This window comes from Mesoplodon bidens (assembly GCF_964165515.1).
Source record: "Mesoplodon bidens genome assembly, chromosome: 16".
Classification (NCBI taxonomy): Eukaryota; Metazoa; Chordata; class Mammalia; order Artiodactyla; family Ziphiidae; genus Mesoplodon; species Mesoplodon bidens.
Genome location: NC_138173.1, coordinates 18572318 through 18644406, shown reverse-complemented (window position 1 = coordinate 18644406; position 72089 = coordinate 18572318). Strand labels below are relative to the sequence as shown.

General features: G+C 41.6%; 4 protein-coding genes across 5 annotated transcripts; 1 reads left to right on the top strand and 3 right to left on the bottom strand.

Moving 5' to 3' along the window:
* Window positions 1–856: 856 nt before the first annotated feature.
* Window positions 857–2592, bottom strand: LOC308630110 (heterogeneous nuclear ribonucleoprotein A1-like). Its single transcript, XM_081258534.1, has one exon. It carries the CDS (start codon window positions 2534–2536, stop codon window positions 1574–1576), a length of 963 nt encoding a protein of 320 aa, XP_081114660.1. The 5' UTR covers window positions 2537–2592; the 3' UTR covers window positions 857–1573.
* Window positions 2593–24626: 22034 nt separating this feature from the next.
* On the bottom strand, window positions 24627–57397 carry LY96 (lymphocyte antigen 96). Its single transcript, XM_081259025.1, has 5 exons — window positions 57191–57397; window positions 43918–44007; window positions 39072–39200; window positions 25389–25441; window positions 24627–24757 (listed from the first exon to the last, which is right to left on the bottom strand). Exons 1-5 carry the CDS (start codon window positions 57300–57302, stop codon window positions 24659–24661), a joined length of 483 nt encoding a protein of 160 aa, XP_081115151.1. The 5' UTR covers window positions 57303–57397; the 3' UTR covers window positions 24627–24658.
* Window positions 31675–33859, top strand: LOC308630386 (splicing factor U2AF 65 kDa subunit-like). The gene has a single exon (XM_081259024.1). The coding sequence runs from the start codon at window positions 31858–31860 to the stop codon at window positions 33274–33276; it is 1419 nt and encodes a 472-aa protein (XP_081115150.1). The 5' UTR covers window positions 31675–31857; the 3' UTR covers window positions 33277–33859.
* Window positions 57398–62743: 5346 nt separating the features above from the next.
* Window positions 62744–69568, bottom strand: TMEM70 (transmembrane protein 70). 2 transcript variants are annotated; one of them, XM_081258471.1, is made up of 3 exons: window positions 69210–69568; window positions 67839–67944; window positions 62744–63393 (listed from the first exon to the last, which is right to left on the bottom strand). In XM_081258471.1, exons 1-3 carry the CDS (start codon window positions 69417–69419, stop codon window positions 62936–62938), a joined length of 774 nt encoding a protein of 257 aa, XP_081114597.1. In that variant the 5' UTR covers window positions 69420–69568; the 3' UTR covers window positions 62744–62935. The 2 variants fall into 2 exon arrangements, with proteins under 2 accessions (XP_081114597.1, XP_081114596.1); XM_081258470.1 differs by having other exon boundaries at window positions 69222–69553.
* Window positions 69569–72089: the final 2521 nt, after the last annotated feature.

Here is a 72089-nt window from a genome sequence, read left to right as displayed (position 1 = left end):
AAGATTTTAAAATATGTTTACCTCATTTTCTTCTCTTCTCTACCACTACCCCTATTTAGGATGTGGCCAAAGAGGCAGGTAGCACAGGCGTTGTCAGCGGCTGTCTCGTAATGCTAGCCTTAAGATGAAGACGTAACAACAGATGAAAAAGAGGAATCTGGGTCCTTGGTGACATCACTGAGCCACTAGATCAGACCAACCCTGAAGCTTACCCCACTATTTGCGTAGGTCAATAAACCTACTTTATTATTTAAGCCAGTTTGAATTGGGTTTTGTGGTACTTAGAACTGAACACATCCTGATACAGAAAGGCAAGGGCATTCATCCCAGATAATAGGAGCAGTGAGAGAAAAGGTAGAGAGGAATGAAACAGTACGACCCTTAGAGGAACTGCAGGCAGGTCAGTATCTGAGCATAAAACAGGAGGAGGAAGGTGTAAACAACGAAATTTGCCCAACATCAAGCCATCAGCCACTACAGTCTCCCACAGCTGTGTGTCCTGAGGGAAATTCAGGATGGAGAACAGGACACTGGCCCTAGATAGTTAAGATGCATATCAAAGGAATAATTTCAAGGAGCCCAACTCTTACATCTTCCCATACATGGAAAAGCACTAAAATCATTAACTTGAGAGGTCTGGTTTTTGTGATTAGCAATAATCTTTTGATGTTTGACTACATGGTTGTTTGTGGGGTTTTGTTGGCAATGAAAACTCCTATATATCGTGGCTCTTCTCTTACCTCTTTGAAGTAAACAGTCCCTCAGAGCTATCTGGGAGGCTGCCCTCCTGGACTATAGTCCTCAGTAAGGCCACTGAATAAAACATAATTCTCAACTTTTAGGTTGTGCATTTTTTTTGAGGGTATTAAATTGTTTATTTATTACACATGATAATGGATGATACACAAGCTTCATTCCCATCTATATCTGGTACCATAATCCAATTTAGATATATTGCATAGGATATGCCAACAATCATATATTAATAGTCAAAAAACTCCATGACTTGGCTTGGGTGACCCTTGTCACGGTGAACTCCAGGTCACAACGCAGTAACTGTCAGTTCAACTACACCAAGGTCTCGGAAGACAGTAGCTTCTCCACCAAAGCAGGTTGTAAATAAATTTTGAATGGAACCTGGCATCACCCTGAAGGAACTCTAACTTCACACTGTTGGGGTAGTGTACCAAAATGGCTTCAGAGTAGACTAACTTTACACAGCACATTTAAAAAAAAGACACATTTATTCAGCGTCATGATCAGACTATTACATTTAGCAATCAACAGCATGGGTGCAAAAAAAAAAAAAATCTACATTAAAACCCTTTGTTGGAATGCTTTATACTTTCCAAAGAACAGAAACTAAAATAACCTGTTATACAATTAGTCACAAATACAGTCCTCGAGTTTTTTTGCCCATACACATGAGTATTGTCTAAAACATGTCTTCTCTGTAGCAGCTAGGCCCTGCCACCACTGTGCTTGGCTGAGTTCACAAATCTGTTGGAGCCTGGAGCTTCCCTGTCACTTCTCTGGCTCTCCTCTCCTGCAAAGCTCTGTTTCCTGGCAGTCATCAAAACCTTCTGCCACTGCCATAGCTCCTGCTGCTGCTGGAACCACCATAGCCACCTTGGTTTCGGGGTTTGGCAAAGTATTGGCCTCCACCACCATAGGGGCCAGAACTTCTGCCTCCAAAGTTTCCTCCTTTCATGGGTCCAAAATTGGAAGACTGATTGTTGTAACTGCCAAAACCATTGTAGCTTCCACCACCTCCAAAATGGCTTCCATTGTTACCAGATCCATTATAGCCATCCCCACGGCCACCATATCCACCACCACCGCCGCTGCGACCAAAGCCACCTCGACCACTGATGTTTCCTCCATGACCAAAGCTGTCATTCCCACCAAAACCACCTCCACGACCACCACCAAAGTTTCCAGAACCACTTCGACCTCTTTGGCTGGATGAGGCGCTAGCCATCTCTCGCTTAGATAGGGCTTTCCTTTCTTCACAGTTGTGGCCATTCACAGTGTGGTATTTCTGAATGACCGTCTTGTCTACGGAGTCATGGTCATCAAAGGTTACGAAAGCAAAGCCTCTCTTTTTGCCACTGCCTCCGTCAGTTGTGATTTCAATCACTTCAATTTTCCCATACTGTTCAAAACAATCTCTTAGGTGATGTTCTACAGTGTCTTCCTTAATGCCACCAACAAAAATCTTTCTCACAGTGAAGTGGGCACCAGGTCTTTGAGAATCTTCTCTTGAGACGGCCCTCTTTGGTTCCACAATTCTTCCATCCACCTTGTGTGGCCTTGCATTCATGGCCGCATCCACCTCCTCCACAGTGGCATATGTGACAAACCCGAAGCCCCTGGAGCGTTTGGTGTTTGGATCCCTCATTACCACACAGTCTGTGAGCGTTCCCCACTGCTCAAAATGGCTCCTCAGACTCTCATCGGTTGTTTCAAAGCTCAAACCTCCGATGAAGAGCTTCCGCAGCTGTTCGGGCTCTTTGGGTGACTCTGACTTAGACATGACGGCAGTGGAGGGGGGCGGGGGAGACGTTAACGATGCTTACTCGGCGGCGTCCACGAGCAGCTAGGTTGTGCATTTTTTTTCAGTCGACAAAGGCACATAAGGAATGAGGCTGAATATGTAGACAGGAGTCAGACTACGGAGCTGTGTGCCATGCCAAACCACACTGACTCTACCCAACAGGTAGGAGGGAGGATGGAATTTTTGGCACAAAACAATAACTTGCTTCAATTTTTTAATTTTAGATAGGTCACTAGAGGATTAGAAATGGATGAGACTAGGGACTTCCCTGGTGTGTCCAGTGGGTAAGACTCCACGTTCCTTATGACAGGGGCTCAGGTTCAATCCCTGGTCAGGGAACTAGAGCCCGCACGCATGCTGCAACTAAGAAGTCCGCATGCTGCAACAAAGATCCTGCGTGCCACAACTAAGACCCGGTGCAGCCAAAATAAATTTTTTTTTTAATCTTCATTTAAAAAAAGAAATGGATGAGACTAAAGGCTGAGAAATGGATCAGGCCAGGAAAGAAATTGTGAAAACCTAAACAAAGCCAGTGAGAGTAGGTTAGGGGACAAATATAAGTGAGATTTCAGAAGTTGAGTCCACATAGCTAGGTCACCAGTTGGAAGTAAGGGGTGAGGGGGAGGGAGGAATCAGGGCTGATGCCCATCTTTCTAGCTTGAGCTACTGGCAGTCAGTGAAAGCATTCACTGAAATGGGGAATAGAGACTAATGAGTTCCATTTTTGGCATATTGAGTTTCAGGGGCTGTGGGATGTACACATGTGGTTTGGCAGGTACAGCAACATCTGTCCCACATGGTACTTTTAATTTTTTTTTTTTTTTTTTTTTTTTGCAGTACGCGGGCCTCTCACCGTTGCGGCCTCTCCCGCTGCGGAGCACAGGCTCCGGACGCGCAGGCCCAGCGGCCATGGCTCACGGGCCCAGCCACTCCGCGGCATGTGGGATCCCCCCGGACCGGGGCACGAACCCGTGTCCCCTGAATCCACAGGCGGACTCTCAACCACTGCGCCACCAGGAAAGCCCCACACGGTACTTTTAAACTTTTAAAATCAATTGCCAACATTCCTGTGATTCAATTTTTTGCATAAAAATTCAAATGTATACTTTCTCTTAAAATATCAGAAGATCTGAATAATTTGGGCCAGGATTCTCATAGGATGATGTCGGGGAGGAAGAAATTTTCCTCTACTCTTCTAGGTTTTTCTGGCTGGTCTGAGAGTTAAAGTGACATGAGACAGATTAACAAGAGAAAAATCACACAAAAGTTTAACAACATGTATACATGTGAGAGACCCAGGAAAACTGAGTAACTCACCCAAATGGCTGAAACCTCACTTTAAATACTGTTTTCAGCTAAAGACAAAAGAGGATGTTGGGGATAGTGGTTTGGGAACTTGAAGGGGAGAAAGGCAACTGACATGGAGATGAAAAAGCAAATGCCTGGTAAACAAATGTTTTCCGGAGTATGCAGGGACAGTGGGACACAGAGAGGAATTTTAACAAACAGACTTTGCTAGATTCCTCCCCGTCTACGCACCTAGGTCATCCGTATAGTTATCTACGGTGATGGTTCCCTTCACCGTAGATGGTTCCCTATCTACGGTGATGGTTCCCACCGTAGATATAGTTATCTACGGTGATGGTCCTCTATCCACATTTTTTAGGCAGTTAGGGGGAAGGTCAAAGTTTCTTCCTGAGTCCTTTGGAATTTGATTGTTTTCAGCCTGAAATAATCTGCATATCCAAGAGACATTTTGGGGTGGCAAATTTTGTTCCCCTACAGTAAATTTTTTTTAATACAGCAGGTTCTTATTAGTTATCTATTTTATACCTATTAGTGTATACATGTCAATCCCAATCTCCCAGTTCATCCCACCACCACCACCCCCTCACTCACCCCCTTGGTGTCCATACGTTTGTTCTCTACATCCCCCTACAGTAAATTTACAATGTCCTAGAGTGCTTCTATTCGCCATAATCACACCCCTCCCCGTTATCTTACACGCAGCAGGCTCTATCTGGCCTGATTTGGGATCTGAATTTGCAACCCCTCTTATCGATACAATTGATGTCAGAGAAGTAAGTATGCCATGAACGAAGTTCCCATCATTCCCAGGTGCCTCACTTTCTAGGTGCGTTTCTAGTAGCATCTGGAGCCCCTGCTACGACCAACCACTCTTTCCTTCTGTAGCTGGGCTTGAAGCTTCAACTATATCCCCAAAGGGGTGCCTGGTTTCCAGGTACCACTGCCTATAAGCTCTGAGCATTTTCCCCTTCCTTTGTCTTTTTCGCCCTTGTCCCTACCAATACCAGAGGGGTAGGCCTCCATCAGTCCAGGAAAGGAAGGGTCAGAAATGCATCAGCCTAGTCAGGGCAAACTGGGCTAAATTGGAGGAAGCTAGTTACAGCCTTCCAGATACATCTGCTTATGCAGGGCTGCCACCAGTGCTTTTATAAAATTGTAATAGAGGCAATTATGTCGCAAGTCTACTTTCTTTTCTTAGCCCCTCTTATCTGCCCCCCCACACACACACTCACATGTACATGTTCACGTGGTATCCTCCGATTGGCCAAAATTGTCCATCTACCCAAACCTCCTTCCCTGCTCTGAAATAATCTTCTCTCCCCAACTATATTACCATGTCCTTTTCTTTTTCTTTTTCTTTTTCTGCACATTCAGCCTCTCTAAACAGCTGTCTGAGTAAATTTTATTCAGACAGTAGTTGAACTTGAAAAACTCAGGCATTTGAATTGAGAAGTGAGTAAAATTGAACCCTGCTGAAGATTTTGGCATTACGAGGGAGAAGCTTCCTAAACTACATGACGAGCGGGAAATATGTGTGCACTGGGGCATCTAGAGTCAAATGCATTTCTGAGCAGTCACTGAAGAATTTATTAAGAGGTCACTCTCAGTGGGGCTCAGGAGCAAAACTGCTGAGTTCCTGACTGCTGGAGCTGTGCTGGGTATCTGCACACTGAAGCTTGGCACGCATGCACGTACTTTCTGTCTGAAAGCATGCTGTTCTCATTAGCAGTAATGTCAATGTCTGCTCATGAACACTAAGGAAATAGAAGCCCTTTACTTCCTTTCCCTGGAATTATTGCTTCCTCTCTTGGCTTTCAGAATTATAATTGAATCTTATACAGGAAAATGTGTCTTCCGCACACTGGCCACATTCATGCTTATATTTAGAACAGCCCCTCTCCTTTTCTCTATTACCCACAGTATCTTATAGCTCTTGTGTATTTTTTCTTTTTTGGCCGCACCGCGTGGCCTGCGGGATCTTAGTTCCCCAGCCAGGGATTGAACCCAGGCCCCAGCAGTGAAAGCGCGGGAGTCCCAACCACTGGACTGCCAGGGAATTCCTAGGTCTTGTGTATTTTTAAAAGGACATTGCTAACAGAACTGGTGGTGGTGATTATGTTTTGGAGATGGTAATGGTGCTGTGATTTAGCTTCATTAGCAACAATATTAAAAAATGTTAAAATAACGATAATAAAACCTAAATCCCACTGCCCTCACATATTTCCATTTTTTTCCTATAGCTTCATTCAGTGTGTCCATATTAAAGTATTTTATATTTTTTATACTCTTATTATCTTTTTTTTTTGGATAGAAAATTCTTATTTTACTTCATCAACAAAGAACGCGAGGGGACTTCCCTGGTGGCACAGTGGTTAAGAATCCGCCTGCCAATGCAGGGCACACGGGTTCAAGCCCTGGTTATGGAAGATCCCACATGCCGCGTAGCAACTAAGCCCGTGTGCCATAACTACTGAGCCTGCGCTCTAGAGCTCATGAGGCACAACTACTGAGCCTGTGTGCTACAACTACTGAAGCCTGCGCACGTAGAGCCGGTGCTCCAAGAGAAGCCGCCGCCAGAGACGTCCGCGCACCACAACGAAGAGTAGCTCCTGCTCACCGCAACTAGAGAAAGCCCACACACAGCAACGAAGACCCAACACAGCCAAAAATAAATAAAGAAATTTATAAAAAAAAAAAGAAAAAAAACAAACAAAGAAGGTGTGGATCTTTGTGAATTTTCAATGTGACAGTATTCGTATCTATTTCACTAAGAAACAGGAAATCCATGTGTGTGATGTAACCACTGCAACACGTGTCCACAGGCAGCTTCTCATATTCTTTTTCTGCTTTGTCACCACGACACTGGTGGGCGTACCTTTACTTCTTCACCGGAATGGAAATCAGGTTACCAGAAAGCTCTCAGGAGAAGCTTAAATTCTGTCTTGTTTAACAGAGGTGACTTGGAGACTCTCCAGGCTTGATTTATTTATATGGAGAGATGGAAGGGTCTAGAAAGTAGCATTCTCAACTTTGAAGGGACAAGGAGTCTGTTCCACTCTGCTGACATGAACTCCCGCCTCCCCCTGAGTGGTGGGATCACCCAGAGAGCTGGGAGAATCAGCGTCAGGCAAAAAGCCTGCTGAGCACCAGAAGAGCCGACCTCCCCATTCCAGCTCCAAACCGGCCTTCTCCTCCGGCCTTCTCCTCTGTTTATTTTTATTTTATTTTTGTGTGTGTGGTACGCGGGCCTCTCACTGTTGTGGCCTCTCCCGTGGCGGAGCACAGGCTCCGGACGCGCAGGCCCAGCGGCCATGGCTCACGGGCCCAGCCGCTCCGCGGCATGTGGGATCTTCCCGGACCGGAGCACGAACCCGTGTCCCCTGCATCAGCAGGCGGACTCTCAACCACTGCGCCACCAGGGAAGCCCCTCCTCTGTTTATTTTTGCCCTGCAGCGGCTGGTGGCTGTGACCTGGAACTGACACAGCATCATGGCGGCCGCCCGCGCATGGACTGTTGGAGACATGCAGACGCGAAGGCAGTCAGCACAGAGCTAGGTGTTTCAGCTCTTTCTTGTACTTGTCGTTTGTCTATCTCCTTTGGTAATCACTGCTGCTGTGACCTGAATAGGTCCTCATGCCAAGTGCGAACTCGACCAGTGGCTGGATCTGCAGCTCTTTCGCTTCTCTTGTTTTCAAGGACAGTTTCCCTCTGGTGCTCTAATCCCTGTGTGTCTATACTCCTATTGTCTCTTAAAAAAGGAAAATATCTGGTAGTAGGTGGTGTGGTTGGGTAATTGTGGGCGAGCTGGTCATCCTTCCCACTGTGCCTTAATCAGACTTATTCAGTTATCAATACAACATTAATCTTTACTGACTGCTGAAACTCATGGATATTACCTTAAAGAGCAATTTAAAACACCATCTCCAATGGGTGTGTTTTTTTCCACACCATCAGGAAATTAACTTAATTCTCAGAGGACACTGACCAGGTGTCCCAGCGATTTAACTCAATTCTGACACTATCTACCTGGAGATAGCCTCAGATGCCACAGGTTAGTAGCCAGGTCCCACCAGACTCACCCGTTTCAGATGCCAGTCGTATGTCCAGCTTGTTATCTGTGCTTCTGACCAACTGGCTGTAAATCGGAAGTTCCCACAAGCTCCATCTTGATTGATTTGCTAGAATGGCCCACGGAACTCAGGAAACCAGTCTACTTACTAGATTAACAGTTTATAACAAAGGATATTAAAGGATACGAATGAACAGCCAGATGAAGAGATACATAGGGTGAAGTCCCCAGTGGAAAAGCTTCGGTCCCCGTGGAGTGTAAGGCCGGAATGTAGCTGCATCCTTATTCACCAACCTGGAAGCTCTCTGAACCCCTCCCTTCGGCGTTTTTATGGCGGCTTCTTTAGGCAGGTGTGATTGATTCAATCATTGGCCATTGGCCAACCTCCAGCCCCTCTTCCCTCTCCCATCCCTGGAGGTCAGGGGGTGGGACTGAAATTTCCAACCCTCCAATCACATTCCCCTGGCAACAAGCCCCTAACCTTAGATCCTTTCCAAAAGTCACCTCATTAACATAAACTCAGGTGTGGTTGAAAGGGGTTTGTTATGAGTATCAAGGCACCTTAATTGCTCTTAACACTTAGGAAATGCCAAAGGATTTTAGGAGCTCTGTGCCCAAAATGAGAGGAAGACCAAATACAAATTTCTTATTATAAATCACAACATCACACCAACCTTCCAGGTTCTAAACAGGGAATGTAACCTTTAACTCTTTGCTTCTCAACTCTTGTGGAAAGCTCAGGTTTAAGAAATAGCATTCAGGGCTTCCCTGGTGACGCAGTGGTTAGGAGTCCGCCTGCCGATGCAGGGGACGCGGGTTCGTGCCCCGGTCCGCGAAGATCCCACATGCTACAGAGCAGCTAGGCCTGTGAGCCATGGCCGCTGAGCCTGCGCGTCCGGAGCCTGTGCTCCGCAACAGGGGTAGACCACAGCAGTGAGAGGCCCGCGTTCCACAAAAAAAAAAAAAAAAAAAAGCCTTCAGGTAGAATTTCACGAAAGCCCTAATCCAAGCATTATATTTTACTTGTCATCAAGCAAGTGCCTGAGTATGCTGCCTAACTTTGACTAAAATCTACTGTGTTAAGCTCTTAGTGTACTTCAAAGGATGTTGTTAGAATTGGTCATATCAAATCTCAAAACAAGAAGTATTAATGGAAATATGTGAAAATGTGTGTTATCTCAAAAATCAAAGAAAGTCGAACAGTGAGATGACTATTTTTGCTTTTCAGATGAGCAAAAAAAAAAAATTTTTTTTTTTAATAGAGAATGAATTAAGGCAACCACAAGTGGTTTGGTCTGGCTGGAGTGTCAAGTGTGACACCAGAAATAACCAGAGGTAGTCAGAGACCCAATCTCTTCATTCATGCGTGCGTTCAACAAATATTTATTAAGGTCGTACTATGTGTCAGGCATGGGGATAGAAGATGAGGACACAGTGGTCCGCAAAAATAGACACGGTCCCTGCTCTGGTAGAGATTACAGTCTGGTGGGATAGGTAGACATCAATCAAATAATTACACTAATTAATGTAGTGTACACATTAACCCTGACTAATTAACGCAGTCAGGGTTGGGTGTTATGCCACAGGGACCACTAGGTGTCCCCATATCCATTCACTCCATCTATAGGAACAGATCTCCAGGTTCACTGCCAGGCATATGGCAACCAAAATAAAGGCTAATTTTCCCAGCTTCCCTTTCAGCTAGGTGTGGCCACGTGACCAACTTCTGATCAGTAAAAGGTGAGTAAAAGTAATAATTGGAACTCCTGAGTCATACACTTAAAAGGAGTGGTTGTGCCCTCCCTTCCCTCCTTCTCCCTTCCACCGGCTGGAATGTGAGATGGTAGTGAATCGTCTTAGAGCAGGCTGGTAAGCAACAATCTAGAGATGTCAATGCAACAGGCAGAAGGATCCTGGGCTCCCGACAGAACAGAGCCTCCAGACAAGTCCTCAGCTACTTAGGCACACAGTGTATTTTGAGCGAAAAATAAACTTCTATCGCATTAATGTCACCAGAATCTCTGTTTCAGCAGCAGATCCATGTCCTATCTAATACATATTCTAAAAAGAAGAGTGTTCCCTGAGGAGACACAGTAAAGGGTCATGACTTATGCTTATTTGAAGAGTTGAGGTGAGAGCTTAGATTGATGGATGGGTGGACTTAACCAGCTGGCGTGGGGTGGGTAGGAGTGGCCTGGGGGAGGCTTGTTTAAAAAACTGAAAGAAGGGCTTCCCTGGTGGCGCAGTGGTTGAGCGTCCGCCTGCCGATGCAGGGAACGCGGGTTCGCGCCCTGGTCTGGGAGGATCCCACATGCCGCGGAGTGGCTGGGCCCGTGAGCCATGGCCGCTGAGCCTGCGCGTCCGGAGCCTGTGCTCCGCAGCGGGAGAGGCCGCAGCGGTGAGAGGCCCGCGTACCACAAAAAAAAAAAAAAAAAAAAAAAAACTGAAAGAAGACCACTGTAGCTGTAGAGCATAGAGGGAAAATGTATACGAATGATGGTGGGAGCTGGCACTGGGTTTGAAGGGCTTGAAAGCTGTATCAGAGATGTCAATCTTTAGTCTGAGAACAGTGGGAAACCATTAAAACATTCTAAGCAGGAGAATAAGATGATCAGATTTGTGTTTCAAACACATTGCTGTAGCTGGGATTAATGTTAAGCTTATGTTTGGATAATACTGCAGTAGTTGAGGGAATTCCCTGGTGGTCCAGTGGTTAGGACTCTGCACTTTCACTGCCATGGCCTGAGTTCAATCCCTGGTCAGGGAACTAAGATCCCTCAAGTGGTGCGGGGCAGCCAAAAAAAGAAAAAAAAAATTGCAGTGGTTGAGAGAGAAATTATGGTGCCTTTTCCTAGTGTTGCAACACCTGTGAGCCCAGGGCAAGACTGTTCATGGCAGCGTTGTTGTTTGTAATAGACAACATGAACAAGCTACAACTGCTTGCAGTAACAGTGAAAGAGTCTCACAAACATCCTGCTGATCCAAAAAAGAAAAAAGACAGAGGTAAAAGAACACATGCAGGGCTTCCCTGGTGGCACAGTGGTTGAGAATCTGCCTGCTGATGCAGGGGACACGGGTTCGAGCCCTGGTCTGGGAGGATCCCATATGCCGGGGAGCAACTAGGCCCGTGGGCCACAACTACTGAGCCTGCGCGTCTGGAGCCTGTGCTCTGCAACAAGAGAGGCCACGATAGTGAGGCCCGCGTACCGCGATGAAGAGTGGCCCCCGCTTGCCACAACTAGAGAAAGCCCTCACACAGAAACGAAGACCCAACACAACAAAAATAAATAAATTAATAAATTCCTACACCCAACATCTAAAAAAAAAAAACTATTAATAAAAGAACACATGCAGTATAATTTCATTCATATGGTTCAAAAACAAGCAAAACTAGTCTACATCAACTCTAAGGTGCCACTAATTGTAAAACACACCATTATTTTATATGATTGTATTTATATTTTATACTTCCTCTTCTAGGAAAGAAAAAACGTGCTGCCAATTAAACCTTGACAAGCCATCATCATAAGCATGTCTCCACTTCAGATACGCTCAAATATAAAAAAGAGAACTTCTTGGATTCACTAAAGTGAGATATATCGTCTAGTGATTCATCATACATAGGTGGTAAAACTAAAAAGAAAAGTAAAAACATTATCACAGAAATCAGGATAGTGGTTACTTCTTGGAGAGAGGGCTGGTTTTGTAAACAAGGAAGGGCACACAGGAGTGGAGAGGGTTCTGGAGAGCAACAGTGTTGAATTTCTCAACCTAGGGAGTAGTTTATGATCATTCCTTAAACTGTGTACAGATTTTGTACATTTTTTTGCATGTCTGCTGTATCTCACAAGCAAGCAAGCAAGAAAAAGACCTAGAAGAGTGGTTTGAAAGATGGAGAAGTAGAACTATAGAGAGAGATGTGATAGGTGGGAAGGGGTGAGGACAAAGAATCTGAGGCTGCAGAGTGACGGGAAGGTAAGCGGGGACAAGCCTAGGAGAAGGAAGACCAGTTAAGCAGAGAGAGAGATCTAAGCCTGGCCTAGGTAGCAGCCTGAGAATAGAAGCAAGAGAGCAAATGGGAAACACGCCTGAGATATAAAATAACCTGGACTTGGATCTGACTCGATACTTTGGTTGATTGAATTATCTTGATTATAATCCTCATAGCCATCATTTGTGGGGAGATCACTGCATCTCAGGCACTGGCGCTTTACATGCACTCTGCTGGTAATCCTCACCATCACCTGAGCCGGTAAATATTATTATCAGCCGTATTTTAGAGTGGAAAATGGAGGCATAAATCACACAGTTCGTGGCTGAGCCAGGATGCAAAGCCAGGCCTGACCAGTACACCCAGCATTTATTTACCAGTTGCCTGTCACTGGACTCAGGTAGCAGAATAGCTTTTCTCTTGTGTCTTGTGCACAAAGATTGTGTTACTGGGCACTATGCTTTACCCAACATTCGAAACGAGGCAAGCAACTTGATCCACTGAGATCTTCTTCCATCCTTCAGTCACTCCATGCTGAGTCTTTCTACTGTTTCTAGTGGAGAAGGGCTCCTGGGTCGGCCTCTGGGCTCACCCATAATTTATGGGGTCAGAAGCACAGTGTGAGGGACAGGGTCCGCCATGCCTCTTTGGCTGTGTAAAGAGGTCAAATGGTAAATTACAACTAATAAATCTAGATTTAGTTTAAGCCATGATATATAAGCAATAGTGGGTGTTTTAGAATGCGTGGTCAAAATCAAAACTACAATGAGGTACCACATCACACCAGTCAGAATGGCTATCACTAAAAAGTCTACAAATAACAAATGCTGGAGAGGCTATGGAGAAAAGGGAGCCCTCTTACACTGTTGATGGGAATGTATATTGGTGCAGCCACTATGAAAAACAGTATGGAGGTTCCTCAGAAAACTAAAAATAGAACTACAATATGATCCAGCAATCCCACTCCTGGGCATATACCCAGACAAAATACATGCATTTCTGTGTTCATAGCAGCACTGTTTACAATAGCCAAGACATGGAAACAACCTAAATGTCCATCGACAGATGAATGGATAAAGATGTGGTACATATATACAATGGAATATTACTCAGCCATCAAAAAGAATGAAATAATGCCCTTTGCATCAACAAGGATGGACCTAGAGTTTATCATAATATGTGAAGTAAGTCAGAAAGAGAAAGACAAAGACCATATATCACTTTTATGCGGAACCTAAGATACAACACAAATCAACATATCTACAAAGTAAAAACAGATTCACGTATATAGAGAACAGACTTGTGGTTGCTAAGGGGGAAGGAGGCAGAGAGGAGGGGAGGATTGGAGTTTGGAATTAGCAGAGGCAAACTATTATATATAGGACAGATTAACAACGAGGTGTCCTACTGTATATTTAGCACTGGGAACTATATTCAATATCCTGTGACAAACCATAATGGAAAAGAATATGAAAAAGAATATATATATGTATAACTGAGTCACTTTTTTCTATAGAAGAAATTAATACAACATTGTAAATCAACTATACTTTGATAAAATTTTTAAAGTAAAATAAAAATAGAATGCATGGTTATAGACAGTGGATATTCCTTAAAACGGGAAAAATAAAGTGCTTATCTCAAAAAAAAAAATAGAAGTCAAATGATGTTGTTTGAACCCTCTGATTCTATGCTGTTGTTCCTGGGGGCTTATTAAGGATGGGAACTGGTTCAGGAAACAGGTTCTTCCATTAAATTAGAACAAAATCTTTTCCTGTAGAAAATCCCCAAAGGATGAGTGGATCAGGAAACGTGCTCACCTCCCCCAAAAGGCCATAAAGATAAAAAGTTCTAATAAACAACAAACACACAAACAGCCATGTAGGAAAGGAGATGGGGGATTGCTGAAAGAAAAGGGGAAGGATGACAAAGGCAAATTCATAATTTGCCCTTCACGATTTAGCAAAGCCTGCTCCAAGAATAGCCTGACTTTCTTAGTAAAGCTTTCCTGGTCTTTGTTATTGATCATACAGTACCAAAAAATATTCAGGACAGCTTCCTGCTTATGGTTAGTAAGGAAGTGGTTTTTCTCACAGGCAGAACATCCTTTTTGTTTAAATTACACTGCCTTACTAATTTGGAAAAGGTGTCCCTAATACATGGCAAAATTTTTGGTGGATGCACTGTCAAGGTGTGTCATCCACATTCAGTAAACATTAAGTGACCTGTTCTAGGATTTTGTCAAACATTGGCTGGGAAGGTGATCTGATGTCTTTGTGAATGCTGATGTTCAATTTCCTGTCATGGAGTTGTTCTGGACATCTTCCACTCACCCCTCCCTTCTCCGCCCTGTTCTGTGCCCTGGGGGCTGACCTGTAAGGATGAAGACAGCTTGCTTCCATGCCTTCTGGTTTCACTGGGTTCAGCCAGCGGGGACCCCAGCAGGAGATCTGAGGGAGGAAGCAGAGTGAAGTCCCTCCCTTCGGGGTTACTTCTGGCTAGTCTAGCTGCATAAAGGGTGTAGGGGATGTCAGCTTCCGTCAGACAGACTCTCTCCCTCCCAGTTCCTGTACAGAGTCCCCTACCCTTGACCTAAAGCAATAATGGAGTTCCTCTCCTCCTAGCCCTGGGGTCCTGCACCAATCTTCATGGTTTCCCCACACCTGGGCCTCGGTAAACTCTTTCTTTACTAAAGGCTCCTTAAATTATCCTAATTTAAAGGTGTCATATTTTCTGCTGGGACCCTGACTGACACAGTAATAATAACTTACAGCTAAAAGCTTTTAAAGTTTCTCATTAATTTATTTGTACTTGGTTAACACTTTCTGAAGTTGTTTTTTTTTTTAAAAAAAAAAAAAACAATAAACCATGGACACGATGCAAGTGTCCATGTTTGATTCTGAGTCACCATGCTGCAAGTAGAAATGAACAATCTCTTTATTCTTGTCACCGGCATTTTTTTTGTACCCTTTGTGTTTTTGTTTTCATTTTCACCTGTTGTTCTTTGAGAGATTTTTATTGTCAGGTAGTGTCAGGGCATGAAGCCACTCTTTCCCATTTGATCTTTGCTTGATTCACTTTTTATCCCCTAATTTCTGGACTGACAAGCCTGCGAAGGCCCTGCAGCCAGGGAAGTGTTTTCTATTTGTACCCTCCGTGCACAGCACCTGGCACAGAATAGAGCTCAGGGCAGATATTTTGAATGAATGGAGAATCATATCTATTCTTGCTCACAGTTATTAGGGAACAAAGATCATCAGACAGTACTCTTCTGAGAGAGATGAAGAGGTGTGTCTGGGTAGAGGGCAAAGCATATAAGAGCTTGATCAGGGACAATCAGAAGCTGAGATGCTCACAGACTTACATTGCCTTATAATTTCCCTTTAAAAATTCAAAGATGACCACGTTTTTTCCCTCTGAGCAAATTATCCCTCTTACACAGTCATGAGTTAACCACATTAACTTACTTTTAACAAAAAGAAGAAGAAATGGCTTCTGTCTCATACATTTCAGCTGTCTTATACCCAGTGGGTTGTCAACTTGAAGGATTTCTTTTACATTCCTACTATTCCACTATTCTCTGTGAACAAAAATTTAATTTAAAATGGAAAGTGAGGGTTTGGGTTCATGTCTAATTTTTGACTCACATTATATAAACTCTCTATGCTCTAAGAACATAAAACACCCAAGATAAAATTAGAAAGTAATAGAATTCTTTAAGAGGGTAAATCATGTTTTAGGTTTTCCTGTTTCATCAAGCCATGGCCTTTAGAGATGATCCAGTCCAAACCTCTCACTTGGCAGGTGAGGATGATAAAGCCTGAGGTCAGATGCGTGATAGATCCAGGTCTGGGATCAATGTTTCCTGGCTTCCATCAGCAAACCAACTAGAGCAAGGGCTCTGTGCACCTGGACTAGTCCAGTGACAGAGAACTCTGCCCACCTGGTCATGACCCAGTCATGATCCGAAGCCCACCCAGTGGCTGACAGGCACTGGCCAGACACTGGAGCTGGCACAGCAGTACAAGCAGTAGTGATTGGTGACAGACAAAGGCCACTGACATAAAAAAGAGGCCTGAAAAACAAACAATCCAATTGAAAAATGGGCAGAAGATCTGCATAGACATTTTTCTATAGAAGACATACAGATTGCCAACAGGTACATGAAAAGATGCTCAACACCATCAATCAAAGGGAAAAGCAAATCAAAACCACAATGAGATATCACCTCAGATCTGTTAGAAGGGCTATTACCAAAATGACAAAAAATAACAAGTATGTTGGAGAGAATGTAGAAAAAAGGGAAACCTTGTGCCCTGTTGATGGGAATGTAAATTGATTGGTGCAGCTTCTATAGAAAACAGTATGGAGGGTCCTCAAAAAATTAAAAATAGAACTACTGTATGATCCAGCAATTTCACTTCTGGGTATTTATCTGAAGAAAACAAAAATACTAACTTGAAAAGATATATGATCCCCAATGTTCATGGCAGCACTATTTACAATAAATACTCAAGACATGGAAACAGTCTAAGTGTCTGTCAATGAATGAATGGATAAAGAAGATGTAAGATATATATATGTACACACACACACACACACACATATATGTATACAATGGAATATTATTTTTCTATAACAAAGAAGGAAATCTTGCCATTTGTGAAAACATGGATGGACTTGGAGGGCATTATGCTAAGTGAAATAAGTCAGACAGAGAAAGCCAAATATGATAGATATGATCTATCTTATATGTGGAATCTAAACAAAAACAAAAACCAAGCTTATAGATACATTGAGCAGATGGGTAGTTACCAGAGGCCGGGGGTGGAGGGTAAGAGAAATAGGTGAAGGGGATCAAAAGTAAAAACACACACACACACACACACACACACACACACACACACACACACATATATATATGAGAAAATGAAGATAGAAAAAAAAAAAAGCAGCCCAGGGGCTCTGATTTCCACTCTAAAGCACTGGAAATTTCCATCTTTGAGTAGTTTATAAAAGAAAACATGGGACTTCCCTGGTCGTCCAGTGGTTAAGAATCTGTCTTCCAATGCAAGGGACGTGGGTTCGATCCCTGGTCAGGGAACTAAAATCCCACATGCCGCGGGGCAACTAAGCCCGCATGCCGCAACTACTGAGCCTGAACACTCTGGAGCCCGCACGTCACAACTAGAGAGCCCACCCACCGCAACTACTGAGCCCACGCTCTCTGGAGCCTGTGCACCGCAATGAAGAGCCCGTGCACCACAACAAAAACATCCCACATGCCACATTGAAGATCCCACGTGCCGCAACTAAGACCTGACACAGCCAAATAAATAAATAAATATAAAATTATTTTAAAAAGAAAAAACTGTCAATATAGTGTGATTACTATGATATATTATATAAAAAAAGAAAACATGGAAGACGGACATTAAGGGAGATAAATAATATTTATGGTAAACCTACCATGTTCCAAGTTCTCTCGTCTTACCTAAGTACTACACTCTTGTTGGAACACACTGGGGCTCTTGTGTAAAGGAGCAGAATTTTGAGTGAGTTCACATCTCAACTTCTGTTAGTTTAACTAAATAAGTATAATGCCAATGCCCGCTTATTTCTTTTTTTCAAATTAATTAAAAAATTTTTATTTACAGATCATTTAAAATAAATTTTTAATTTCAGAATTTAGTTTTAAATTTACAGAAAATTTGCAGGAATGGTTAAATTCTTGTATACCTAGATTAACCAATTTTTAATATTTTACTAATATGCTTTATAATTCTCTCTGCATATATGTGTGTATGTGTACATATATAAAATATGTTTGTGCATATATATTTTTTCTTCTAAACCACTCAAGAGTAGATTATATACACCATGCCCCTTTACCCTTTATAAACAAGGATAGTCTCTTACTTAAACATAGTATAATTATTAAAATCAAGAAATTTAATAAGGAATTTGAATTTAATATGTAGTCCACATTTTCTCTCAATTGTCCTAATAATTTCCTTTATAAACAATTATTGTCTGGGCCAAGATCCAATGAAGGATTACTTATTTCATTTAGTTGCCATGTCTCAGCCTTTCTTTGTCTTTCATGACATGGGCATTTTGGAAGAAAACAGTTATTTTATACAATAATCTTCAATTTGTGTTCCTTTAATGTGTCCTCATGATAAGTTCAGTGCATTTTGCCTGCAATGCTAGATGAATGGCATTGTGTCCTTTTCAAGGAGTCCCATCGGGAGACACATGATGTCCACTTACACTTTATTGGTGATGTTAACTGTGACTGCTTTGTGAAGGTGTTTTCTCATTTCTCCACTGGATAGTTATTACTTTTCCTGTTGTAATTAATAAGTAACGGTGGAGGATACTTTGGGTACACTTTTCGTTTCTCTTCAGACTTTCCCTCCCTAGATGTAGCATCCATTGATGATGCTTTTTTTTTTTTTTTTTTTGCGTTGATGATTCTTGCCTGAATAAAACTTCACTGTGATGGTTAAAATGTGGTAATTTTGTAACTCCATTATTCCTTCTAACTTCATTACTAGTTGGTATTCTACTGTAAGAAAGAATACTCCCTTCTCTCCTGTTTATTTATTCTTTTATTTACTTACTTGTACACCTCTAAAGACTCTTCATATTTTAATAGATAACAATCTATTACTGTTCTTATATATTTTGATGCACTAAATGACCTGGTTTTGGACAGTGAACATTTCAAGCTAGCTTTTGAGTTTTTTTGACATGCCACTCTTTTTTTTCTTATTAGCATTTCCTTACTGTCTGGAAAAATATGATGATTTGGGCTCATCTTGGACCTTCCCTACCCCAAGCTTGAGTCACCCATTGCTTAAGGAGTACCAATTCCTATTAGTGAGTTAGTAGGGCATGGTATCATATGCACTAAATTTGTGCTGGAGTGTCCTTGCTCCTAAGCCCCTTCAATGAAAAGTTAGGAAAGATGTTAGAAATCATAAGTTTAACCAATACCAATTCCAGTACCGGTTTACAGGGTTCTTCTTTACCTCCCCACTGTCCATATTTATATCTCCTTCCTTATATAGTGGGGAGCCTAGCTCCCAACAAATTAATATATTTATTCCTTTGATCAATCCTATAATACATAAAGTAGGTTTAGAATTGCTCTTCCCACACTACTGTGGAAAAAAAAAACTACTAAGAAGAATTCAAGATTTGTTTGCACCTTTTTTTTTCTTTAGACAGGATATATAGACAAATTACTATATTCAGAAGTTACTTAGTTCTTTTTCTTCCTATTTCAATGTGGTCATGATGTTCATTTTAAAACATAGTTGGGCTTATATGCTTCTATTTACCTTCAATTTTAGGGTTTTTATTCTTCATCCCTGTTGATGTATTTTCATTTTAAAATACCTAGAACATTAACATAACTCTACAAGTCAAAATTATATGAAAAGGTGTAGTCGGAGAAATGTTACTCCTACCTCTATACTTTCTGTGCCTCCTCTATACACACTCTTTGTAGGTAACCAATTTTACTAGATTTGGGTTTGTGAAAATAAGCAGATACATGCATTTAAAATTTTTTCTTCTTCTCTCTTACACAAAGGTAGCATACTCTATATACACTTTTGCAACTTGCTTTTTTCACTTAATATACCCCGGAAATCACTTCCTATCAGTTCATAGAGCTCTCTCTCATGGAACTCCATCATGAGTATATACCAACATTTATTCAACCAGTCTTCCAACGTTTATTCAAACAGTTTGGCCATAGAAGTAGTTTCCAGTATTTGGCAATTACAAATAATGGTGCAGTGAAACTTCATGTGAACTTATCCTTGTATTGTTGGAGGTACATGTTCATGTTGAATTTCCAGAAGTAGATCGCTGGGTTTGTTAGATATTGCCAAATTCCCCTTTGCAAGCCTGGTACCATTTGCCTTCAAAGCATCAACAAACATTTCCTCCTAACCTCACCAACAGAATATATTGTGAAGCTTTTGAACGTTTGCCAATCTGAAGAATGAAAAATGGTATTTCAATGCAGTTTTAATTTCAGTTTTCCTTATGAGAATGAATGTCATTTTATATGTTTAGAGGCTATTTTATATAAATAATTCATGAATTGATTCATAAAAACTTGAAGCACCCTTTTAACCATCACCCACAATCTGGACCCATTTTCCCTTGCCCAAGGGAAACTACTGGGATCAATTTTGTGTATATCCTTCCAGTTTTTATCTACTGTCTTTATATATGAATATATGTCCCTGTAGAAAGTACACTGTACACTTTGGTAGGTTTTGATTTTTTCTTTTGCTTTTCTCAATGTATCATATTGTACATGTCCATCTGCTGCTTAACTATTCTTTTACAAAGAAGTAAAGCACTTTAATACTCAGTGTTTCCAATGTTTTAAATTACAGTATACTAAATAAATATGTTTTACTATTTTTCCATTTCCCTATACATCTATAAACAACAGAATTTTTAATGTTTTGGCAAAAAATTTTATTGTGGTCTAAAACACATAAAATTTACCATCTTAACCACTTTTAAGAATACAGTTGAGCATATTCACATTGTTGTGAAACAGATCTCCAGAACTTTTTTCATCTTACACATCTGAAATTCTACACATTAAACAACAACTCTCCTTTTCCCTTTGCCATACTCCTGGTAACCACCACTCAACTTTCTGGTTTTTGATTGCTTTAGATACCTCATATAAATGGAATCAAACAGTATTTGTCTTTTTGTGACTGGTTTATTTCACATAGCACGTCCTCCAGATTCTTTTGTGTTGTAGCATTTGGCAGGATTTCCTTCCTTTTTAAGGCTGAATCATATTCCCTTGTACATATACACCACATTTTATTTATCCATTCATCCACTGATGGACATTTGAGTTGCTTCCACCTCTTGGCTATTATGAATAATGTTGCTATGAACATAGGGGTGCAAATATTTCTTTAAGACCCTGCTTTCAATTCTTTTGTATAGATACCCAGAAGTGGGATTGCTAGATTACATGCTAGTTCTATTTTTAATTTTTTTAGGAACCCCCTTACTTTTTTCCATAGTATTTGTATCATTTTACAATCCCACCAATAGTGCAGTAGGGTTCCAATTTCTCCACTTCCACAAATAACTTCACAAATAACACTCGCTATTTTCTGGGTTTTTTGATAGTAGCCATCCTCATGGGTGTGAGGTGTCATCTCATTGTGGGGTTTTTGTTTTGTTTTGTTTTGTTTGTTCTGTTGTTTTTTTTGGCTACACCACTCAGCTTGCAGGACCAAGGATCAAACCTGGGCCCTCGGCAGTGAAAGTGCAGAGTCCTAACCACTGGATGACCAGGGAATTCCCTCTCATTGTGGTTTTGACTTCTATTTCTCTGATGTAATGATATTGAGCAACTTTTCATATGCTTCTTAGCCATTTGTATATCACCTTTGGAGAAATGTCTATTAAATAAAATCCTTTGCCCATTTTTTAATCAGATTATTGGATTTTTTGTTGTTGAGTTGTAGGAGCTCTTTGTATATTCTGACTATTAACCCCTTATCAGATATATGATTTGCAAATAGTTTCTCCCATCCATAGGATGCCTTTTCACTCTGTTGATTCTGTCTTTTTGTGCACAAAAGTTTTTAAGGTTGTTTTAGTCCCATTTTCTATTATTGCTTTTGTTGCTTATGCTTTTGGCATCTTATCCAAAAAATCATTGCCAAGTCCAAAGTCATGAAGCTTTGCCCCTATGTTTTCTTCTGGGAGTTTTATAGTTTTAGGTTTTACATTTAGTTCTTTAATCTATTTTGAATTAATTTTTGTCTACGATGTAAGGTAAGGGTCCAACTTCACTCTTGTACATGTGGATATTCTGTTCTTTCCCCATTGAGTGGTCTTGGCACACTTGTTGAAGGTCATTTGACCATATAGACAAAGATTTATTTTGGGGATCTCTATTCTGTTCCATTGGTTTATTTATCTGTCTTTATGCCAGTACTACACTGTATTTACTACTGTAGCTTTATAATATGTTTTGAAATAAGAAAGTGTGAGTCCTCCAACTTTGTTCTTTTTCAAAACTGTTTTGGCTATTCAGGGTCCCTTGATATGCCATATGAATTTTAGGATGAATTTTGCAGCTTAACTTTTTAAAAAATATTTATTTCTTTATTTGTTTGCACCAGGTCTTAGTTGCAGCTCCCGGGCTCCTTAGTTGTGGCATGCAAACTCTTATTTGCAGCATGCATGTGGGATCTAGTTCCCTGACCAGGGATCAAACGCAGGCCCCCTGCATTGGGAGCGTGCAGTCTTATCTACTGCACCACCAGGGAAGTCTCTGCAGCTTAACTTTTGAACTCAATAATATTCTTTGGAGATTTATCCATATTAGTACATGTACATCTACATCTATCTCATTCTTTTAAAATGCTGTATAATGTATATTAATGATATCATGATTTACTTTGAAAATTATCCATAATGACTGTTTCCAATTGAACCCCGTGGCCCGGGTTCAATCCCTGGTTGTGGAACTGAGATCCCACAAGGTCACACAGCGTGGCCAAAAAAAAAAATCTAAAATACCTATAATCCCACCAAAATGATAGGCAACGTAACACAGATTTTGGAGATTTACAATACGGAGATTAAATCCTAGATCTTCCACTTACTAACTGTGTAACTCTAGGCAAGTTATTTAACTTCACTAAACTTAATTCCCTCACCTAAAAAATGAAAACAAAAATAATATCTACCTCTTGGAGATTTGTGAGAATTAAATAATACTTTGTATAGTGTTTAGTACATATTCTACATCTATACTATATCCTATACTATAGATTCTCTAAGGAAATGGGTAACTACATCATGGTATATCCAAACAATAGAAATTTACACAGTCATTAAAAATGAGGTAGGGCTTCCCTGGTGACGCAGGGGTTGAGAGTCCGCCTGATGATGCAGGGGGCGTGGGTTCGTGCCGCGGTCCGGGAGGATCCCACATGCCGTGGAGCGGCTGGGCCCGTGAGCCGTGGCCGCTGAGCCCGTGCGTCCGGAGCCTGTGCTCCACAACGGGAGAGGCCACAACAGCGAGAGGCCCGCGTACCGCAAAAAAAAAAAAAAAAAAAAAAAAAGTGTAAGAGGTGCGCTGCATGCTACCTGCTGATAATTCCCTGGGAATGTAGCACCTGAGCCAATGAAGATCCACACCTGTTACTGATAAGGGGTAAAGGTCGGGTAATGTGGAGGCATGGGGCTGAGGTAGAGGGAACTGTGTGGGTGAAGGTCCTGGAGCAGGAGGGAGTATGGCACATTCTGGAACACAGAGAGCAAGGGGAGGGTGGTGGGAAAAGGGGCTGGAGAGGGAAAGGGTGGGCAGGGCCTGGCATACTCTCCAAAAGGTTCCAGCTTTATCCCGAAAGGCATCAAAAGCCAAAGGAGGGCTTCCCTGGTGGCGCAGTGGTTGAGAGTCCGCCTGCTGATGCAGGGGACACGGGTTCGTGCCCCGGTTTGGGAAGATCCCACATGCCGCGGAGCGGCTGGGTCCGTGCGCCATGGCCGCTGAGCCTGCGCGTCCGGAGCCTGTGCTCCGCAACGGGAGAGGCCACAACAGTGAGAAGCCCGCGTACCACACACACACAAAAAAAGCCAAAGGAAGGGCCGTGTTTGGTTTGGTTTGGTTTTGTTCCATTTGCACCACAGTGACGTGACAGGACCTGTATTTTCAAAGTATTATTGAAACTACCTTTGTGGAGGATAACTTACCTGAGGTACTGACCAGGTACAGGACAATCAGTCAGGAGGCAGCAGAGGAGTCCAGGGGAGAAGTGCTGGCAACTTGTCCCAGAGTAGAGGCAGGAAATGGAGAGAAGTCGACCGATTGAAGAGGCTGTACTATGGGCTATGTGTCTATGTGTGCTATGGGCTGAATTGTGAACGTTCAAAATTCACGTGCTGAAGCCCTAACCCCCAGTACCTCTAAATGCGACTGGATTTGGAGACAGGGTCTTTAAACAGGTAATTAAGGTAAAATGATATCACTCAGGCAGGCCCTAAACCAATATGACTGGTGTCCTTATAAGAAGAGGAGATTAGGACACATGCACAGAGGGAAGATAATGTGAAGACACAGGGAGGAGAAGGCCATCTACAAGCCAAGGAGAGAGGCCTCAAAAGGAACCAAATCTGCTGACACTTTGACCTCAGATTTCTAGCCTCCAGAACTGTGAAAAATAAATTTGTTGTTTAGGCCACCCAGTCTGTGGTATTTGCTATGGCAGTCCTAGCAAACTAATACACTGTGCAAAAAAAAATTTAAGTGACAAGACTTCCCTGATGGAGCAGTGCTTAAGAATCCGCCTGCCAATGCAGGGGACACGGGTTTGAGCCCTGGTCCAGGAGGATCCCACATGCTGCGGAGCAACTAAGCCCGTGCGCCACAACCACTGAGCCTGTGCTCTAGAGCCCACGAGCCACAACTACTGAGCCCACGTGCTACAACTACTGAAGCCCGCACGCCTAGAGCACGTACTCTACAACAAGAGAAGCCACTGCAATGAGAAGCCCGTGCACTGCAACGAAGAGTAGCCCCCGCTCGCCGCAACTAGAGAAAGGCTGCGCGCAGCAAAGAAGACCCAACACAGCCAAAAATAAACAAAATTTTAAAAAAAGATTTTAAATGAAGAATAAAACCTTTGAAAAATAAAAACATATACTCGATTTATTCTAACTGAAATCAGGGTGGTGTATGACAGTAAAGTTCAAGCAAAAGAGCCTTTCTTCAGTGTTCCCAGCGATGGCTTCTGTAATACAATTGTATTGTCCCTAAAACGAGTAGTAAGAAATACAAGTAATACAAAATGTTAGATGCTTCTATTTTGTAAGACTTTTATAAGACTTTTATCTTACTAGGAGAAAGCCATTTAAACTGAATTGGTTTTTACTTTCTCAATTTTCTAGCCTAGCCTATGAAATCTTCAAACATTAGATATAATTTGTAACAAAATAGGTAAAGAATATGCATTATTAATGTTTATCTTAAAATAGTTACCAAAAGTGAAACGTGCAAAATTTCATTGCATTTCTAATGCAAATATCTAAAATTACATCATTATTATCCACAGAGGCAGTTACTGAGTTATACACAATGGTCCTACAGTGCTTTCACCCAAAGATCATTTAACATATTAACAATGAGCATTACTTTTAGCAAGGTATGTTGGAAGGAAAAAATAAAATTTAAAAAGGGCTTTCTTTGGTGTAAGTTTTCTATTTTTCCATATTCCACAGAAAGAAGAAAGAGCAAAATATCTAAAACCAAAAAGAAGTGAAAAAAAGCCTTGAACATCTTAATATTGAATCGATATTTTTAGAAGTTGTGAATCGCTTGTTTCAAATTCTTAACACATCTGTTACTGCAAAAGGTTAAGGAAGTACAAAATGACTTGAACAATACCTTAGAAAATCGTATTCCCCTGAAGGAGAATGATATTGTTGTATTCACAGTCTCTGCAACCAAAATAGAAAATACAAAAAGTTATTGGCTAACATCAGGTGATTTTTGTTTGCTTGCTTGTTTGCTTGTTTGTTTGTAGTCCGGAGTGCACCTCTTACAATTTTACTACTGGCAGAAGCAATCCCAAGCAAAATTGTATAGAAATAATGAATCTTATATACTGGCTACGATTCTCCTGTGGCTTCCTCTGCCACACTGAGCCCCTCTCACTATCAGCCTATATCTCATCCCTTAGCGGATACAAACTTGTAAGGCCCACTGGTCTCAATAATGAATGAATGATGAACAAGCTAGTGCTAATATGCTTCATCCCAAGTTACGTATGTGCATATTTATTGTTGCTGCCTCTTAGCAGGGAATGATAAAGAAAAATCTTCCTAAAGGTGGAGGAGAGATTTGGGAGGCAGCCAGGATACCACATCTCCTTCCAAGCCCACCACCGAGAAGCCTAGCTATGTAGTCACTTGAAATGCACAGCCATGGGCCTGGCCCTGAGGAAGCTGTGGGAGAGAGTCAGAAATGCAGGAAAAACCACACTCCACTGACCCAGTCAGAAACAACAAAGGAGTGAACTTACAGGGTAGGCATAGAAAGAGAAATGTTCTGAACCTCTAACAAAAGCAGTATTGACCAAAAATCTTTCTTAAAGTAATATAAATAGTCAAGTGCAAACTGTATTGATTATTTTTCTCCAAGTTGGCTAAAGACACTCCTTACCAGGAAATGAACAGATTATGTCTACATCCATGCCTTCTTTTTCACAAATAAGCATTTATTTATTTGCTTCTGGGAGTATTCTTATTAGGGGTACTAACACATTAAGATGTTGGTTCTTGAACTTAGTAAAGTGATCATATCTTCATGATCTTACGATCTTTCATTCAAGGCTAATCCAATTCAAATTTAATAGTTCAACCAATATTTATCGAAAGCCTACTATGTACCAGGGACTGGGGATACAAGGGTTAGTACAATACCATCCTTTCCCTCAAAGAGTTAAAGTCTTTTGGGGACACAGACATGCAAAGAAACCATTCCAAACACAATGTGCAGGGAAAAGATGCAGGACGGATAAAGGCAGGATAGCACGTTTGTTAAGAGTGATGGCTCTGGGACCTGCACTGCGTGGATTCGAATCCCAGCTCCTCCACTCACTCAGTGCGTGACCTTGGGCAAGTCACTTAACTTCTCTGTGCCTCAGTGAAATGACAGTGGATAATAACATCTACCTCATAGGATTTTGTTGTTGTTGCTGTTGTTGTTAACTTTTTTTTAACAGTGGTGTGTTAGTTTCTGCTTTATAACAAAATGAATCAGTTATACATATACATATGTCCCCATATCCCCTCCCTCTTGCGTCTCCCTCCCACCCTCCCTATCCCACCCTTCCAGGTGGTCACAAAGCACCGAGCTGATCTCCCTGTGCTATGCGGCTGCTTCCCACTAGCTATCTACCTTACGTTTGGTAGTGTATATACGTCCATGCCTCTCTCTCGCTTTGTCACAGCTTACCCTTCCCCCTCCCCATATCCTCAAGCCCATTCTCTAGTAGGTCTGTGTCTTTATTCCTGTTTTACCCCTAGGTTCTTCATGACGTTTTTTTTTTTTTCTTAAATTCCATATATATGCGTTAGCATACAGTATTTGTCTTTCTCTTTCTGACTTACTTCACTCTGTATTACAGACTCTAGGTCCATCTATGACAGACTCTAGGTCCATCTACCTCATAGGATTATTACGAGGGTGTCAACTGAAAAAAATGCACAGCCTATAGTTGAGAATTATGCTTTATTCGGTGGACGTACCGAGGACTTAAGCCTGGGAGACAGTCTCTCAGATAGCTCTGAGGCACTGCTCCAAAGAGGTAAGCGAGGAGCCAGAATATATAAAAGTTTTTCCAAAAAAAACTGAGGTAGTCAGAACATCAAAAGATTACTGTTAATTAAAGAAAAACCAGACCTCTCCAGTTCATGAATTTAGCTCTTTTCCATGTATGGGAAGATGCAAGCGTCTGGGCTCACTGAATCATTCCTTTGATGTGCACCTTAACTACCTAGGGCCGGTCTCCTGTGTTCTCCATCCGGAAACCCCTCAGAGTCTACCATGGCGGGGAAAGGGAGGGGAGGGAGGGGGCGGCTGCAGTGGCTGAAGCCTTGATGGCCACAACATTCTTTGTTTACTGATATGGCAGGTGACATTCTCTGTCCACAAGGGCTATATAAGTTAATACATGTAAGTGCTCAGAACAAGGCCTGGAACATAGCACTCATGAAATGTTATTAACATTCAAATGTCATTTATTATAACATTAACTGTTACTCCTTTCTAGACCCCCCTCCCATGGCATCTTGTGAATAATAATGATAATGTTATGAATATTATAGTTGATGTTAATATTATTGTTATTGTGACAGTCGGACCGTCATAAAAGATGGGAAGGAAGGCGGGGGGTACATTCCAGGTGTCTGGAAAAAGAGGAGCAAAGGCAGGAAGGTGAAAATCAGTATAGCTTACACGTATGCCTGCAAGGGGCTCAATGTTATTAAAGCAAAGAAGCAGCAGGGGGCTTCCCTGGTGGCGCAGTGGTTGAGAGTCCGCCTGCCGATGCAGGGGACACAGGTTCGTGCCCCAGTCCGGGGGGATCCCACATGCCACAGAGCTGCTGGGCCCGTGAGCCATGGCCGCTGAGCCCGCGCGTCCGGAGCCTGTGCTCCGCAACGGGAGAGGCCACAACAGTGAGAGGCCCACGTACCGCAAAAAAAAAAAATAAAAAAATAAGCAGCAGGAGTGCTAAGAAGTAAACCTGAAGAAGTAAGCGTGAATGTGCTCAGGTTCCACACTAAGAGAATGGAGGTGATAGGGAAACATCCAAGGATGTGAAATGGTCAGAGTTTGTTTAGAGAGGTCAGTCACATGACTGTATAGTAGCTGGATTTAAGGGGAGCACTGAAAGTCAGGGAGACCCGTGAGAGCCCAGGAGGCAGACAGTGGTGAAGAGAAGAGGAGGTAAATGCCTCCCGTGACCTCCATCTCAGGTACCCTCCCTCATCATGCCGTCTCGTCATCCTGCTGCTTTCCCTCAGAGCACTTATCGTAAACTGAATCTTATTCCACTTTCATCTTTATCTTCTTTCGTGACCTAGTTACCATCTTGTTTCCTCCACTGGCCTACAAGCTCCACGAGGACAGGGGTTTTGCTTTGGTCACTTCTGAATTTCCAGCTCTTGGTACTACCTGGTCCCTGCGTACCTGGCTCCGAGATCAGCTACATAATTTGCAAGGCTAAGCACAAAATGAAAATGGGAGGGCACTTATTCAGAAAGCAGGGGAAATATCCATTAAAGGTACTAAAATATAAAGTTTTTTCCTTTCTTCCATAGTTTCTCTCTCCCTCTCTCTAGACTTGCCATGAGTTTAAAAAATTTTTTTTCAATTTTATTGAGATATAATTGACATATAGCACAGAAATTTAAGGTGTACAGCATAATAACTTGACCTACATACACTGCAAAATGATTATCACGGTAATCCATCACCTCATAAAACCAGAAAAAAAAGAAAAAGAAAGAAAGAAAGAAAGAAATGGTTTTTTTCCTTGTGATAAGAGCTTTTAGGATCTACTCTCTTAGCAACTTACAGATACACCACACAGCAGCGCTAACTACAGTCACTGCCACATTCTTTGTTTCCTTTTTTTTTTTTTTTTTGTGGTACGTGGGCCTCTCACTGTTGTGGCCTCTCCCGTTGCGGAGCACAGGCTCCGGATGCGCAGGCTCAGCGGCCATGGCTCACGGGCCCAGCCACTCTGCGGCATTGGGATCCTCCCGGACCGGGGCACGAACCCGTGTCCCCTGCATCGGCAGGCGGGCTCTCAACCACTGCGCCACCAGGGAAGCCCTGTTTCCTATTTAATGTATTCAAAATAAAACAAAAATTTCAATCATTAGCATGAATTTTACCATTCCCCTTTATACTGTACAATGCCGACTGTAAACACAAATATCAGAGCATTTAACTCTGAGGCAGAATCACTGAAGTTTCGCAATTTATATTTCGTGGCTCATCCCCAGAAGGTGCCTGAAGCTGGTCAGGAGAAAGTGACCTAAGCCAGGCTCAGGAAGTCTGGAAAGAGGAAGAGAAGGTCCCCCACGCATGAAAGAATCTGAGGGAATTTTCCGTGGCACAGGGCGCAAGGTAAGTGTAGAAGCTCACAGCCACCCAGGGGCTGCTCCACAGTGACCTGGGGGTGGGAGTGGGGGGGACACCTGTGCAAAGCCTGGGCCTGACAGCTGCCTGACAGGGTCGCCCTCCCACAGGCTGCCAGATGCCTCATACCCCAGAGCAGGGCAAGGAAGCCAAATCAGGCATCTTTCTTTAGCACAGGCATGCAGATCCACAAGTGACTCTCAAAGGTTTTGCAACCTCTGTGCAATACCTCCACGAGCTACTTGCCATGGGGGAGACCATCTGGCCCCCACCTAGTCACCCACTAAACAGTGCCGCGGTGCTGCCAGCCCAGGTGGGGCGGCCACTGCCATACCCCAGCCCAGACACTGCAGGATACCATGCCTGACCCTGACCCTCCTTGCTCCAGGTCTCCACCAGGGGCACAGGGTGGCAGGCATCACTGGATGGGATGAGAGGGGAGATGCCAGGCAGGGCCCAGGGCGCCATCAGGTAGTGAGCAGCAGGGAGCCAAGAACCTGTCCAGGGGAGGTGGGCACATACACCACTGTCCCATCACACTTTGTGTACAAAACACATGCTCAAAGATAAAATGACTAAGCATCTCAAGACTGTGATCCCAGAATAGTACACCCCAAATGTGAAACCCTTCTAAGTATGGGGCCCTGGTTGTGAAGCAAACCCTGTCAACTTTGTAGGAGGGAGGGAGATGGATGGGACTTGAGTTTGAGGAAGAAATCAAGAATAACTCCCAAGGGACTTCCCTGGTGGTCCAGTGGTTAAGACTCGGAGCTTCCACGGCAGGGGACACGGGTTCAATCCCTGGTCAGGGAACTAAGGTTCCGCATGCCACACTGTGCAGCCAAAAAAAAAAAAAAAAAAAAGTAACTCCCAAATTTCTATCTGGGGAAACTGCCCAAATGTATATATCAGGTCATGTGGGAAGGAACTCTAACCTCTTCTGTGGAGTAGCCCTCTTTATCAACTGTTTTGTCTTTCTTTCTGACAAAGACATATCTCCCACTCTCCTCTTATGGGAAGTTAGCTTGAAGCCTCTTGAAGGAGCCAAGAGAGAACCAAGGCAGAGTCAGAGAAAAGGAAGACGGAACCTCAGCTTAGGCCCTTCTCTGCTCTTCCCAAAAGGGATCCACGCAGCTCACTGGTGGTCCAGTCCAGGTCTCCTGGCAACTATGCAGGACGCAGGACCCAAGCCTCGGATGGTGTTATGGGGTTGCACAGTGTCCCCCCAAAAGATATATTCAAGTCCTAACCCCCAGTACCTGTGAATATGGCCTTATTTGAAAGTAGGATATTTGCAGACAGTCAAACTAAGATGAAGTAATTAAGGTGGGCCCTAATTGAATATGACTGTGTCCTTATGAAAAGGGGAAATTTGGACATGCAGACTGACATGCATAACGGGAAGACCACATGAAGGCACAGGAAGAAGATGGTCATCTACAAGGCAAGAGTCTCCTGGGGCCGCCAGATCCTAGGAGAGAGGCCTGGAGCAGATCCTTCCCGAGAGCCTTCAGAGGGAGCACAGCCCTACCAGCACCTTGATCTCAGACTTGTAGCTTACAGAACTGCTAGATGATAAATCTCTGTTGTTCTAAGCCACCCAGTTTGTGGTACCTTGATATAGCAACCCTTGCAAAATCCTGAAAATAGGGCTAACAGACTTATTAAGTTTAAAACACCTTTGAAATATCCATTTATTTATTCATAAATGTGTTTTTGAAAGAAATGAAGGGGTGTGTGTGTGTGTGTGTGTGTGTGTGTGTGTGTATAAGAAGTGGAGGGACTTCCCTCATGGTCCACTGGGTAAGACTCCGCGCTCCCAATTCAGGGGGCCCAGGTTCAATCCCTGGTCAGGGAACTAGATCCCACATGCACGCCGCAGCTAAGGAGTCCGTATGCCACAATGAAGATCCCACGAACCGCAACTAAGACCCGGCGCAGCCAAAATAAATAAATTAATTAAATAAATATTTTTAAAAAATAAAAGAAGTGGAATGATTTTGTGTAATTTTTATTTTATGTTCACTTGCCCATATTTTCTAAATATCATATCCTAAAAATGTATGACCTTTGTAACAAAAAAAAAAAGGAAAGGTCGGCCGGAAGTAGCCGAAGCAAGCGGCGGAAGTAGCCGAAGCGGCTGGAGCGGGCGCGCGGCAAGGCAACGCGAAAGCTGCACAGGGCCGTACGCGGGCACCTCGGCATGTCGGGCTTCGATGAGTTCCAGCGGCAGCTCAACGAGAATAAGCAAGAGCGTGACACGGAGAACCGGCACCGGAAGCGCAGCCACAGCCGCTCTCGAAGACGGGACCGCAAGCACCGCAGCCGCAGCCGGGACCGGCGCAACCGGGACCAGTGCAGCGCCTCCCGGGACAGGCGGCGCCGAAGCAAACCTTTGACCAGAGGCGCTAAAGAGGAGCACGGTGGATTGATTCGTTCCCCCCACCACGAGAAGAAGAAGAAGGTCCGTAAATATTGGGACGTGCCACCGCCCGGCTTCGAGCACATCACCCCCATGCAGTACAAGGCCATGCAAGCTGCCGGTCAGATTCCGGCCACCGCCCTTCTCCCCACCATGACCCCCGATGGTCTGGCTGTGACCCCGACGCGGGTGCCCGTGGGCGGTAGCCAGATGACCAGACAGGCCCGGCGCCTCTATGTGGGCAACATCCCCTTCGATAGCACTGAGGAGGCCATGGTGGATTTCTTCAACGCCCAGATGCGCCTGGGGATGCTGACGCAGGCCCCCGGCAATCCCGTCTTGGCAGTGCAGATTAACCAGGACAGGAACTTTGCCTTCTTAGAGTTCCGCTCAGTGGACGAGACCACGCAGGCCATGGCCTTTGATGGCATCACCTTCCAGGGCCAGTCGCTGAGGATCCGCAGGCCTCACGACTACCAGCCCCTGCCTGGCATGTCAAAGAACCCCTCTGTCTCTGTGCCCGGAGTCGTGTCCACCATGGTCCCGGACTCTGCACACAAGCTGTTCGTCAGGGGCTTACCCAACTACCTGAATGACGACCAGGTAAAAGAGCTGCTGACAAAGTTTGGGCCTCTCAAGGCCTTCCACATGGTTAAGGACAGTGCCACAGAGCTCTCCAAGAACTACGCCTTCTGTGAGTACGTGGACATCAACGTCACAGATCAGGCCATCGCGGGGCTGAACAGGATGCAGCTGGGGGATACGAAGCTGTTTGTCCAGAGGGCAAGCGTGGGAGCCAAGAATGCCACGCTGAGTACCATCAACCAGACCCCCGTGACCTTGCAAGTGCCTGGCCTGATGATGAGCTCCCTGGTGCAGATGGGTGGTCACCCGACTGAGGTTCTGTGCCTCATGAACATGGTCCTGCCCGAGGAGCTGCTGGACGACGAGGAGTACAAGGAGATCGTGGAGGACGTGCGTGACGAATGCAACAAGTACGGGCTCGTCAAGTCCATCGAGATCCCCCGGCCCGTGGACGGCGTGGAGGTGCCCGGTTGTGGAAAGGTCTTCGTGGAGTTCACCTCTGTGTCTGACTGCCAGAAAGCCATGCAGGGCCTGACGGGTCGCAAGTTCGCCAACAGAGTGGTTGTCACAAAATACTGTGACCCCGACTCTTACCACCGCCGGGACTTCTGGTAGAGGCGGCGGGAGAGGGCAGGGGCAGGGCTGGCTGGGGCTTCTCCCCCTCCAGCTCCCCCTCTGAAGACGATGGGCAGAGGAGTGACAGCCGAATGACAGCAGGCAGCAACTGGAATGTCAGTGATTAAGGGTTGGGGGGGTTGGGGGCGGGGAGGGGACGGGGGAAGTGCGCACACAGACCCACACAGACACAGAGGGAAGGGGTGGGAAGGGGGTGCACAGCAGGGCGGGGTCGGACCCCCACGGCCCCTCCCCGGAAGTCTCTCTTCCCTTATGCCCCCTTTCTCTCCCCTTCCCCACCGTAGAAACATAGCGTGTTTATAGTTTATGGCCAAACTATATTGAATTTTGTTGTCCGGGCCCGATACCCTGCCCTCTCCCCTTTCAGGACCACAGCTCCCGTCCTTTTGGCCTCTGGTCCTCTCCACCATGTCCTCCCTGGTTTCTTACATAGTTGATTCTCTCCTCTTTAGTCTCCCCAGACCTGCCCCCCACCCCGTGGCCCCTGTCCCTCTCCTACTCTCTGTGGCAGTTTCATATTTGCTAAGACGAATTTGCTCATTAAACATTTTGTTGTATTTTACTTTATGGAAAAAGAAAATAAAGGAAAGTTATTTTAAAAGTTGGTAAGTATGTTCCTTACTCATTTGATTCCCAAATTGTCAAGGGACGGTTGGCAGCATCAGTGCTTCTTAAATCAGAATGTCCTGAGCTCTAGGCCCATATATTCGGCTGCCAGATGGACATGTTTATGTGAATGTTCCCAAATGACCTTGAGCCCAACGTGCCAAACCAGAACTCGTTATCCTTCTCTTAAAAAATCTGCCCCTTGCTTTTGCACACATCATTTCTGATAATGGCACTTCCGTCCATCCAGTCAACAGCCCTGGAGCAGTTCCTGATTTATCTAATGTTTGCCTGCCACATGAGATCAGTCAGCCCACCTCCCGCCTGTCCTGTTCCTCAATAGGCTCTCTTTCGTCTCCTCCTCTTTACTCCCAGGGCCGCCCTCGTGGTCCCTCAACGGCCTCCCAGCTGTGTTTCCTTCCATCCAAGTTTCTTGCCTCAGCCAACCCCACCTCCTTTAGAGACAGGCTGGGACCTGGGACCCTTTGCTGCAGTGCTTGCACCTGGACTAACGTCTCCTCCAGCAACAAAGCATAGAGAAACTGTAAGGGAGGAAAAATAAGTGCATGCAGGCCCAGTTGGGGCAAATTATGGACAAGCTACAAAAAGGCCAAAAAAACCCCAACTGCCACTCTGAAGAGCCGGAAGCAAAAACTGGGTGTCGGGAGCAGAAGCAGGGTACTGCACATGTCCCCTGCACACACCACCACCTAAGGGGTGGGCAGACCACCTAAGCCACACCTTTGGCCGACCCCTGGACACACCCCTACCCACACCCCGTATGAGGAACCAGCTCGCCCCCCCTCGGGAAGGGAGCGAGCAAGGGTATCTGTTACGAGTGGGGGCTGCTCATTGTTGCCGTGTGCAGGCTTCTCACTGCGGTGGCTTCCCTTGTTGCGGAGCACAGGCTCTAGGCATGCGGGCTTCAGCAGCTGTGGCACGTGGGCTCTAGAGCACAGGCTCAGTAGTTGCGGCGCATGGGCTTAGTTGCTCCGCGGCATGTGGGATCTTCCTGGACCAGGGCTCGAACCCGTGTCCCCTGCATTGGCAGGCGGACTCTTAACCACTGCATCACCAGGGAAGTCCCTCTTACCAATTTCTATTGATCAGGGAAGGCTAAGAACCCTGGTCGGTAACACTTCCATAAGAACCCTAGTTATCTGCAAAAATGGAAATCTCAGTGGGTCATCCCCACCCACTAACAACAAGATGCAGGCCAATATTTTATGCATGACTGACTTACATGTTGGCTCCTTGCCCCTTTTCTAGGCTCACCTCCAGCAATTCCCCACAAACACATTCTGCTCCAGCTACAAAAAAGATACTCCCCAAATAAAACATATTCATTCATGGCTAGATACGTTTGCATATGCTGTTTCCTCTCAGGGAATGTCCTTTTTCCTCACTATCTGATGTTCTCAGACTCAAGATTCTAATAAAAGACTCTCTGAAGCCTTATCTGAGTTCTCCTGTCACAGTAAGTTGGTAACTATGCAGTTAAGACTAAGAGCATATAATCTATTAGCATTTATGACATTGCCTTGCAACATCTGTTCCCATGACTATTTTTCCCAGAGCAGAGTGACCTTCTGAAGAGGGAGGACCTATCATTCAACTCTGGATCACCACAACCTAAATCATGACTCGCTCAAATTAGGTTCAACAGATGTTTGTGGAAGGCAGGGAGGGGAGGTGGGAAGAAGCAGACAGGCTGGGTGGAGTCTGATACATCTTTGATCTCAAGAAAGTGAAACTTTGAAATTTCACATAAATGTCAACATAATCCCACAGAGATTAAGTGAAAAAATTGTAAAGCTGTTGTATGAGAGAAATGGACACTTTTTAAACAACAGTAATCTACCAAGAGGATTTCTTTCGCTTTTTTTGTGGTCGTTTTGGTTTCTTTTATTTATTTACTTATTTTTGGGCCACAGTGCCGGCTTGCAGGATCTTATTTCCCTGACCAGGGATCGAACCCATGCCCCCTGCAGTGGAAGCGTGGAGTCCTAACCACTGGACCACCAGGGAAGTCCCGAGGATTTCTTTCAAAGGGAAAGAAAGCATGGCCAGTGGAAGAGTAGTTCTTAAGAGTTAGGAGGCTACTCCATTACCAGATCTCCAAATGACCAAGGGCACGTTACTGAACCACTGCAGACATCGGTTTCCTCACTTATAAAAATGACAGGACTATAAATAAAGTCAGGAACAAAAGAAGGATCCTGTTATGCACATGAATATTTAATCACCATAATTCTTGAATTCTCACGCTGAGCACTGTACTAAGCTTTTTAACACACATTCTCTAATTTAATCCTTAAAACCATGTAAAATAGGTTTCACCGTCCCCATTTCCCAGATGAGGAAAACGAGGATGATAGAGGTTAAATAACACCCAAGGTCACATTGCTGATAGGTGGAAAAGCTGGGACACAGACTCAGGTGTTTATGGCTCTGAGCCCAGACTCATAAGCAATGCCAGCTCCACAATGTGTATGTGCCTTGGGGGTGGCAGACAAGTTAGAGATGAGGAGAGCTGGTTGGCTGGGAGATATATCTTGAAGCTTCGTTTGCATAGCAAGCAGATTGGTTTACTTAGAAACTTTTTTTTTTTTGGCCACACTGCACAGCTTGTGGGATCTTAGTTCCCCAAGCAGGGATCGAATGTGGGCCCTCAGCAGTGAAAGCACAGAGTTCCAACCACTGGACCGCCAGGGAACTCCCAGAAACTTTTTTTTGACTGCTAAAAAATGTATAATCCAATTGATGTCCCTGTCAAAGCAAGTATAAGCCTTTCTGTTAAGAACTTTTATATTACTGTCATTCCATTAATTCTCTACCCTTATTTTCCATTTTTGTCCCAACTAATTTTTGTCTATCTAATTTATGTTATGTTGCTCAAATTAACGTATGCATGTAAACTACCTGAAATCTGTTCTTAAACAAGAGAGGGCACTGGTTACTGGTAAATAATTATAGGGGAAAACATTCAACTGCAATAGTAATTTTTAAAATGTTAATAAAAAACAATTAGGCTTGGGGGCTTCCCTGGTGGGGCAGTGGTTGAGAATCTGCCTGCCAATTCAGGGGACACGGGTTCGAGCCCTGGTCTGGGAAGATCCCACATGCCGCGGAGCAACTAGGCCCGTGAGCCACAACTACTGAGCCTGCGCGTCTGGAGCCTGTGCTCTGCAACAAGAGAGGCCGCGATAGTGAGAGGCCCGTGCACCGCGATGAAGAGTGGCCCCCGCTCGCCGCAACTAGAGAAAGCCCTCGCACAGAAACGAAGACCCAACACACCTAAAAATAAATAAATATATTAAAAAAACAAACAAAAAAAACAATTAGGCTTAAGTTTTTTAACCTAATAAAGTTTTTTTAAATCTTCTTTTTTAAAATGATAATGCCCTATACCCTGAGAAAACCATAATTCAGAAAGAGTCATGTACCACAATGTTCATTACAGCTCTACTTACAATAGCCAGGACATGGAAGCAACCTAAATGTCCATCAACAGATGAATGGATAAAGGAGATGTGGCACATATATACAATGGACTATTACTCAGCCATAGAAAGAAACGAAATTGAGTTATTTGTAGTGAGGTGGATGGACCTAGAGTCTGTCATATAGAGTGAAGTAAGTCAGAAAGAGAAAAACAAATACCATATGCTAACACATATATATGGAATCTAAAAAAAAAAAAAAAAGGTTCTGAAGACATAGAGAATGGACTTGAGGACACAGGGAGGCGGAAGGGTAAGCTGGGACAAAGTGAGAGAGTGGCACGGACATATATATACACTACCAAATGTAAAATAGATAGCTAGTGGGAAGCAGCCTCATAGCACAGGGAGATCAGCTTGGTGATTTGTGACCATCTACAGGGGTGGGATAGGGAGGGTGGGAGGGAGATGCAAGAGGGAGGGATATGGGGATATATGTATATGTATAGCTGATTCACTTTATTATAAAGCAGAAACTAACACACCATTGTAAAGCAATTATAACCCAATAAAAATTATTAAAAATAAAATGATAATGCCTGATGTTAACAAGACAGAGATTAAACTACTATATGTATACATTGCCGGTGGTACAATGTATAAACTGATACAATTTTTCAGAAAAGCAACTCGGCCTTATGTAAACAAAACCACATAGATTCAAATCATTTAAGCTCAGGAATCTCCCTTGGAGTTATGTGTTAACTCCTTCTTCCAAACATGAGAATATTCAAATCTAAAATATGAGAATATTTATATATGCATTATAATATTGTTTATATAGTAAAAGTATCAGAAGAAAACTAAATGTCTAATAGGAAAATAGTTAAGTAAACCAGGGCATATATAACACTAAGGGAGATGTTTCATCATGTAACATTTATACTCAGATTTTTAAACCACATGGATTATCTGATCAAATAATTAAATAATTTTTAAAAAGAAAATAATTATAGTACAGTATACTTACAACTGCATAACAATATGCATGAATTTAAAAATGAGAACAAAATACTCCAAAATGTTCTTAGAAATATGATTCTGTGACTTTTTGATTGTTTTCATTTTCTAATTTTTGGTAATGTGACAGTATGATTATAGAATTTTTTGATTCTGTGACTTTTTGCTTGTTTTCATTTTCTAATTTTAATGTGACAATATGATATATAGAATTTTTTAAACTATTTAAAATGCTAGTTTAAAAATTATTAAGGAAAAATTCATGGGTTTGCAATAAGTGGCCTTTAAGTTCCTAAAGTTTGAAATTTTATGATTCTGTGAATAATTCCAGGGTGGAAAAAAGGGGAGAAAAGACACTGAGGGAACGAATATAAGTGCATAGAAAAATCTATTGTGTTTTTATGAAAAATAATAAATGCAATGTTTAGAAACAGAGAACCATAACCAAGGGTAAATATACAGTATTAATCTGAACAAGGTAAAAATTTTAATATCCCTTCAAACACACCAAATAAGTGTCATCTTAATAATACTCCAGTAACATAATTGTAAAATATTGTTTAAACTGCTAAAAGAAAAACTTTGGATGGAAATAAAGAATTATTATCAGAAAAGGAACTTCACATTTTTAATGTATTTCATTTTCATAGCGTTCTCATAAGGTATTATACTCTATTCTGAGGGTAATACGAATTGAACGCTTACCTCCCTTCAGAGCTCTGCAAAAAGAATAATGATCATCAGATCCTCGGCAAATAACTTCCTTGCGCACTGGGAAATTCACGGACTTAAAAGATATATAGATATTGAAATATAAGCTTTTCATGTCTCTTCCTTAAAAAGAAAAAAATTTCATTAGCCCCTCAAATAAGGTATTTTTAATAAATATTTAATAACCAACATTTACTGTATACTTAAAATATGCCCTGTGCTTTTCCTACATTATTTCATTTAATTATGACAACTACCTATAATGTGGATATTATTATCCTGTTTTGTAAATGAGAAAACTGAAGTTCTGAGAGGGCCACTAGTTGATTGTAATCAAATAGAATGTTCCACAGTGAGAATTATGTGGGCTATGCCTAAAAATAGAATAACCTATATTTTTGAGAAAACTATCAAATGAAAATATAAAATTTCCAGTTGTAGTCATAGACCGTTCTGCGTTCTGACTCCTCTCCCAAGTCTAGGTCACTGACTCATCTTTCTTAGGATTCTAATTTCCAGCAGGAAATTCACAAGAGAGGGAAGGGAAAGGAAGTTTTGGGTTTTTTTCCTATGAATTTATTTTTTTATTTTTGTTTGTGTTGGGTCTTCGTTTCTGTGCGAGGGCTTTCTCTAGTTGCGGCAAGCAGGGGCCTCTCTTCATTGCGGGGCGCGGGCCTTTCACTGTCGTGGCCTCTCTTGTTGCAGGGCACAGGCTCCAGACGTGCAGGCTCAGTAGTTGTGGCTCACGGGCCTAGTTGCTCCGCGGCATGTGGGATCTTCCCAGACCAGGGCTCGAACCCATGTCCCCTGAATTGGCAGGCAGATTCTCAACCACTACGCCACCAGGGAAGCCCAGGAAGGCTGTTTTGATGAAAGATTTCTTGGAGAACAAAATTGAACCTTTTGATTAAAAATTAAATAGATGAGCTATTTATTATTTCCTCAGAATCTCTTTATTACCAATGAAGATGGAAAATTCCAGGAAGAAATGCATTTTGCTCAACTCTTCTAAGTTACTCAGTTGGCCCAACTGGACAAAATGCACAATCTTTTTTATAATGAAAACAATTACTGTAACCACTACCTCATGGGAAGTATTTTCCTAATAAGGTCACCATGACTCATTGTAGCCATAATAAAAATTAAAAAAATTTTTTTCCATCTTTACCTTGAACTTGGCTATGCAGAACAGAACTGCCAGCTCCTTCCTCAAAACCCTGTCCTTCCTTTGGTGTTGGTGCTACCACTGTCTTCTTGTTGTCCTCCAACCATTCTACATTCTGACTCCTCTCCCAAGTCTAGCTCACTGACTCATCTTTCTTAGGATTCTAATCTCAGTGCTTCTCAATTTTCACACTGCAAACTCTCCCCAGCTTTAAATACCACATAGGGTAATAACTCCCAAATCATCATCTTTAGTCTCAACTTTTCTTTTAAGCATCTGTCCCCTGTGTGCATTCAATATCTCTGCTCAAATGTCACTTATTACCACACCCAAAAGATCCAAAATTGATTTCCTTATCTTCACCACCCAATCAGTACTAGAATTCCTAATCCCAGTCAATCCTACTAGCGTCCCTTTTATCCCCATTACCACTATCTTAATGCAGGCTCTCGTTACTCTGAGCCTAAAGTACCACCAAACTTCCTTACTTGTCTCTACTTCTCTACTTTCAGGGTAAAGTGTAGAGAAGAAGAACGTTATACAGTCTGTTTCAAACAGTGGCCCCGTGGCCCACTCCATGGACATGGACCTGAACCTTTCTCAAAGCAGGGATGTGTATAGAAGTTGAAGAGCTGTTTTCACAAGGGATGCCTTGAGATACAAGCACATGGTAGCGTGGCATCCAGTGATAATGCAGAACAAAGAATCTTCTTCCATTTCTGTGTGCAACACACTATGATTCCAGTCTTCAATGATTCCAAGAAAGGAAGTGCTGCTTTGACATCTCAACCCTTTACATCTTGAGAAGCTTCTTGCCCTTAGATATCACTGTGGTCATGTCAGGCACGTGAACAGTGGTTGAAGTGAGGTACAACTTGCGTGGCTCAGCAGGCCAGAGATATCAATGTGGGTGTTGGAGTGAGAGACAAGAAACATGGTGGCTCTCGGGGGTTTAGCAAAGAAAACTGTTTCTGAGCTCACCTAACACAACTTTGGGAACTTCTGGAAATAACTTTGAGGAAGGCTTATGATCCAGCTGTATATGTCAATTAGCTAATGGTGACATATAATTTATTAGCAAGGCTATGAAGTCTCAAATCATTTCCATTCCCAACCTATTTTTGGTACAAGGTTGCTCTTATAGCTCCTACTGAATTTAAGTACAGATAGGGCCACAAAAATAAGGTTGATTTCTATGAATGTGGCCCACATTTTATACAGATGTTCTACTATATTCTAGGGAAACTCAGGTCATAACTGCAAAGCATCATAAAAAAATGACTGAATAATTCTTTCATTACTGAATTAATATCATATTATATAAATGTCATATTTAGTAAGTGATTAGGGTATTTGTGGTGGCCATGGAGGTGTGCTGCTTAAAACTCCCTTCCAAAGAATCTGTGGGGAGGAGGGCAGTGGGCAGACAGCCACCAGCTACTGCACTTTCAGATATATCTTAGCACTCATCCGGAGGCCAGACTCTAACAGTCTGCTCCTATAATGACAGAGCACAACAAGGACACTAGAGCCAGCCTATTCCTGCCTATCATGGGACACGTGTGACAGGCAATCTTTGCTCTAAGACTCCCCACTGACCTGGTTGAGGATGTCTCAGGGATGCATTTTGGTCTGATGACCATCCTACCCAATTCTGCTTCCTTCTCTCTCATTTCAAAGGTATCAGACCATCACTTCAATCTGCATCCTCTCCTTGCCTGCTCTAGCTTCCTCTTTCCTTTATTATTCACAAACATTTCGCCCCCCCAAAATCCCCTGTATGTCTAATTCCTTCTTGGTATCTGCTTTTCAGAGAACCCTAAGTGAAACTGTGTTGTATTATTATTACTTGGGTTGTGTTAAGTTACACTATTACTTGTGTGTTAAGGGGAAGGGGCTCACTTGAAAATGAGGTCATTCATTATGTAAATAATCACTTCTGCAAACACCTAGAGGTAAAGCACACGACATAGACCAGAAAACAAAACCTGAGAAAAGAGGAAGAAATTGTAGAGCCTTCGTTGGGCAAAAGTTTAGATTATTTTAGGGGATTAAGAGATACAAACTACTATGTATAAAATAAGCAACAAGGATATATCATACAGAACAGGGAAATATAACCATTATGTTGTAATAACTTTAAATGGAGTATAATCTGTAAAAGTACTGAAACACTATGTTGTACACCTGAAATTAATATAGTATTGTAAATCAACTATACTTCAGTAAAAAAAAAAAAAAGTTTAGATTATTTATTTCACCCTTGGCCAAGAAAGTGGAGCAAGTAGCTCCCTGTTCTTTCCTCTGTGCGACCACTAAGCCTTATTGCTATCATTTCACTTATCATACTATATTATCTCCACATCTGCCTCTCCCATTGCACTGAGAGATGCTTGAAGGTCAAGAGAATGTCTGATTTATCAATGAATTCACAACACCTAGCATAATACTGGAAATAAACTATACATTTACTAAGTATTGTTTAATGAATAAATGAATGCAGAAACAAAGTATCGAGATACAGGTTTTCAGGGAAATTAAAGCATAAGTTTATTGTCTATCATTTCTAGATTCTCAACTACCTTTTTTCCTGTAAGCTGGAGAACTAAAATCAGGAGGATATGTTTCTTTAGCTTATTTATGTAAAAGCACACTTTAAAGTATAAGCTCCAAGTATAAGCTAGGATGTAAATGATAATAGTGATGATGAAAACAATAATGATAATGATGATGATTGCAACTGAATTTCCTGGGATCCTTACAGGCAACAGCTGACTGGTAGGAGAGGATGAAAGTTTTGTGTGTTTTCACAAACACTCAGATCCAGCCCAATGCTATCACCATCACCCAATTAACTTTTATAAGATGATGGCAAGTAAAATCATAGAGAGGAAAAAGAAGAAATAACACAAAACAAAACAAAAATCATTGCCTTTTTTCATATCATCATCATCATCATATTTTTTTCTAGAAAGGTCACCTTTAGGAAAAAAAAGTCCTTGCTTGCTCATACACAAATCTTTGACTCATGGAAACCCAAGTTTACTTATCAGCTGAATATCTAATGATTGACAATGGATATACCTAGTAAATGGTTAGAAGTTTCAAATTATTTCAGTTTTTACCATGCCATTATGTAATCCCTCCTCATGAGTATGAGCTAGCCTAGTGACTTGCTCCTAACAAACAGAATACAGCAAAGGTGATAGGGTGGCACTTTCATCATTAGGCTACATAAGACTGTGACTTCTATCTTGTTAGTTAACTGTCCCCCTTGCTAACTTCATTGAAACAAGAAGCCATGATGAAAAGGCCCACATGACAAGGAACTGAGGGCTGGCCAACAGTCAGACAGAAACTGAACACTGTCAATGACCACATAAGCTTAGAATTGGGTCCTTCCCTAGTTGAGCCTTCAGAAGAAACCCTGGCCAACACCTTAATTTCAGCCTTGTGGGAGACCTCCTGAAGCTGACACAGGTAAGCCATGCCCAGACTATTGACATACAAAGACTATGAGATAAAGAATATGTCCTGTTTTAAGCCATTAAGATTGTGATAATTTGTTACATAGCAAGAGAAAACTAATACACATACATTTAGAACACCATCATATTTCATTGATATTTCTGGAACCCTTTTAATCGATCTACAAAAACAAAACTTTGGACTTACTTGGAATGTAGTAAAGATATAGATTTCCATGGCCTCCGTTCAATGTTATACAGGGCTCGGCATTTATTGAAATAGGGAATTTCAAGTTATCTAAATGGAATAAAGAAAATGTCAATAAAATTACTATAAATCATTTACAATAAGTATTCTGAATATCAGCCCCCCAAAACTACCTTTAGCATTAAAATTTTATAATGAGAAAAATTGAGGGTAGTTAAAAATATCTCCCTCCCCAGAGGAGTGAAGTCAGCCAGATGGTAGAGTAAAAAGTCCTCCTTCCCTTGACAAACACACCAGTTCAGCAACAATTTACGGACAATTTCCCTTTGTGAGAAATCAGAAACCAACCGAAAGTTTCCTGCATCCAGGAGAATGTAAAACCAGACTAACCAATTCAGTACTGAGGTTCGGGACGCCTCTCACAAGAGACACTGCTCCTGGCATAGCATAATTAGGAAGAGATAACCTACCCCTCAATTTCACTCAGAGCGAAGAGATTGGTTCATGCGTTCAGAGCCCCAAATTTTCCAAGGAGATCCCCAGAGGACTAAAGAAAGAAAGTCTGAACAGTGTTATAACTAGTAAGGAGATTGAATCAGTAATCAAAAATTTCCCAAAGAAAAGTCCAGGACCAGATGGCTTTACAGGAGAATTCTACCAAACATTTAAGTCAGAATTAACACCAACCCTTCCCAAACTCTTCCAAAAATTGAAGAGGAGGGCACACTTCCAAACTCATTTTATGAGGCTAGCATTACCCTGATAGTAAAGCAAGACAAAGACACTACAAGAAAACTATAAGCCAATATCCCTGATGAGTTTAGATGCAAAAATCGTCACAAAATATTAGCAAACTGAATTCAACAGCACATTAAGAGGATCATATACCATGATTAAGAGGCATTTATCCATGGGATGCAAGGATGGTCTAACACACAAAAATCAATTAATGTGATATGCCACATTAATAGAATGAAGAATAAAAATCACATGACCATCTCAATAGATGACAAAATTCAACATCCTTTCATGATAAAAACTCTCAACAGGGATTCCCTGGTGGCGCAGTGGTTGAAGGTCCGCCTGCCAATGCAGGGGACGCGGGTTCGTGCCCCGGTCCGGGAAGATCCCACATGCCGTGGAGCGGCTGGGCCCGTGAGACATGGCCACTGAGCCTGCGTGTCTGGAGCCCGTGCTCCGCAACGGGAGAGGCCACAACAGTGAGAGGCCCGCGTACCACAAAAAAAAAAAAAAAAAAAAAAAAAAAAAACTCTCAACAAACTAGAATTAGAGGAAATGGCCTCAACATAATGAAGGCCATATATGAAAAGTCCATAGTTAACATCATACCCAACAGTGAAAAACTAAAAGTTTTTCCTCTAAGATCAGAAGCAAGGCAAGGATACCCACTCTCAACATAGTACTGGAAGTCCTAGCCAGATGAATTAGATAAGAAAAATAAATAAAAGGCATCCAAATCAGAAAAGAAGAAGTAAAATTTTCTGTTTGCAGATGACATAATTTCATATCTAGAAAACCCTAAAAACTCCATTAAAAATTGTCAGAACTAATCAAAAAATTCAGTAAAGTTACAGGATACAAAATCAAAATACAAAAAAATCAGTTCTATTTCTATATACTAACAATGAACTATATAAAAAGGAAATTAGGAAAACAATCCTATTTACAATAGCACCAAAAGAATAAAATATCTAGGATTAAACTTACCTAAGGAGGTGAAAGACTTGTATGCTGAAAACTACAAAACACTGATGAAAGAAACTAAACAAGACACAAACAAATGGAAAAATATCTTATGTTCATTGATTGGAAGAATTAATGTTATTAAAATGTCCATATTACCCAAAGCAATCTATAGAGTCAATACATTTCTATCAAAATCTCAATGTCATTTTTTACAGAAATAGAAAAAACAACTCTAAAATTCATATGGAACCACAAAAGATGACAAATAGGCAAGAAAATCTTGAGAAAGAGGAAGCATCACATTTCCTGATTTCAAACTATACTGCAAAGCTACAGTAATCAAAACAGTATGGTAGTGGCAAAAAGACAGCCATATAGACCAATGGAACTGAACAGAGAGCCCAGAAGTAAATTCATGTGTATTTTGTCAACTAATCTTTGACAAGGATGCCAAGAATGCACAATGGGGAAAGGACAGTCTCTTCAAAAAATGGTGCTGGCAAAACATGCAAAAGAAAGAAACTGGACCTTTATCTTATACCACAAATGAAAAACAATTCAAAATGCATTAAAGACTTAAACATAAGATTCAAAACTGTAAAAACCCTAGAAGAAAATACAGGGGAAAGGCTTCATGACATTGGTCTTGACAATGATTTCATGGATATGACATGGAAAGCAAAGGCAGCAAAAACATGAATAAACAAGTGGGACTATATCAAACTAAAAAGCTTCTGTACTGCAAAGGAAACAATCAACAGAGTGAAAAGGCAACCTATGGAATGGGAGAAAATACTTGCAGACCATATATCTGATAAGGTGTGAATCTCCAAAATATATAAGGAATTCCAACAATTCAATTGTAATAAAACTAATAACCTGATTTTAAAGTGAGCTAAGAACTTGCATTTGTTGAGACGTGGATGGATCTAGAGACTGTCATACAGAGTGAAGTAAGTCAGAAAGAGAAAAACAAATATCGTATATTAACACATGTATGTGGAACCTAGAAAAATGGCACAGATGAACCAGTCTGCAGGGCAGAAGTTGAGACACAGATGTAGAGAACAAACGTATGGACACCAAGGGGGGAAAACCACGGTGGGGTGGGGATGGTGGTGTGCTGAACTGGGTGATTGGGATTGACATGTATACACTGATGTGTATAAAATTGATGACTAATAAGAACCTGCAGTATAAACAAACAAACAAACAAACAAACAAAAAACAACTAATACTAAACTTTCTTTGGGTTATTTGTATGGAAATATGTTAATATAAATGTTTCAGACATTACATGAAATTTCTAAAAATCTTATGTGTTCTGGTATAATGTTATAAGTCATAATTCTAGTTATTACTTTAAAATGTATATCTCAGAAATAACTGAATTTCCTTGTCAATTGCATTATTATGAACTTTCATCAAATCTTTAACCATGGTCATTTTTAAGTCTTTTGTCATTTACAGACAGTTCTGGGTGTACTCTGATGCTTTTGCAAAAATGTTCCTATAAAAGCGTTTCGTCTTCAAGGAATTCATGGAAAAGACTCTGACAAGTACAGGTTTCTGGTAACTGACTATACTGCTGAACTGAATGAATAAGCATTTTCAGAACTCTAATGGAAAACTGATGAATTCATAAAAGTGCTAACAAAAGATCAAGATAAAAAAAATTAATTACATGGGACTGAGTGAAATGATGAGGATGATTATAATTTTTGTGACTTTCTGTTTGAATAAAAAAAAAATCCCACAAGGACTCAGAGGCAAAAAATATACAAATCAATTTTCACTGCAAAGTAAAGGAGCTGTTACAGTGGAGGATTACTGGACTGAATGTCAATATTATGACATAGTACGAGTGTGTTTCATGTTTGGTAATTGCAATCATTGTTGCTTTTGTTGTAGCCATCCATTTACAATGCTTGGTGTCAGTTTATTTATCTCTTGTAAAAATAAAATACAGTGTGTGTGAAAAAATTTAAAAATTAATTAATTAAATAAATAAAATGAGCTAAGGACTTGAATAGACGTTTCTCCAAAGAAAACATGCAAATGGCCAACAGGTATATGAAAAAATGCTCAACGTCACTAAGCATCAGGAAAATGCAAATCAAAACCACAATGAGATAGCACCTTACACCAGTCAGATTGGTTATTATCAAAAAAAGAAAAGGACAAGAGTTGGCAAGGATGTGGAGAAACTGGAATACCTGCACACTGCTGATAGGAATGCAAAATGGTACAACTGCTCTATAAAACAATACAGAGATTCCTCAAAAAATTAAAAATATTACTACCATATGATCCAGCAATCCCACTTCTGGGTACTTATCCAAAACAATTGATATCAGGATCTCAAAGAGATATTAGCATTCCTAAATTCATTGCAGCACTATTCACAATAGCCAAGATGTGGGTACAACCTAAATGTCCATCAACAGATAAATATATGCATAAAGAAAATGTGGTATATACATACAACGGAATACTATTTAGTCTTTAAGAAAAGGAAATTTTGCAATATGCTACAATATGGATGAACCTTGAGGACATTATGCTAAAGGAAATAAGCCAGTCATATAAGGACAAATACTGCCTGAGCCCACGTATCTAAAATAGTCAAATTCATAGAATCAAAGAGTGGATGGTGGTTGCCAGTGACTGAGGGGAGAGGGAAATGGGGAGTTACTAATCAATGGGCACAGAGTTTCAGTCAAGCAAGTGTATAAGCTGTAGAGATCTGCTGTACAATTTCATGCCTGTGGTCAACAATGATGTACTGTATACTCAAAAAGTGTAAAGGGTAGATCCCATGTAAAATGTTCTTACCACAGTAAAATAAAATTTAAAATACTGTACGAATACCAAAAGAACTCCCTATAATGTAAACAGATTAGTATTTTAATGCCCTTACATTGTTAAGGTGGAGGTTGAAGGTAGTGAATTACTTTAAACTGTGGGGAAGGGGGTGAACTCCCCAAAACATATTTTCATAAAATTACTTGTTCCATTTTCACACTTTTTAACCTGTTCTTTTCTACATTGCTCTTCTTTTCTATACTCTCCTCACCTCTCTGTATGTTCCATTGGTTAAAAATAGAAAATACGGGCTTCCCTGGTGGCGCAGTGGTTGAGAGTCCGCCTGCTGATGCAGGGGACACAGGTTCGTGCCCCGGTCCGGGAAGATCCCACATGCCATGGAGCGGCTAGGCCCGTGAGCCATGGCCACTGAGCCTGCGCGTCTGGAGCCTGTGCTCCGCAACGGGAGAGGTCACAACAGTGAGAGGCCCTTGTAACGCAAAAAAAAAAAAAAAAAAAAAAAAAAAAAATAGAAAATACACATCAAGTACTCAGAATTCTAGTAAATGGTAAGCGACTGAATACATGAATGAATGAGTTAATAAACAAATCTTCCTAAATAAGAAGTTTCAAGAAGGATGTAGAAGAGCTTATAAAAGCACTGAGGAGGAGGGGAAAGAGACTAAACCAGTTTTATTTAATTTGCCCCTGAATGCAACCCTTAAAATTAATGTTAACATCTCTCAATGAATTGAGTTTGCCTGCAATAAAAGTCTCACAGAATGAGCTATATTAACAGTCATTTCATCGAATCATGGATGTTCACAAACATTTGATGCAGACATGTTTACTCCTGTGTGGATTATGACCAAAGGAAAACCTGCCCAATTTTCAATAATATGGATGAAACCTGAGGTCACTGTGCTAAGTGAAATTAGTCAGACAAAGAAAAACAGGGAATTACCTGGCTGTCCAGTGGTTAGAACTCCGAGCTCTCACTGCTGAGGGCCCGGGTTGGGGAACTAAAATCCTATCAGCTGTGTGGTACAGCCCCCCCAAAAAAAAAAAAAGATAAATACTGTATGACTTCGCTTATATGTGGAATCTAAAAAACAAACACACTCAAAAGACAAAGAATAAACTCACAGACACAGAGGCTGCTAGAGGTAGGGCATGGAAGATCGGAGAAATGAGTGAAGTGGGTCAAAAGGTACAAACTTCCAGTTATAAAATAAATAAGTCATGGGGAAGTAATGTACAGCATGGTGACTATGGTTAATAATGCTGTTTTACATATTTGAAAGTGGATCTTAAAAGTTTTCACCAAAAGAAGAAAAAAATTGTAACTGTGTGAGGTGATGGATGCTAACTAGCTTTATCTTGGTGATCACTTCACAATATATACAAATATCGAATCACGTTGTATACCTGAAACTAATATAATGTGATATATCAATTATACCTCAAGTAAAAAAATGCTCAAAGGTGACTAAATAAATAAATATTGTGCATCTATTTACTGAATTAATATATAGTCATTAACATGAATTTTTAGGATATTTAATGTTATAGACATTTATGGTATACTATCAAGTTTAAAAAATGCTGGTTACCCAACAGTATATACAATATGGTTCTACTTTGACTGTTTTCAACATATATCATTATATATCTAAAAGAATATTTACCAAAATATCAGAATGCTCATAGTGGTTAACTCTTAACTGTGATAGGCTTATGGTGCCTTCTTTTCTTTTTTTTTTTCACCTATATTTTTGAAGGTTTGCATAATTAATATACTTATTAACTTTCTTACCATGAAAGGTTGACACGGTATTGAAACGTGGGCACTTTCATATGCATTACCGAGCACAGTGCAATGTGTTCTTCTTTCTCAGTGATAAGCTTGTAGAAGACTCTCAGAGCAAGGCAACCAAGACTCTGGAGCAAAGCCGGGAACAAGTTAAAAGCAGTGAATCACCAGGGCCATGTTGTATGTCATAAGGGCAATTCTCTATTTTCAGTTAAGTTTCCCACATGTCTGAAGTTGGTCTGATTATGATGAAACCATTGACAAGTCAATGCAATCAGATAAATGTTCAGAATACCCCTATGGGTGCTCAGTGTTAAGCCAGCACTAGAGCAAGGCAGAGTGGGGTAGGGTGGAGTGAGGAGAGAGAATAGAAGTGTAACCTTAATCTTTATGTCAGGAAGCCTAAGATTTTCCTAGGAAGACAAGACCACCATACATTAAAAAAATTAGATGTAAGGATCAAAAGATCACATAACAGTACATAGCATGTGATTTTTAATTTATTTGCAAAGGTTTGGGAACTAACAGAAAATAGCTTTATTACTTTAAAGTCACCATGTTTATGGTAAAATTCTACACTTGGTTTATTAAATACCAAAGAAAGTAGTGGCCAGGTTCAGCAAAAGCACAAGAGCCTCCGGTTTCCCCTGCAACCACAAATGTCAGCACTGCGGATCCATCATAGCACTTTTTCCCACGGAGCTCTGCCTCAGAATCCTTCTTAACCCAACAGTCCAGGCAACTGCAGTTGGCACAGGAAATGAAACCAGTGCCACTCTGAGTGTTGCTATTAAGTACTATTGGAGATCAAGGGAGGAAGCATTAGCTGGAGTTGAACCATCACAGCACTTCATTTTACCTCTTCAACAGAATTTCCATTACATAAATATGCAGTCCCTTCTGACAGGAATGCCCTGTCCTCATCGGTCTAGAAACTCCTTGCCTGCCTTCAAAATGTATTCAAATATCAACAATGCTGTTAAGCCTTCCTTGACTCCTCCACACACCCCCAGCCCGACAGCCACAAACACACTATCATTCACAGTACTTGATCATCCTTCAATGGTCATTTAAAATGTTTACTACAATTATTTGCTTGCATGTCAGTCTTCTTCATAAAAATAGCACAAGCCTTGAGGGCAGGAAGCATGTCTCATTCATTTCTCATGTCTCTTGCGTACAGCACACTGTAGATAATAAATGTGTGTTTATTCACTTCTGCTTAGCACCAAATATTGCTCTAGGCACTAGAGAAACAATGAACAGGACAGGCAAGGGCTCGGCTCTTGATAAATGTACACTCTAGTAAAGAAATCAAACAGGGCTACGAGAGAAAGACTGAGTGTATGGTGGGGACGGAGGAGTTGGGGGTGGCAATGGGTAGAGATACCTCAACTACAGTATCCAGTAAGTGAGTGACAGAAAGCAACCAACCCTGTGCACATTGTAATCAGGAGTATAGACTCATAGGTGACAATGACTTTGACATGTTCAAGCAACAAAAACAAACACACACGCATATATACACAAAGACCATTACATGAGATACATATAATAGACAAAGTCACAGAGACAGAGAGTAGAGGTTACCAGGGACTAGCGGGGAGGAAGGAATGGGGAGTTACTGTTTAATGGGTACAGGGTCTCTGTTTGGGCTGATGAAAAAGTCCGAAAATGGATAATGGTGATAGGTGCAAAGTGATGTGAATGTACTTAATACCACTGAATTGTGCACTTAAAAATCATGAAAAAGGTAAACTCTATGCTTGTTATATTGGTAATACAAACAATAACTGTAATAATAAGATAGGTCAGTGTAAACGGAAAATAATGAGGGAGGGTGGGAATCAGGGGAGTCATAGGAATCAGACAGGTAGGCAAGGGCCACCTTGAGGGGTCTTGGACGCCTTGGGACAAAGTTGGGATTTCACTTTAATTGTAGTGAAAAGCCACTGGGGGGCTTTAAGCAACTGAAATAACATTATATAACATATTTTCATTTTTAAAAGATCTCTCTGGTCTCTATGCTAAGAACTGATTGTATGGAGGCAAGAATTAAAGTGGAGAAAGGACAATTTAAGAGGATGTTGCAGAGGCCAGAGAAGAGATGAAGGTGACATGAGTGGTGAGCAAAGGACAGTGAAAAGTAGTTGGCTTTAACTATTTACAATAGCCAAGACATGGAAGCAACCTATATGTCCATCGACAGAGGAATAGATAAACAAGATGTGGAATATACAATGGAATATTACTTGGCCATAAAAAAGAATGAAATAGGGCTTCCCTGGTGGCACAGTGGTTGAGAGTCTGCCTGCCGATGCAGGGGACACGTGTTCGTGCCCCAGTCCGGGAAGATCCCACGGAGTGGCTGGGCCCGTATGCCATGGCCGCTGAGCCTGCGCGTCCAGAGCCTATGCTCCGCAACGGGAGAGGCCACAACAGTGAGAGGCCCGCGTACCGCAAAAAAAAAAAAAAAAAGAATGAAATAATGCCATTTGTGGCAACATGGATGGACCTAGATATTATCATACTAAGTGAAGTAAGTCAGACAGAGAAAGACAAATACCATATGATATCACTTATATGTGGAATCTAAAAAAATGATACAAAGGAACTTAGTTACAAAACAGAAACAGACTCACAGACATAGAAAACAAACTTATGGTTACCAAAGGGGAAAGTTAGGGAGGAGGGATAAATTAGGAGTTTGGGATTAACATATACACACTACTATATATAAAATAGATAATCAACAGGACCTACTGTATAGCACAGGGGACTCTACTTAATATTCTGTAATAACCTACATGGGAAAAGAATCTGAAAAAGAATGGACATTTGTAGATGTATAACTGAATCACTTTGCTGTACACCTGAAACTAATACAACATTGTAAATCAACTATACTCCAATATAAAGTAAAAATTAAATGAAAAAAAAAAAGTAGTTGGGGAATTCCCTGGCGGTCCAGTGGTTCAGACTTGGTGCTTTCACTGTGATGGCCTCGGCTCAATCCCTAGTCAGGGAACTAAGATCCCACAAGCCACACAGTGTGGCCAGAAAAAAAAAAAAAAAGTAGTTGGCTTTAGAATATATTCTGGGGATATGAAAAACGGAATCATCAATAAATTCAATGTGAAAAATAAGGGAGATAATTAAGGATACCCCTGGTTTGGGGGTAAGGAATTAGGTGGATGATGAGATAGGGAAGATTTAGGAAGAAAACAGATTTGGAAAGGAGTATAAGAGTCCTAGCTCCAAATGGCTCTTAGACTTCCTAGTGGCCATGTTGAGTTTGTAGAATAAACAAATGAATCCTGGTGATATGTATAGTTAGCCCTCCTACTACACATAAGTAAGACAAAAGCCAGAAGTTCCTTGAAGGTACCAGCTACATCTTAACACAACCTTTGCATTCTCAGTATTCCTCAGAATAATGAAACCTAATGCCTATTAAAGACGTATTAAACTGAATTAAATTCAACTGACTTGACTAGGCTCTGTATGGGAGGTAGGACTTTTGATGGACCTCAGAGGTTTCCATGAAACAGAAAGAGGGACACGAATATTTCAGGTTAGAGAATAGTACACATATATATCAACACAAGTATAAATAAAGGCCAGTAAAGAGGCTGGCCTGCTTGGAGTTGGGGGGACACTCCAGATGCCAAGATACACTCACTTAGCTGAGAGGACCATGCTGGAATACTTCCAGAACCGGACCCCTCCTCATCGCCTCCAATGCTCCCCCTCTGGTCCGAGTCACCATTCTCTCACTCACCTGGATTATTGCAACAGCTTCCCAACAGGTTGCCTGCTTCAACCTTTGCCGCCTTACAGATTATTATCAACCCAGGAGCCAGACCAGGCTTTACTCGTAGTAAAAGATAAAGTCGCCCCCTGACCTACATGGCCCTCACCCTCTCCCCATTCCCTTCCATGTCATCTTCTGCTACTTCCCCCACACTCATCCCATCACAGCCACACTGGCCTCCTTGCTATCCCTCCATCACCAGCCATGTTCCCACCTCAAAGCCATTGTTCCTGCTCTTCCCGCCACCCCTTCCGCTGGATATGGGTGTGGCTCACTCCCTCAACTATTCCTGTCCTTGCTAAAGGCACCTTCTCAGTAAGGCCTTCCTTGCCTGTCCTAATTTAAAATGCAACCCCCATCCCCATCTCTGTACTCTCTATCCCCTCCCCTGCTTTATTTTTCTCTCACGGCAATCACCACCATGTGACATGCTGAATATTTCACTGATCAAAACTCCAGGAGGGCCGTGACTTTTGTCTTGTTGTTCACTGCTAGATGATATCCTCAGTATCTAGAACAGGCACGTGCCAGATGCTCAGTGAATATTGGCTTAATTAAATAATCCATTAATTCCGTGAGTTTCAGGACTATCCATAGCCAAAAAACGGTTAGAGCTGAGTCTAACAACTCTAGGTTACAGGACGGTGTGTGTCCAGGGCTCTGTGGACTGACTCAGACAGCCACATTTCCTGCCTTTTCCAAAGGTGGAGGATAAAACAGTCAATTCTTGCCATTTCTGTATGTTATGCGCTGACCTGTGTTCTCCTTAAATTCATATGTTGAAGTTCTAACCCCCAGTACCCCAGAATGTAACTGTCTTTGGAGACAGGGCCTTTAAGAGGTGATTAAGTTAAAATGAGGTCACGTGGGTAGGCCCTAATGCAATACTGTTAGTGTCTTAGAAGAAAAGGAGATGTAGACACACAGGGAGTCACCAGGAATGAGTGCATACAGAGAAAAAGCCATTTGAAGACATGGCAAGAAGACAGCCATCTGCAAGCCAAGGAGAGAGGCCTCAGAAGGAAACCAAACCAACTGACCCTTGATCTTGGATTTCCTGGCTCCAGAACTGTGAGAAATAAATTTCTGCTCTTTAAGCCACCCAGTCTGTGATGTTTTTTACGGCAGCCCTAGCAAACAGGTATACCGTGTATGCCCAGTAGCTTGGCCAAATGGGAATCATCCTCACAGGAAGGACTGAATTGTCGTCACCAACTTCCTGACAATAATCCCTAGAGGCATCAGTGCTTCCCACAAATGACGCATTTCCATCTCAGCCAGGATGGATTCTCTAAGGCAGGGAAAGGTTGACGTGGCAGGGGCAGGGGAGAGGGGCATGGCAGCAAGCAGGGTCTCGCTTAGCTGTATATCCCACCTGCTCTCCACGGTCTCTATATCCGTGGGGCAGCACGAAAGGACCACAGAATTTCTCAGCATTGGAGAGAAACAGATAAAATCTCTCCTCAGAAATCAAATCAGAAGACAAATTGAGTTAGTGTTACTAGAAGATTAAAAGCTAAATAATAATATGACGTGTTACATAAATAAAGGCCATAGGAAATACAGCACAGAGAAGGTGGCATAATCAATGCATGAAGCAGAAGCGCCAAAGGAGAGGTGACAAGGGGGCCGAGTGCACTGAAGAGGGCCTGGAACAGGGCAGTGTAAACTGACCTTGCGGGGTGGGGAATTTTCAGGGAATTCAGCACAATCACAAACAGAAAAAAAAGCCACCAGCCTGAGACTAGTCAGACACTTAGGTCTTGTTCTCACATCTGGCAATTACCCTAATTCCCCAGAAGTAACTTTATATTAATATTTGCCAGAATGTATTTGCAGGATTGTAAACACACACTCAAAAAATAAAACAAAATAAAACTGAAAATTGGGGGATTAAATAGGTTTTTTTTGTTTTTTGGTTTTTTTGCGGTACACGGGCCTCTCACTGTGGTGGCCTCTCCCGTTGCGGAGCACAGGCTCCGGACGTACAGGCTCAGCGGCCATGGCTCACGGGCCCAGCCGCTCCGTAGCACGTGGGATCCTCCTGGACCGGGGCACAAACCCGCGTCCCCTGCATCGACAGGCAGACTCTCAACCACTGCATCACCAGGGAAACCCCTTAAATAGGTTTCTTTATTGCAGAACTTCTCAGAACTCAAAGTACATTTGTAAATCTCCCCCACATGATTAGACGGTAAGTCCTTTTTTCCCATGAGGATTTCAGCTAGCAAGTATTTTCGGGAGCATCCCCTTAAACCTTCCTGATATCACTAGTGGGTAGAAAAGGTCAACCAACCCATAGTGAGCAACACAACGCAAAGCACCAAACCAAAACAGTAGTCAAGCCCCGAAGCTGTGCTTTCAGACCAGCAGATATTTGTAGAGAAAGAGGGAAAACTAAACAAAACAAGATAAAACAACAGTGATCCAACCAGTAAATAGCATTAGAGTGTAGCTGATTCTTTTTTTTAAGTAATCAATATTTATTGTTTCTATGTGGCTCTGTGCTAAAAATTTTACCTCGAAAACAATCCTTGTAAAATGGGTTCGAAAATCACTTTCACTTTACAGATAAAAAAGCTGAGGCACAGAGAGGCTAAGACTTTGCTCAAGGTCACACAGTAACTGACAGAATCAGCCTTACATCCAATTAGGGAGGTAATTCCAAGAGCCTTCAAAAACCACAGCCGGAAACACTTACAGAGCACCGTTGAAAAAAAAAAATCACGGCCTGGAGCTATAATCAATTCCAAGCAGCATTTAGGACTGTTCTACCTTCTCAGGAAGACCTGGTCAGTCTTGGGGCTGAGGCAACATCTCAGAAGCAGAGAGTTCTGCCCAAACTGGGAAGAATCTGAAACTGGTTTCAAGGTAGAGATAGCTGACCACAGGAAAGGACAGAAGCACTTGGAGGTCAAGTGCAACACAGTTCAGAGACCTGTGAGGCCCGTGACGGATCGAGAAAATCCACCCAGGGCAGGAACCAGACATCACTTTTGCTGTCAGCAGCCTCCCCAGCAGCCGGAACATACGGTCATTTCCTGCGTCCCGGCGACAGCAGAAAAAGGTTCCCGTGAAAACCTGCCCTTGGAACAGTTGACACTATGAGTACCTGCTTTCGCTCTCGTACTTACCACAGTAGGAGTACCAAACACTTGTGTCAGAGGAGTTGCAGACCCAGCGTTTCTCTTCAGGTTCAGTAAATGTGGAAGAAAACAGGGCGGAAAAAAGCATAAATGGGAACATGATTCAGTATCTTCAAAACTTTAAAAATGCAAAGACAATCAGTAACTAATCATCAGACTCTTCCTTTTTAATAAGTAGAAAAAATTTAACTTAGTCATCAGTCACATGATTTCTGAGTTCCTATCCAACTGTTTCCTCTTTTGAATGTGTGTGTGTGTGTGTGTGTGTGTGTTTAATATCTGAGCACTTGCTGCAAGAGGAAAGGAAAATGATCCAGAATGTACTCTTTGTGAACACGTAATACAAATGAGAGCACAGAGCTTTAAAAACAAAACCAGGTATTTTCCAATCAATAGTAAAAAAAACAGCCTGTAGGTCTTCTTTAGAAGATCAAAAGACTAGCACTCTTTATCCCTCTGCATTGCTATTCTCTCTCCCACAAGTTCTTTTTTTTTTTTTTTTTAAACCCTAAGCACCCCCTCCTATTCCTTCTTTCTTTATTTATGGCCATGCCGCTGGGCTTGGAAGCGTGGAGTCCTAACCACTAGACCGCCAGGGAATTCCCTCCCACAAGTTCTTTATACAACAATTCTCATGGGCAGAAAGCAGAACCTAAAGCTCTGCACTGAACAGGCTCACGCAAAGTGTTTCTGCTCGGCAACAGGTTCAGCCAGAGGGTAGAGTCCGGCTGGATGAGACCTCAGACACAGGACATTAGCTGTACTTCTGCATGGTGGGCGGGGGGTCTCACCAGGCTTGAGAATGCACTCACTTTAGCAAACTACAGGTCCAGGGAATACCTTACAGTGGTCATTATTTTGTGTGTGGAATGTATTTCATTCCAAAACTCTCACTTTGTTCTAGAAAAACAGCCACCCCTTTAGATGCTTTGCTACCTGAAATTCTTTAAAGGACATGGTCTGGGATTAGTAGCCCAAAAGTGGCATGGAGTTGGGGCCTTAAAAACCTACCAGTTTAGAGGAAAATAATCATATTTGTAAAAGGTTTTACTAAAGAACTGTACTACTTTCCCATTTTTTTAAAGGTAAATATCCATGGGGTGGGGCGTAGCCTGGGGAAATGGGGAGTTGCTCAATGGGTATTGTTTCAGGTTGGCAAGGTGAAAAAGTTCTAGAGATCTGTTGCACAGCAATGTGAATACAGTTAACACTAATGAACTGTACACTTAAAATTGGTTAAGATGGAGAATTCCCTGGAGGTCCAGCGGTTAGGAATCCATGCTTCCACTGCAGGGCACATAGGTTTGATCCCTGGTCGGGGAACTAAGATCCCACAAGCTGCCCAGCACAGCCAAAAAAAAAAAAATTGGGGTTAAGATGCTAAATTTTATGTTATATGTATTTTATATATTTTTTAAGTGGGGGGAAAAAAAGAGGACAAATCCATGAATGCTTCTAGTAGTCTCAAAGTACCATTTCCCACTAAAAGGAACAAATACTCTAGAGAAATTACTGTTTCCAGGTCTGAAGCAGAAAAGGTTCAAGATGAACCTAAAACACCTTGTCATATTAGACACCCAATTTGATGACAGTCCCATTGACCAAGGATGGGTTTCCTATTGCTGCTGTAACAAATAACCACAAACTTAGTGCCTTAAAAACAATACAAATGGGGAATTCCCTGGCGGTCCGGTGGTTAGGACTCTGAAGTTTCACTGCCAAGGGCCCAGGTTCGATCCCTGGTTGGGGAACTAAGATCCCACAAGCCATGCTATGCGGAAAACATACACACACACACACGCACAATACAAATGAATTCTCTTACAGTTCTGGAGGTCAGAAGTCCGAAATCAGTTTCAATGGGCTAAAAGCAAGGAGTCAGCATACCTAGTTCTTCTGGAGACTCCAGGGGAAGCCTCTGTTTACTTGCCTTTTTCAGTCTCAGAGCTGCAATCCTTCCATCCCTCCATCTTCAAAGTTCAGCACTGTCATCTCTGCTTCCATCGTCACATCGCCTCTCCCCTGATATCCTGCCTCCCTGTTATAAGGGCCCTGTGATTACACTGGAACCTGTTGGATAATCCATGATAATCTCCCCAACTCAAGATCCACCTGTAAAATCCCTTTTGCCATTTAACGTAACATTCACAGCTTCCAGACATGAACATTCAGCCTACCTGTAGACTATTACGATCATTAATAAGATAGTAACTGCGATGAATTGAAGTACATCAAATATATTCAAATTAATCAGCTCATAATAATTTTTTTAAAGTCTAATCAGCAGATGATGCTAGGAAACCAACTCTATTTTGAAAACTGATAAAGGGAAAGAATCAAGCATTTATCCTGACTTTTCTACAGAAAATGAACTACTGGTAACCAATAGTACAGACAGGCAAGTTTCCCTTGCCTTCTCATACTCTTTTCTCTACTTTTAGAAGTATTTCAGCTAATATATGAAAAAGGAATGATAGAATATAACCATTTTGCAACACCTAATGAATTAGTAAACTTGGGCACTGAGCATTAGTAGTTGCTAACGTCACAGAGAGACAGAAAGACATTGTATTCTTCTTGATGGATGAACATGGTGGTAGCCAACCTCCAAGATGGCTCCCAATGCTCCTTACTTCTTGGTATGCAAATCCTTGTGTAGCCCCCTCCAACAATGTATAAGGGTGACTGTGTAACTAAGAAAATATTGCACAATGATAACGTGCAACTTCCAAAGTGGATCATAAAAGACATTTTGCCCTCTACCCTTGCTCTCCTGGATCAATTGCTCTGGGGGAAACAAGTAGCTCTAAAGAGAGATCCATGTGGTAAGAAACCGAGGCGTCCTCCCCAAAGGCCAGCACCAATTTGTCAGTCATGTGAGTGAGCCACCTTGGAAGCAGTTCCTCCTGCCCCAGCCCAGCCTTCAAATGACAGGAGCACCGGCTGGTATCTTGACTGTAACCCCGTGAGACAACCTGAGCCACACCCCCTCAACTAAGCCATTCCCAAATACCTGACCAACAGGCACTATGCAATATCATAAACGTCTGTTGATGTTTTAAACCTCTAAGTTTTAGGGGCAATTTGTTATGCAACAATAGAAAAATAATACAAACAACATCAGCTATGAATCGGTCTTGTCCAAAATAATCAAACCTCAACCTGATGAAGCCTCAATTTATAGCAAACACAGTAGACAGACAAACATGTTAAACTACACCTTGGGGATATAATCAGAAAATCTAGACCATGAAAACATATATAGGACAAAAAACTCAGTTTCTTCAACAGATGATTTGCAAGGGGCGGGGGGTGGCGGGGGAAACAAAGTGAAAGAGGGAATTCCCTGGCAATCCAGTGATCAAGATTCCGTGCTTCTGCTGCTGGGGCCCAGGTTTGATCCCTGGTTGGGGAACTAAGATCTCACATGCCATGTGGCAGGGCCTAAAAAAACAAGATCAGAGTGAAAAATATAGAAGGGCCCATAGATTAGAAGTCTTAAAAGACACTTACAAAATAGGTGTGAATAAGGTGGGAACTTTAATTAGATCTTAATCCAAACAAAATGGGGGAAAAATTATGAAACAATTGGAAATTTGAGTAGACTGGATATTTGATAACACTGGGGTCAAAGGCAGCTTAGGTATTATGATGGTATTGTTAGTTTTTTAAGTCTTTATCTTGTAGAGTTACAAAATTAAATATTTAAGAAAGAAATCTTACGATGTCTGGGATTTGGTTCCAAATAAACATAGACGGCAAGTGGTCTAGATGAAACAATGAATCTGGATGATGAATCACTTTTTCTGAAAAAATCAGAATACAATTTTAACGAATGTGTCCAAGCTAAGGCTGGCATTCATACCTAATGACCGTTTTGTTACTTTTGCTTCCAAAAGCTGAAGTCTTTCGGTATGATGTAATCTACGTTGAGGAAAAGGATTACATCTTATCGTCAAAGGGTACACTATCTGATATAACCCAGAGGCCCAATGGGATCACCCTTTTTGGGACTCAAATAAAACGGACTCAATATCCTTCCCATAGGTAGAGGGAGACTCACCACCTTCCTAATCTTGCCAAGATTACTCTGCCTGGGGAGAGGGTAGTAAAGTGGCATGGAAGGACGCGCGTATATTTCTTACTTTGGCCTGAGCTGTTTATGCGGACTTATTTCAGTGATGAATCATTATGGTATCCTACGCATGCTGATCCTTTTCTACATCTTGGTCTCACTCCAAATCATGCCCTTGAGAGGTCATCTTTCTCATGCAGTATTTTAAGTCTTTTTTCTTTTCTCTAAACAATTGAGGAATTATTGATACTCATAAAAATAGGATTTTCACTCCACTCCACAGGTGACAAAATGGTTGCATGGATACAGGACATTTAAAGAAAGAGATAGGAGGTACTAAGAACAAGTTATGAGAAAACTGACCCTTGAGAGAAAACTGAAATGTTAACAACACTGTTTTCTTCTAAAAATTTCTTCTAATATTTATCTAACATTTGATAATGAGTATTTGATTATGGAATAATCTTTTTACAGAAAGATATAAATCACATTAACTGCTAAGATAGCAACAGGTCCATATCTAGGTGACAGAGGACAGAGAAGCAGACAGGCAGAGGCCCAAACTGAGGACAGAGGTGGTGGCGGCTTGTTCATCTTAGAGCCCACCCTCTAGTAAGACCACAAGCTGGCTGATCGTAGCAGAGGGCAGGCTCTAAGTCTCAGGAACATGAGCACTGTTCTACCTTAAGCTGTCTCCTATAACCTTCCAGCAGCTTCAGACTTGAATGATCTTTCCCCTAAGAACTAGTGATGTCCCTGCTGCTTCTCCATCCACCTCCCTCATACCACAGGCAAGCCAGAAAGATTAATCATCGTGGCAGGTGATAGATGTTAGACAGACTGGGTGTTTTGTTCTTAACTGTGACTCTGGCAACTAGCCCAGTACCTGACACCCTCTCGGCACTTAATCAGTATCTACTAGTCTAAATAGCATGATTTGAGGCCCTTTGTTCCTGGCTGAAAATCCTTCACAAGAACCAACTTAACATTAGCACTGAGACTTTTATTTTCTAAAAGGTACTATCCATCTATGTAGTACATACAATTTTCCCACTGTGTCAGGGTGTAACAAAGGAGAGTATACATGGAGGGACAGATGGAACCACTGAAGACGATACGACTTAGGTTACCAATTCCCCAAGAGCTAACCACACCCTACTGGACATGGATATCCTTAACGTGGGCAGCCATGCCAGAGATGATAGGCAAAAACCTGTGCTCTGAGCCAAAGGAAGCAGATTAACAGTTTCCCATAATCCGTGAATTTTTAAAGAGTTTTCAATGTGGGAAAAGGTAATATCTATATCCTTAGAAAAATCCAAACACAAAGGAAAAATAACTTTCCCATTTGCTTCTGACATCCAATCCCCAGCTGAGAGGCAATCACACTTATTATATAAAAGTAACCATGCATATGTCGGCATATACATGTATTTTCACACCCTTTTAACACAAATGATAGAGTATTGTATGTTTTGTTTTTCAAACATAACTTTTTTTATTATAAAGGAACATAATTCTCTGGAAATTAAAAGTTCTGTGATACAGTGTCAAATTATTTTTTTAACAATCAGTCACTAACAAAAATCAAAAGTAAAGGCAATTATTATACACTGGAACATAAATCACATTTAAGCACAAACATAAAAACGATAGACTCATTTCTCTTCTTTAAGCTGTTTCTTTTCACTGGCTTCTTCCACATCAAAAGTAAATGGTTTGTCATAACCCATTAGATGGTTATAGTCTTCAGGGTTTGGAAAGAGTGCTGGATTAACTAACAGTGATTTTGTTTTAGCATAAAATGTGGTAAACACATGTGTGCTATTTGGAATCTTCACGTCATTCTGGTGGAACACTGTACTCGTTTCCAAAAGCACAACATTATAAGTAATGGCTTTATAAGTGTCTGTTGTGGCCTCATGGTACAACCGAATGACATAGCCTTTTGTAAGAAAGTGAAGCAGTGTTGGAGTGATCACTGTAAAGCTTCCTATGATGCCATAAAATAAGATTTGCAAAGGCAGACTTCCAAATATAATATTATTTTGTGCAAAAATGTACGGTAGAAATGCAAGGCTGATCAGACTTGTAGAGTAAGAAAAACATTTCACACCTAAATAAGAAAAAAAAATGGGAGAAGATTAACATTTTTAACTTTTATAAAAGAATCAACCTATCCAATTAATTCTTCCACCTTTCTCCCTACAATATCATCATCAAAACAACAAAACCAAAACACCTATATAGTGCTTATTATATTCCAGGCTCTATTTTAAGCACTTTACATATTTCATTCATGAAATCTAGAAAAAAGCCCTATGAGACTGATGTATAATTATCATCATCATCACTCCCATTTAAAAGATGAGAAAATATGAGGTACTTGCTCAATGTCACATAGCTACCAAGTAGCTGTGTTGGGATTTAAACCCAGGCAATCTGACTCTAGGGTCCAGGCTGTTGGCCATTACAATGCACTGCCTCTCCAGCTGGGAAGTCCGCTTTAGGGTTGACTGGCTTCTATCTCAGCTCCCAATAAAAGGTTTAATATTACTCAAAAATCTTTATGAATACTATAAAAGTTAATTCAGTCAGCAGATAATCAAATAAAGGTCTCTATTAACAAGCACTTCCACAGATCTAACATAAAATGTTCAAATATGGGGCTAACTCTTTCAGGCTAAGTGTCCAGCATTAAAACAGCAAATCAAAAAAACAAGCAAACAAAAAACACCACCAGTGGTTAAGAAACATATGGGAAAGGTAATCAACTTCTTTACCAAGGAAAAACATTCAAGTTAAAATAGTGAGATACTTTTACTTATCACGTTAGAAAGATTAAAAAACCAGTGACTTCTGAACTGTATACTTAAAAATGGTCAAAATGGTAACTTTTACTTTATGTCTATTTTACCACAGTAAATAAATAAATAACTTAAAATGTAAATTTTCTTAGTTTGAATGTACAATTTTAACATGATCAAATACCATCTGTTTGGAAAACAGACAAGTTGAGATCCTAGAAGGGTTGATTATAAAGTTATTTTGGAAGAACAAAGGAAGCAAAAAAGGGGGGAGGGTTAGATACTAAAACATAAGATTATAATTAAAACAGTGTGGTACTGGCTCAGTAGATAAACAGATCAATGGAAAGAAACAGGAAATCTAGACACAAACCTAACTGCATACGGAAATTTAGTATAAAACAAAGATACAATCTAAAATAAGTGGTGCTGGGCCAACCAGATTCAGAGAAAATTCAATCGATCCCTCATACCATATACCAGGAAAACTCCAAATAAACCAGAGATTTAAGTGTATAAAGTAAGAGAGGTATAAGAAGAAAATACCCGTGAAGTCCTTTATAATCTGAGAATAGGAAAACTTTTCTAATTATGACTGAAAATACAGAGGCAATCAAGGGGAAAGTTGATAAATCTGATCATCTTTTTAAAATGTACATGGACATAAATACCGTAAACAAAGAGACAAATGAGAAAAATATTTGCAGCTTGTATGACAAAGGGTTAATATCCCCAATACACAAAAGGTTTCTAGTATATGAGAAGGAAGGTCAACAACCCAATAAACAAACATGCCAGAAATATAAGCAGACAGTTCAATGAAACAAAAATGCACACGGCCTTTCAACAGATGAAATGATGCTAAGCCTCAATCATTAGAAACATTCAATTAAAACCACAGTGAAGGGTGGGAGGGAGGGAGACGCAAGAGGGAAGAGATATGGGAACATGTGTATATGTATAACTGATTCACTTTGTTATAAAGCAGAAACTAACACACCATTGTAAAGCAATTATACTCCAATAAAGATGTTAATAAAAATAAAAAAATAAAACCACAGTGAGATACCGTTTTCCCCCCAAACTGGCAAAAACTGAAAATAGGACATCATACGCTGTTGGTGAGGCTATAACAAAGCAGACACTCTCATACATCACTTTTGCTTGAAGGCTTAATTATCTTGCATTAGTAATCTTAAAATAATTCCTTCCCCCCACAGGTAGATGTCCCGACACTGGTCCACATGGGATTCAATGGGGACCAAGTTGCCTTCTATATAAAAGCCTCCTTAGCCCTTCCAACTACCCTGTTTTCCCCATTACTTTTTCACACTATAGTAGGTTGAATAGTGTCCCCTCAAAATTCACATCCACTTAGAACTTTAGAACGTGACCTTATTTGGAAATAGGGTCTTTGCAGACCATTAAAAGTTGAGATGAGATCATACTGGATTACGGTGGGCCCTACAACCAATGAGAGTATCCTTAAAAGGACAGAACAAGACAAGCAGAGACACAGAGAACGCCGTGCGAAGTAGGAGGCAGAGACTGGAGTGATGCAGCTACAAGCCAAGGAAACATGAAGGATTGCTGGGAGCCACCAGAAGCTAGAAGAGACAAGGGCAAGCTCTTTCCTAGAGCCTTCAGACAGCACGGAATGCCAACACCTTGATTTCAGACTTCTAGCCTTCAGAACTGTGAGAATAAATTTTTGTTGCTTTAATCCACCAAGCCTGTGGAAATGTATTGTAAGAGCCCTAGGAAACTAATACATACATATACTTTATGCCTGGATTGAAGTAATTGCTATTTTCTAAACATATTCTCATGCCTTTGCTCATACTACTTCCGTGCCTGGAATGCCCTTTTTTCACATGTCTTCATGTTCAAATTCTACTCATCTTAAAAAGAGAATACTATGACACCCGTAATTATTTGTTGCTGAATTAACAAGAATCGTCAATTAAAAGTCCCTTCAAATATCTTTAAATTAGGACCCAATTTGGTAGTTTAAATGGTACCGCTATGTTAATGTCTCTCACTCAGTTTTACACACAAAAAATATTAATCCCTGATAAGTATAGTGACTTTCTATTACTATAATATTGAAGGAACTCAAACATCAAATTCTTCTACAGGTTACAGTTCTAGAACTTTGAATATCATGCATAGCTATGTTCTTCCATAAATATTATATCGTCCCCACACTAAAATTAATTCCTATTTATATTCTCTTCTCTTCAGAATTGAGTCAAGTGGGAACGTGAAAAAAATTGATTAAGCTTTCCCTTCATTTGAAGGAACGGTGCCTGTATTCAGAAAGAAGGGTACCACGGGGGTCACGGCGAACACATCTCAAAGGCATCAATCTAGGGATCCCAGGCTCAATCCAGAGATGAGACACAGGCTCAGTGGCCCACTCATGTTGTGACTTCTGAAGAAATTTCTACCATCCGAAACTGATTATTCCAGTAACTTCAGAACTCCACTCAATAGTGATTATAATCACTCCTTATTCCCAGAACGTTTTAAATAGCTAAAATTGTATTTTAAACATACTCTATTTTAATGTCACACACTCTTGAGAACTTACAGACTTCCAGATTAAATTTTAGACAACTGGTTAACACCAGCATGATCAAAAACACACATGCAAATGGGGCACAGAAATCTTGTGGCCAACTTGGCTATAAAGTAATCCTCCAGATATTTCAGGTTATACTTTTTTTTTAAGATTATTAAAATGAAATACAACCTCAGGAACTTGAACAAATCACAAACCTAAGTTCTTCTGACTTTCCCTACTAAAATATTCCATACTAAATACTGAATTATGACCTAAGGAAAGAGCTTTAAACTTGTAGCTATCTAATACACTGCCCTTTCCTTCTCCACGATAACTCCTTACTACCTGGAAAACCACTAAGTAAACATGTTTGCTGAAAATTCTAAGATGACCTAAAAAATGTAAAATTAATATATCTTTGAATTATAAAAGTATTACTGCTCATTTTCACTGCAAAATCTAAAAACATATACTGTAAATGTCTACTTACCCAAAATAACTACTCCTAAGAGGTATTCGCCCATATTTCTTTCCTCTGAATATTCAAACATTACATAAACATACACTTTTTGTTCTGTTTTATTTTGTTGCTAAACATCCCGAGAGGTGACCAAAGGATGGAATCCGTAGTGCCCAGCCATAAGATCACAAAGTCATAAGAGTCTACAAAAACCTTTTTAAAATCTCCTAAAAATGCAAAGGTCTTAACCTCTAAATCTTTTATCAACAGTCCACAAGAGGGCTTCCCTAGTGGCGCAGTGGTTAAGAATCCGCCTGCCAGTGCAGGGGACACGGGTTCGAGTCCTGGTCCAGGAAGATCCCACATGCCGCGGAGCAACTAAGCCCATGCGCCACAACTCCTGAAGCCCTGGCGCCTAGATCCCGTGCTCTGCAACAAGAGAAGCCACCACAATGAGAAGCCCGCACACCGCAACGAAGAGTAGCCCCCGCTCACTGCAATTAGAAAAAGCCCGTGCACAGCAGCAAAGACCCAACACAGACAAAAATAAATAAACAATAATAAAATTTTTTTTAAAAGTCCATAAGAAAAAAATTATAATTTTTCCTTCTTTCTTGCAATTACGAAGTGCTAAAATAATAAGTTATCATATGCTAAGAACCTTTTTTTATAAGTAAAAGGCGGGGGGGGGGGGTGGAAAGGAAATATCCTCACTTCTGATTACCCACCAAATACTGTTCGGGCCAGATTTCCAGTATAAATCAGCCTTCCATCTTCTGATTTTTCAAGTTGTGTATGTAAACATCGAACACATCTTTCCCAACAAACAGGTATCTATTGAAACAGAGACCGTTATAATGTGAGTACATGATAAACTGCATTTTAGACCAACTTTTAAATATTTTTAAGTTTATTTTGAAAAATATAATAGAGTAAAAGAAAACTTATCACATGGGATGATTTAAGGAATTCTTCCAAATAATCTACAAAGCTAAAGAAAGCAAACTGAGTAACAGAATGGCTTTCCTTAATTCCACTCACAAGTAGACACTGAATTGGGAGTTTGAAGACCTAAGCTTGCATCCCAGCTAGAAGCATTTTAAAGTGTGACCTTAAACAAGTAAAAAGTTAGTGGAATAGTTTCTTCTAGTCCACATCACTCTCGGTCAACTGTCAAAGATTTAAATGCATTAGCTTTTTTAAAAACTTAAGTTTAATTATGTAAGTAAAATACTGCAAATTCAGAAAGTTTAAAGTCCAGACTGCTTTTAATACTTCTAAAATATTTATACTATAGCTAGTATTAAAAATAATAATAACTCTTTCCCCAAGGGTCTCGTATCCATCCCTTGCTCCTCGCAAGGAAAATATTTTACTTGAACTCCTACATCAAATTTCACAGGAACAAGAGTTGCCCGAACCTCTGAAAATGACTTTCACAACACACACTCTTCAAGATGTAAAAGGCATGCCTAATCCCTTTATGCTGAAATTTAATGAGATTCCAATTCCCGCGTTGGCCTTTCCTCCCAAGTTTCAACCATGTTTGCTAATCCTAATATTTTACAGGGCAGGATTAGGAGACAATTTATTCAGATTAAAATGAGAAGGATTAACGTCTCCATCCCATTTTTCCAGGGAGCAAAGGAATTCCTAAAAATAGAGCCACCTAATAAAAAACAGAACAAACTCAAAATCAGGTTCCCCGAGTTCTTTCAGTTTGGTCTCCAGGTGGAGCATCTAATTTCGCTGCAAATTAACCCTTCCGAGCTTGCGCTCAAGGACAGAAAAAAAAAATAAAGAGTCCTCACAGGCCCAATGGATTTGCAACCATCTCTGTAAAGTGACTGGAACCGCCCAGAAAATATGCACTTTCCAAGGGGCACTGCTGGACTCGCGGGGGCTGCGAACCCCGGGAGCACCGGCCTGTTGCCCAGGCTGAGGCCGGCCACTCCTACCAGCCCCGCAGCACAGGGCTCCTTCAGCACCAGAGCCGCCGTGCAGGCCGGGAAGAAGCTATGGGAGAGCCGGGCTCCTCAGGCCCGGTGCTACTCCCACCCCCACCCTTACTCGGGTCCGCGAGCCCTCTGACCGCCAACCTGCGCTCGCACCCGACACGGCAGAAGCGTCGTGGCTGCCGACAGCCCCGCGCCCCCGCCGCCGCCCCGCACCGAGGAGCCTCTGCAGGAGGCCGCCCGCCAGACGGCCGCCCTAGGGGCTCGGAACGCAGTGGCTGCCCACGGTGCCGTCCTCTTCCCACCGAGCCGCAGTCCGGCCGCCCACGGGCCGCCCAACGCCAGAAGCAGCATCCCGCGCGTGACCAGAAACAGCGACTGCACTGCGGCGGCAGCCGGGCACGCCGAGGCGCAGCTCCTCACCCGACCGCGGCACAAACGAGCCGAGCACTCGCCGCCGCCTGCAGGTCCGCGGGCCGCACTGGCCGCCTGCGCGTGCGCAGAATGGACGGCCCGCCGGCAACCTGCCCAGGCACAAGCGTTCCTTGTGGGCTGAGATCTGAATCCGACCTGACCCTCGCTGCCGGGACCAGCAAACGGCCATCCTGCGCGCTGCTTCCCCTCGTCGGAGTCTGGCGCTCTTTATAACCGTGTGGAAGGACAGAGGGAAGAGACACGCGCGAAGGACAAAGCCTGGAAGCAGGGTTAAATCTTTCATTATCGTGGGCATCATTTTCTGTGCCCAAAAAACCATTTTCTCTGCGGAAAATGTTTCTAACCTGTTGGCACAGCGGAATAATACAGTGCACGTTTGAACAAAAATGAATAGTAATTTAATCCAACCAATAGGTTGGTAGAAAATGAGTGGAACTCGTTCATATAATGTTGATACTTGTCAAATTTGTCTTCGGAAATCACTCTCATCCGTTTACACAATCGTTCATTATTTGTTAAAGAGATCTTGAGCGCCTCGCTAACTGCCAGGACTAAGTTGGAAGCAGAGGATACAAAGACACTGAATAAAATTGGAAATCCACAATGCTTACATAGTGAGGGAAACACCTAAAAATAAGCTAAAATATAATGCTGAAATATAATTGAAATATACCAATTTACAAAATGCTGCAGAGGCCCCAGAGACAGAATGGTTAATTTGGCCTCTGAATGTCCAAAGGCTTCAGGTTCAGCTGAGTATTGAAGGATGAGCATCCAGCTAGTAAACGACGCTTTTGTTTGCTATTTCGGAACCATATTTTTCACTCAATATGGTACTGGCAGGCTTCCCGGGTGGCGCAGTGGTTGAGAGTCTGCCTACTAGTGTAGGGGACACAAGTTCGAGCCCTGGTCCAGGAAGATTCTACATGCCACCAAGCAACTAAGCCCGTGCGCCACAACTACTGAGCCTGTGCTCCAGAGCCCGCAAGCCACAACTACTGAGCCCGCGTGCCACAACTACTGAAGCCTGCGTGCCTAGAGCCCGTGCTCTGCAACAAGAGGAGCCACCACAGTGAGAACCCCGCGCACCGCAACCAATAGTAGTTGCTCACAGCAACTAGAGAAAGCCCACACAAAGCAATGAAGAACCAGTGCAGCCAAAAATAAAATAAATTTGTAAAATAAAATAAAATAAATATATATATATGTTATTGGCATAGGAGAGGAACAAACTAATAGTCGAAAATAGTATCACCTTCGCAACTCCAAATCCTATCTACTTTTTTCTGGGTATCCAGAAGGATAAAATTATACTATTTCTTTATGGATAACTTCACTTTCTTTCTTTCTTTTGTTTGTTTATTGAAGTATAGTTGATTTACAATGTTGTGCTAATTTCTGCACATTATATATTATAGCAAAGTGACTCAGTTACACATATATATATATATACGTTCTTTTGTCATATTCTTTTCCATTATGGTTTATCCCAGGAGATTGGATATAGTTCCCTGTGCTATACAGTAGGACGTTGTTGTATATCCATTCTAAATGTAATAGCTTGCATCTACTAACCCCAAACTCCCAGTCCATCCCTCCCCCTCCCTCTGCCCCTTGGCAACCACACCTGTTCTCTGTGAGTCTGTTTCTGTTTTGTAGATAGGTTCATTTGTGCCATATTTTACATTGCACATGTAAGTGGTATCATATGTCTTTTTCTGACTCATTCGCTTAGTATGATAATCTCTAGTTGCATCCATGTTGCTGCAAATGGCATTATTTCGTTCTTTTTTATGGCTGAGTAATATTTCACTGTATATATATATATATATATATATATATATATATATATATATACACACACACACACACATATATACACACACACACACATATATATATATATGCCACATCTTCTTTATCCATTCATCTGTCGATGGACATTTAGATTGTTTCCATGTCTTTGCTATTGTAACTTCCCTTTTTTAAAGTTATCTTCCACTTACCTTTCAAAAACTCTTGTTTTAGTGTAATTCATATTACAAACAATATCAATTAGCCATTATTGTACTGATATGTATGTAAATTTTTCTGTTCATACAGTGTTTTTCTTTAATAGCTTTAAAAAGATAAACTGAGGCATGCTAAAATTTTTGAGTTTATTAGAGAAAAAATTTATTCAAATCGGACAGTACCAAATCTGGAAGTGGTCAGGAGCACTCCACTGACAGGAGCTAGGGGCAAGGTTTTTATGGAGAAGATGCACATGCAAAGCAAGGAAATTATTTGATTGGTTATAGCTTATGCCACACTGTGAGGCATGTAGGATCTTAGTTCCGTGACCAGGGATCTAACCCATGCCCCCTGCAGTGGAAGCGTGGAGTATTAACCACTAGACCGCCAGGGAAGTCCCTGCTTATAGCTTATGCTGTTGCATTATTTGAGAAAATCTAGTTGGCTGTTTGTGATTGGTTGTTTGTGATTGGTTGAAATACCTTGAGGTATTTTATAAGAATTGAATCTGGCTTCGCTTTTGGGTTGCTCACTAAACTACCAAGGCATCAGAGCCATCTCAGTCTAACGGCCTCT

Coding starts and splice junctions, on each gene's coding strand:
- LOC308630110 (XM_081258534.1), bottom strand. CDS start 2,536: ATGTCTAAGTCAGAGTCACCCAAAGAGCCCGAACAGCTGCGGAAGCTC.
- LOC308630386 (XM_081259024.1), top strand. CDS start 31,858: ATGTCGGGCTTCGATGAGTTCCAGCGGCAGCTCAACGAGAATAAGCAA.
- LY96 (XM_081259025.1), bottom strand. CDS start 57,302: ATGTTCCCATTTATGCTTTTTTCCGCCCTGTTTTCTTCCACATTTACT. Junction 44,008..57,190: donor TGTTTGGTACTCCTACTGTG/GTAAGTACGAGA, acceptor TATTCCATTTAG/ATAACTTGAAATTCCCTATT. Junction 39,201..43,917: donor ATATCTTTACTACATTCCAA/GTAAGTCCAAAG, acceptor TTTCTTTTTAAG/GAAGAGACATGAAAAGCTTA.
- TMEM70 (XM_081258471.1), bottom strand. CDS start 69,419: ATGCTGCTTCTGGCGTTGGGCGGCCCGTGGGCGGCCGGACTGCGGCTC. Junction 67,945..69,209: donor CGTGTCGGGTGCGAGCGCAG/GTTGGCGGTCAG, acceptor CTGTTTCAATAG/ATACCTGTTTGTTGGGAAAG. Junction 63,394..67,838: donor TCTGGCCCGAACAGTATTTG/GTGGGTAATCAG, acceptor TTTCTTATTTAG/GTGTGAAATGTTTTTCTTAC.